The following is a 72089-nucleotide window of genomic DNA, read 5'->3' as shown; positions in this document are numbered from 1 at the left end:
AAGATAAAATCACTTATGGCAATAATTGCCATAAGGAGAGACATATGAAGTATGATTGTCCAATTCTCAAAAGAAAAGGAAAGCTCCCTATCAGAAAGGAAAATAAAGTAACAGCTAACGTTCTTGAAGGATATGAGTCGGCAGAATTATTGATGGTTACTAATTTTGACCCGAAAGATGAGTGGATAATGGACTCGGGGTGCACTTTCCACATGACCCCTAACAAACATTATTTTTTTGAATTGAATGAACATCAATGAGGAAAGGTGGTTATGGGCAACAATCAACAATGTGAAATTAGAGGCACCGGATCAGTTAAATTGAAACTTGATGATGGATCAATGAAAATATTGTCTGAAGTGAGATTTGTACCTGGCCTTAAACGAAATTTGATATCTCTTGGAACTTTGGATAAATCTGGTTTGAATTACAAATCAGAGAATGGAATTCTAACGGTGTATAAAGGAACATCAAGCAAACTGAAGGGGAAATTGAAAATGGTTTATACCTGCTACAAGATTGTTGGTTTATTATTTGTAAATATTAGCTGTAAATTAGTTGTCAATATTAATTATTATTTTTATCTTTATTTCCATTTATGTTTGAGCCTATCTTCTATATAAGAAGGCCATGTATTTCTTATGATTAATATATTGGAATACAAATAATTTGATTCCATCAAAACTAAGTTGGTATCAGAGCTTAGGGAGTAAACCCTAACTCTCAAAACCCTAGCCATCATAAAAAATACCAAACCCCTAATTTTTTTAAAACCCTAGCCGTCATCTACCTCTTGGCGAACTCCCCACGGCAACGCAACTGTTGCCGTCGATCCGTCGTCCTCACCGTCGATCTGCACCGGTGTAATCCGCACAGATCAAATAAATTCAAATATCCTAAAGACATTTAGAAATCCTAGCCTCTGAGCAGCTGCCGCCGCCCCCTTTTCATTGCTGGAACCCTAGCTGCCGTAGTCAAAAGGCGCACCTTACTTCCGGACGACTCCTTCGGTCTCGAGTTGTTCGCTTGCTGGGTTTATTTCGTCGTGGATTCTGTATCACTGATTGCAGATTCGGAGCTCGGAGGACATTGAGATTCGTCGCACCTCCGCCTGTCGCCCGTCGCCGTCTGTGCCTATTCCGCTGCCGTCTGACGTTGATTCGAGCAGTGTGCCTTCTTTCCATCGTCGTTCGCTGCTGGTCGTGCAACACCGAAAGGGAACGACAGACCCACCTCTGCAGGTCACCAGCGTTCGTAAGGAGGAAGACCATCGGAAATTTTTCTGGTGACCGCCTGCTTTTTTTAGTTCGTGGGTTGTGGCTGTCTTACAAACCCTAGACTGGTTTGGTCGGTTTGCTCGATTCGGCTCGGCTCAGTTAGATTCGGTTTGCATTTAGGATCTGTTTGGTCTGGTTCGGACCGGTTCACTCAGATCGGTCTGGTCCATCCGGTTTGGCATGGTTTGGTTCATCGGTTCTATCTATTTCTTGCCATTTTTTTTGGCTTTCTGGTTCAGTCTTTCTACTCTAATATCAGTTTTGTGGTCTGATTGTTATAGTTAATCTGTTTTTTTGCCACCATGGTTGAAGAAATCGTTGAAGTAACTCAAAGTTCCAACCAAAGTCTAGCAGAATATGAGAGTGACCGGGAGCAAGTTCACACTAATAGTGTTGACTCAAATCCATCTATTAAAGAGCATCTATCACAACAGCTAGAGACCAATTCGTCATTTGGTAATCTTTGTATTTCCTTGGCACAAAAAGGTAATTACCCTAGAGCATTTTCTTGTTTTGACTCATCTCCGTGGATCATTGATTCCGGAGCTTCTGACCACATGACTAGTTCTTCCAAAATATTTGAATCATACTCACCTACATATTGCAATGAAAAAATTAAGGTTGCCGATGACAGTTTCTCTTCTATTGCAGGAAAGGGAACCATTAAATTAACCGAAAATATCACTCTTCAATCGGTTCTTCATGTTCCTAAATTAGCCAGCAATCTTTTATCAGTTAGTAAACTCTCTAAAGATTCTAACTGTCTTGTTACTTTCTATGCATCTCACTGTGTTTTTCAGGATCGATCCTCGAGGAAGACGTTTGGATGTGCTAGGATGCTGGATGGCCTCTACTACTTTGATGAACCTTCTGGTAGTAATAAAATAACTCAGTGCTTTAGTAGTAACAGTTTTCTCTCTGTTAAAGAAAAAATTATTGTATGGCATTTTAGGCTAGGACATCCTAGTTTCTTCTATCTCAAATATCTATTCCCAGATTTGTTTAAAGGAGTTAATTGTTCTCAATTTCATTGTGAAAACTGCATCTTTGCAAAACATCATCGATCCACATATGTGCCAAAACCTTACAAGTCCTCCAAACCATTTTACTTAATTCATAGCAATGTTTGGGGTCCTTCTAAAGTTCTAACTCATAGTGGTAGACGGTGGTTTGTAACTTTTATTGATGATCATACTCGCTTGTCTTGGGTCTATTTATTGACAAACAAATCTGATGTGAAAGATATTTTTAAATCTTTTAACAATATGATTGAAACCCAATTTCAAACCAAAATTAGTATCTTGCATTCTGACAATGGAATTGAATATTTCAATGAACATTTGAGTGAGCTTTTGAAAAATAAAGGTATTGCTCATCACTCCACTTGTCTAGATACTCCTCAACAAAATGGTATTGCTGAACGAAAAAATAGGCATTTACTGGAGGTTGCTCGGGCCATAATTTTTTCTATGAATGTCCCTAAGTACTTATGGGGGGAAGCTGTTCTTACGGCTACCTACCTAATAAATCGAATGCCTACGAAAGTTTTGAAGTTTAAATCTCCTCTTGATGCTTTGAAAGAATATTTTCCAACAACTCGTTTGAACTCTGATTTACCTCTCAAAGTTTTTGGGTGTACCACTTATGTGCATATTCCTAGTCCTTTTCGGTCGAAATTAGATCATAGAGCTATTAAATGCATTTTCTTGGGCTATGATTCTACGAAAAAAGAGTATAAATGTTTTGATCCTCAAACAAAAAAACTACATGTGAGTATGGATGTATCATTTTTGGAAAATCAACCGGTTTTTACCCAAAATTATCTTCGGGGGGAGAAACTAAATTTAGAGGACGATAAGTTTTGGGATATACCTGTTCCTCTTCCTAATGTTTTAAGTCCCAACTTTACTAGTCCTAGTCCGATCTTTACGAGTCCTTCAATGCCAAGTGTAGAAAATTCTGATTCAGGGGGAGAATTACTACGAAATGATCACATTGGTCCAAATCTTGAGTTTAAGTTTTATACTAGAAGAAGAAATCAAACGAATGAGGACCAGATAGCTGACTCATCACAGACCCAATCTGAAAACTCCGAGGGATAATTCTGAAACTCCAGGTAATCAATCTCCGAGCTCCATTCTTGTCACTCCAAATATTGAAAATATCACACCTGTTGTTTATGATCTTGATGTTCCAATAGCCTTAAGAAAAGGCTCGAACTTGCACCAAATATCCCATTGCAAACTATATGTCCTATGAAAAATTATCAAGTATTCATAAAGTCTTTACGTCTAGGATAACTAACTTGTTTATTCCAAGAAACATACAAGAAGCCCTAAATGATCCAAATTGGAAACTAGCTGTTATGGAGGAGATAAATGCTCTAAGACATAATTTTACATGGGAGATTGTAGATTTACCAAAAGATAAGAAAACTGTGGGGTGTAAATGGATTTTTACAATCAAGTGTAATGCTGATGGTAGTGTTGAAAGGTATAAAGCTAGACTAGTTGCTAAGGGATTTACTCAAACCTATGAGATTGATTATCAGGAAACTTTTGCTCCTGTTGCTAAAATCAACTCCATTAGGATACTTTTATCTCTAGCTGCAAATTTAGATTGGCCTCTTCATCAACTCGATGTAAAAAATGCTTTTCTGAATGGAGATCTTGAAGAAGAAGTATTTATGAGTTTACCACCAGGTTTTGAAGCTAATCTTGGAAAGGATAAAGTATGTCGGTTAAAGAAATCTCTGTATGGACTCAAACAATCTTCGAGAGCATGGTTTGAACGATTTGGTAAAGTAGTCATGAGCTATGGATTCCTTCAGAATCAAGCTGATCATACCATCTTTTACAAACGTTCTGAAAGCAATAAAACTGCAATTTTGATTGTCTATGTAGATGACATTGTGCTTACAGGTGATGATGAAGTAGAACTGGCTACTTTAAAGAAAAGACTCGCAAGTGAATTTCAAATCAAGGACCTAGGAACGTTAAAGTACTTCCTAGGAATGGAGTTTGCAAGATCTAAGAAAGGTATCTTTGTTAACCAAAGAAAATATATTCTTGATTTACTTAGAGAAACAGGTTTGCTTGGATGCAAGGTAGCTGAGACCCCTATTGAACCTAATTTGAAACTGGAAGCTGCAAGAGAAGAAGAAGTAAAGGATAAGGAACGATATCAAAGTCTTGTGGGAATACTCATCTACTTGTCTCACACACGTCCAGATATTACCTTTGCAGTAAGCATGGTAAGTCAATTTATGCACTCACCAGGATTAGATCACTTTGAAGCTGCCTATAGAATTTTAAGATATCTGAAAGGAACTCCAGGAAAAGGTATATTGTTCAAAAAACACAATCATTTGCAGGTTGAAGTTTATACCGATGCTGATTGGGCAGGAAGTATGACAGATAGAAGATCTACTTCTGGTTATTGTTCATTTGTTGGAGGTAACTTAGTAACTTGGCGAAGTAAGAAACAAAATGTAGTGGCTAGAAGCAGTGCTGAAGCAGAATTTAGGGCCCTGGCCCATGGTATTTGTGAAGGGATGTGGATAAAAAGGTTACTTGAAGAATTGAGAGTATTTCAGAAAGCACCCATAAAAATTTATTGCGACAACAAGGCTGCCATCTCCATAGCCCATAATCCAGTTCAACATGATAGGACTAAGCATATTGAAATTGACAAACATTTCATAAAAGAAAAAGTTGATACCGGCGTGATATGTATCCCTTACGTCCCAACAATGGAGCAAACTGCCGATGTGTTGACAAAAGGACTACCGAAAGTACAATTTGACAAGATGGTTGACAAACTGGCAATGGAAGATATCTTTCAACCAGCTTGAGGGGGAGTGTTGGTTTATTATTTGTAAATATTAGCTGTAAATTAGTTGTCAATATTAATTATTATTTTTATCTTTATTTCCATTTATCTTTGAGCCTATCTTCTATATAAGAAGACCATGTATTTCTTATGATTAATATATTGGAATACAAATAATTTGATTCCATCAAAACTAAGTAAGATAGTACAATTCAGGGGCATGTGTATTCTACTGTCAATGAATCAGTTAAAGATGTTCAACTATGTCATAAAAGGTTTGCTCATATCAGTGAAAAAGGTCTAGAACAGTTAAATAAACAAGGCTTATTAGGAAAACTCAAACTTGATTATATCCATTCAGACTTGTGGGGCCAGCAAGAGTATCGACTCATGGAGGATCCAGGTGTTTCTTGACCCTTATAGATGATTTTTCCAGAAAGTTGTGGGTATATTTGTTGAGAACAAAGTATGAAGTCTATGACAAATTCATTGTATGGAAGAATCTCATTGAAAACTAAACAGGCGAAAAAATTAAAGTCCTTAGAACTGACAATGGATTAGAATTTTTAAATGAAAAGTTCAATACCTTTTGTAAAATGTATGAAATCTTAAGGCATTTAACAGTCCCTGGAACTCCTCAACAAAACAGACTCACTAAAAGATTTAATAGAACTATACTTGATAAGGTAAGATGCATGCTATCAAATGCAAAAATACCTAAGGTTTTTTGGGAAGAGACTGTTAATACTGCAAAATATATAATCAATAGGAGTCCATCTTCAGCCTTAGATTTTAAGACTCCTCAAGAAATATGGACAGGGATGACAACAAAGTTGTCACATTTGAGAATTTTTGGGTGTGCTGCATTTTCTCACACTAAACAAGGAAAACTAGATCCAAGAGCCAAGAGATTTCTTTTTCTAGGCTATGTGCAGGGGGTGAAAGTATAGGCTATGGTCTCTTGAAGCTGGTGAAAATAAATGCTTTGTTAGTAAAGATGTTATATTAATGAAGATGTTATGCCCTGGTTTGAATCAAATAAATACCATTCTCCTACTCAATTAGAAACCTTTGGGATTGAGCTTCAATCATCAACTGAAAACTCTGTTAGCACAGGTCAAAGTTGGAGAGGGTGTTCAACCTACAGCTACAACAGAGGATACCCAGTCAGTTGGTAATCAGTCAACAAAAACAGAAAATTTAGAAAACTATCAGTTGGCAAGAGACAGAAAAAGAAGAAGCATCAGACCACCGGTGAGATATGAGCAGGTAGACTTCGTTGGATATGCTCTTAATTGTCTAGAGGATGGTTTAATTTCAAAACCAAACTCATATAAAAAAGTAGTAAATGGAGATGATTCAAAACTATGAATTGAGGCCATGGAGCAAGAAATGAACTCTTATATAAAAACAACAAATGGAAGTTAGTTAAGAAGCCTTCAAATCAGAAATTGGTAGACTACAAGTGGATTCATAAGCTAAAACCGAGTATAAAAAGATTTGAGCAACCTAGATACAAGGCGAGACTTGTTGCGAAGGGATTCACACAAGAAGAAGGTATTGATTACAACGAAATCTTCTCACCGGTTGTAAGGCACACCTCGATTAGAATCCTACTATCTGTAGTCATTCACTGTGATTTAGAACTAGAGCAAATGGATGTTACTACTGCATTTCTATATGGAACCTTGGAAGAGAACATCTATATGTGGCAACCTACGGGTTTTGTAGAAGAAGGTCAGGAAGAACTTGTGTGCCATCTGCAAAAGTCTTTATATGGACTTAAGCAGTCCCCTAGATGGTGGAATCGACGGTTTGACACGTTTAATACCTCATTTTAAGAAAAATCAATATGACAGTTGTGCTACAAGAAGGAAGTCAAAGGTAATGTATTCATTTTGTTACTTTTATATGTAGGTGAAATTCTGATTGCATCCAAAGATAAAAATGAAATCAAGAAACTGAAGGCTGAACTTGGTTGTGAATTTGAAATGAAGGATCTCGAAATAGCTAAGAGAATTCTAGGAATGGAGTTATTCAGAGATCGACCTATAAGTACTCTGCATATCTCTCAAACTGAGTATTTTAACAAAATTGTGAAGAAATTTCATATGCAAACTGCCAGGGCTGTGAAAACACCTTTAGCACAGCCCTTTAAACTAACTTCTGCTCAATCTCCTAGTACAACTGATGATCTTGAAGACATGAAATCTATTCCTTATGCAAGTTTGGTAGGCAGCATTATGTATGGCATGATTGGTAGCAGACCAGATCTTGGTCATGCTATGAGTCTAGTTAATAGGTTTATGAGTAATGCTGGAAAAACTCATTGAGAGGCTGCAAAATGGGTGTTGAGGTATGTAAAAGGTACCACAAACAAAGGTTTGTTATATACTAGAGGAAGTACTGAACTTGAAAAAATTATGGAGTATGTTGATTCAGATTACGCGCCGATTTGGACAAAAGGAGGTCCCTCATTGGCTATATCTTCACACTATTTGGAAATGTGATTAGTTGGCTATATCTTTGTGGCTAAAGGGACTTATCTCTGAGATGTATTCTAATCCTTGTGAAGTTAGAATATATTTGGACAAAAGGAGGTCCCTCATTGGCTATATCTTCACACTATTTGGAAATGTGATTAGTTGGCTATATCTTTGTGGCTAAAGGGACTTATCTCTGAGATGTATTCTAATCCTTGTGAAGTTAGAATATATTGTGATAGCCAGAGTGCACTTGCTCTCTCAAAGAATCAAACTTTCCATGACAGAACAAAGCATATAGACGTGCGTCTCCATTTTGTTCGAGATGCTCTAAAGGAAGGGAAATTAAGTTTGCAGAAGGTGAATACATCTCACAATACAGCAGTATGACAAAATCACTTACAGGAGACAGACTTGAATACCTATGTGAGATGTTCAAAGTTGGTGTTGGCTAAATAACTCTATACAAACCATCAGTTAAGTCATTAGAGGTTGATTTTTCCTTTACTACAACAGAAGAGAATATACTCATTAGGAGGGTGAAATGTTGCATTTTTTTTTACCATGACTTATATAATCTCATTGGCGATTATGACCACATTCTTTTTTACCTCTTAGTTTTAGTTAAGTTAGCTCTAATCAAATTGATTAGCTAACTGGGTATAGTGTAGAGGATCGAAAATATATATGGACTAGGTGTGAGATTGGAGTTTCTTATCATCTTTGATATCTCTCTCTTCCAAAACCACTATGTACTCTACTTTGATACGCTTTGAGAAAATTAGAAGGATTGATCTCTGATTCCTACCGTGGACGGAGACTTTGGTCGAACCACTATAAAATCTTAGTGTTCATCTTTCTTCTCTATTCTGTACAATTTTAGTATTTTGATTCTTGATTTTGGAATTACATAAATAAATTCAATGATAACAGACAATTATACAATCAATAAAAGAACATTAATCAAGAAGAAGAATTATTGAATAAAATATTTAAGCAAACATATATGCAATATAGCAAAATAATTCAAAGTAGACAATAATGAATTGAAAAGAGAGAAGAGAAGAGAGTGAGTGACATCGATGATTTTTGTAGTGATTCGGAAATTTCTACTCCACTTCCCAAGTCTCCTTCTTGGGTATGTTACTGCAACAAGCATCTTATGGAACCAAACTCATCGAGCCTTTTTTTGTCCTACTGGTTCAGGATCCAACCAATTTATTTTTCTCACAACCAAGGTGTACCTACACCTTAATACAAAACTCAAAATAATGGCTAAAGATCACACTCTAATATATCTCTCACAATAAATGAACAAGTTATATGTAGGGGGAATGAAGATTTTGCAAAAAATAGAGAGAAGAATTTGAAGAGAGAGATTTTGCTTTGATAATTGGTGTGGAGGATGGCAGAATTTGGTGTCTTTAAATAGAATTTTGAAGATGAATTTTGACCATTGGATTTAAGGTAACAATGATGAACGGTGTAGATTAAGGTGAAAAATAAGGAAAAATGAATAAAAGTATGTCATCCATGTCAACTTTTGAGTGGTCCACTTGTCCATGTCACCCGCTACAAAGATTTTTCTCCTGACTTCTTTCGACCATAATTTCTTCGTGCATTGGTTTTGTCCTTTCAAGCTCTACACTGTGGATACTTTGAAACACTCAAATTATTAGTTTATTCGTAACTTATGATCATCAAAATATTTGATATGATTGAAGTCATAAAGCTAATAAATACACACCGAACGAGTCGCCAACCATCCACCGCTCGATGCACCAAAATCCACGTTGCTAAAGGAGCATTGCTTTAGTTTATATCCTCCAATACGTAACTGCCGGCTGATATCAAAATACAATTGGGATCCACCACTTGAATTAATAATAGATATATAGATGAATATGTTCGTTGTTGCCTCAACCATTAAACTTATTTGATCTTAAATTCGACTATTCCAAATTGGTTGAGCTTACAGCACACCAGAACTTTCCCCTCCAACTTGTTAGACCATGTCAACTCTCCATTCGTCAAACACTGCCACATGAGTTCTTCGTGGTGTTTCAAATACAACACATGTCAATCAAATATACCTAAACAACCAAGTTAGCAAACAAAAGGTAAATCACATATACAAAACCAAAGAAGTAAAAAACAATTTTCAAAACAATTACTACCATAAATTTTTTTTTAATAAAAAGGCCAAAGACCACTCTAATATCAATTGTTGGAAGCAAGAACGGATCCAACCGCTAGGCACAGGGGAGCAAGTGCTAGAAATCAGTTTTAGGAAATTCAATGACACAAATTTAATTAAAATTAAACCATTTTCGAAAATACAAATTGTGATCAAATCTCTTATCTTTTCGGATAAGAGAGCTAGATTGGACTCCATTGATCTTTAGAGCTATCCTCGATTTGTAGGAATAGTGTGTGGGCACTATTGAGAGAGAAAGACTATTGGAGAGGGAAATAGTTTCTCATAGTAGGTTTTTACTGAGAACTTTTTCTCGTTGTGGTCTTAGGGTTTGGCCTATAAGACTGTTTATATAGGCTTGAACCAGTAAACCATAATGCCATATTAACTGTTTAAAGCAATTACAAAATTAAAAACCAATTTAAAATTTTTTTTTAACTATTTTCTTGACTCCTATTGATTAACAATAAATCAAATTTATTATTAATTGTCTAATTAAACATTTTAATTATAAATTAAATATCAACATTATTTAATTTTTATGTCAAGTTATTATTCGCTGCAGAGGACAACGAGCTTGCAGGGGACCTAATGGGCATACACCAATAGTCGAGAATTAATTAATTTAAACTCTTTAATTAAACAATTTTATCATTAACCCAGAGTGACTCCTCTAAAGACCAAATGTTGCACGCACTCTCATGCATTGTAGCTAAGTTATGTTTATGAATATAATCATAACTCCTCATTTGATCCTTAGAAAGTGATTCATAGTCCCAACTAGGCGAAATTATCGTTTTGCCTTTGGTGTCATCTCTAATGGATAGCTTTCCATGATCTCATCATGAGTTAATCCTTCTTGAGGTATCACTTATATACACAATCAATAAGGAGAATGACACACTTTGCACTTTCCAATATTGATAGGTTATGAATTCCATCTTACGTAGGAATATCCCCAGCTCGCCACTTGAATGTGTTCCCAAAATAGAACTTGAATGATTTCCAAAAACAGAACTTGAATGTGTTCCCAACAAGGAAAACTTATTCCACAAACAATCATATCACACTCACCCATGTGAATGAAAGAACATACCCTCATAGGCAGGAGTTCATAACACATTAATGATTAAGATCAAATAAGTCTATGATCATTCTAGTGATGTGTTTGCATTTTGTCTAACGGTATTGTTAGAAATTGCAAGACATACCACGGTATAGTCTTATGCAGTACCTCCACTTACATGTCACCACATGAATGATCCAAATAGGATTATTTGTAACAGTTACAAAGTGAACCATATTAATAGTGCCTCCAGGATAAGGTCCCTCAACCCTATCCATGTTCTGTAGATTATTTAAGTCAATATTCTTAAACTAGTTCCTCTCGTATATTTGATACATGCCTAGTTCAAGAATACATCTGTTGGTTTAGAAGCAATTAAACAATATATGCTAGATACAAAAGACAATATGCACATTAAGTTTATTTTATTTAACAAGATTACGACATATATTCCAACAATTAGGTGTATCAGTTATATAACTGATATGCCGAATATAAAATATATAACTAATATAATTTTAATATAAACTATACAAGTTACACTAAATATATGAATGATATATTTCACATTAGGTATATAACTTATAAATCTTCTTCGGATTAGATTTTGGTTTAAGTAATATTAATTCCTAAACACGATGTGAGTATTAAATATTCAAGTTGATAAGCGCCAAGGTTGCTGGGGTTTACAAAGCTAGAGGTTCTTCTAGGATCCTTGCAAACATTCACAAAAACGACTAACTTACCGAATGATTCCAACCAAGAGTAAGGTTAGAAGATGAATCACTCTTAGATCGGACTTAGAATCTACGATGGTCACTCCTAGATCCTAAGACGACTCACTCCAGAATTAGCTTGATCAAAACTAATCTGATGAGTCGGTTTAACATCAAACCTAAAGCAAGATTTGAAAGAAGCAACACCAAAAGCGTTAAGGAACAAAAGTTCTTGAATTTTAATATGTTTTAAATCTTCAAAACAAGGTGATTACAAGCCTTTAAATAGGCCAAAGGGTCGTTCAACATGAGGAACACCAAAAGTCTTTCAAATCCTATTTAATGAAAATTGTAGAAAATAATACATGCAAATTAAAACATGATTGCACATCAAACTAGACAACTAAATGTGAATCCAAAAACGTAGAATTTCTTTAAATTGTCTTGGAAATCACATGTAGGAGGCGCTTTACGTTTGGATGAGATTTGACAAGCTTTGACATCACAAACTCCCAAGAGGTGCAATCTACGAAGGCACCTGTTCACAAATCTGCACACTTTTTTTGTCCTCTGTGCCATCTCTCAAAATAGACAACTTTTCCCGTGCCATCTTTGCTCCATTCTCTTCTTGACTCATTAAATTAACATTGTAAAGAATTTTGGCCTCAGAAATCTTTGTTTCCTCGTGTGCATTAGCTAGCCTTTGAAGATATATTATGAAAACCTCTTGAATCTTCTTTGTTTTGCTTCTTGTAATTGGTCACAAATTGATTCGTATCACAAGTGTACACCATCTTAACAAGTAATATAGTATAGTACTCCAAATACGTCTCATAAAGAACTTCTATGTACACACTTAGTGATTCACACGAGCTATAAAATGATGATTGGTAGCCACAAATTTTGTTGTTGTGAATGAAAAGTAAAGAAATATAAGATAAATGCAATAAATAATGTAGACGCTCTAATTTAGTGTTGAGAAAATGACGAGTGGCCAGACCTGGCTGTGTAAATCCCTCTAGTCTCATGTTGTAACTAATGCTCAAGCATATTTCACCACAAAAGTTACGTTAATTTAGATCTGGTTTCTAACCCCTAATCCAATACTTTAACCAAGTTTAGTTAGGAAGTTCTATCCAATTAACATGCATTTTGTTTGAGCTCGAAATCGCTGAGCTCAGATAGGTAGTAGATCGGAACGTACAGGATGAGCTATTCCGAACTGCCCAACACCTTCCCAAAGCACTAGCGAGACCTGCAAAACAAAGTTAGCACTATGACGAGCAAGTTAGTTGAGGATCGAGCTAACTTGCCGATTCTCTCTTGAATTGCGTACCTTGCATTTAAGGATAGGGTTTCTGTTTATAGAAACTGGGCCCGACAAGAACTCTGACACACCCTAAAAACGTGGCGTGTTGTTGGGTTCGGAAGAGACCAGGTTACGGACTTTACCGAAGGTCGGCTCGGACGTTTAGGTCATACCCCGACTGCCGACCGAAACGTCTTTGGTTCGATTTCCATATTTCAGGCGCGTGTCAACTCAATTCACCTCTTCGATCATGACATGTGGCAGGCCAGAATTCGTATCCAACATTGGCCTCCACTTCGGCTGGTCGGAGGTCGGCTCAACGAAGTACTCCGAGCTAACTGAAGATGGGTCGAATCCACGCGTTCATGTGTGACATCACAGATATTGTCAGCCCTAGTTTCTGCTTCGAGAACTCAAACGTCGCCACGGGGATCACCTGACGTGGACAAATCTTGTCCGTTGATTCTCCCTCGATCGGACGCCTTCGGACTGTCCTATAAAAGGCGGGGTTTTTTCATTTTCACCTTTCACTTTTCACTTTGAAGCTTTTGTGTACCTCGACCGTTGTCCAAGTTAGGTACTTCTCTCCCTCTTCCTTTAGGTAGTTATCTAAACTTCTCCCTTAGGTCTGACCATGAGTAGCTCGTCTAGTGATTCGTCGTCTGGGTCATCTAGCTCCTCCAGTACAGATAATACCTTAGCGGACCCCAACCTAGCTTCTACCTCGGGAAACCCTCGCGTCGAGGATAGCTCGGCAGCCCCCAACATAGCCTCTACCTCGGGAAATCTTAATCCTGGTCCGATAGTCGAGCATCCTCCCTCGACTTCCTCGGTAGGTAGATTAACCGAACTCCGCAAAACCTACCTCATTTCCGATTCTGTAGAGCTCAAGGTGCCCAACTTTGGCGAATCTCTCGATGACCCTCCTCTGGGCTTTGTTAGTTTCTATCCTCAAATGTTTAGTAGGGGGTTAGGCTTCCGCTTCATCCTTTCATCCAGAGGTTCCTTAATGCGGTCAACCTCACCCTGACTCAGCTCTCCCCTAACGAGTGGTCTACCGTGCTCGGAGCTTACGTTCTGTGGTGGATCATCCGAGACGAGGACGAGGATAGGCTTACGGTAGACCAGCTCTCAGTGACCTACACCGTCAAAGTCTCCAACGAGGGGGAGGGTCGGTACTACCTCTCTGCTCGGCGGAATGTAGGTCAGCTAATTAGGAACCCCTCCTCCAACAAAAATTGGAAAGAGTGGTTGGTTCCTCGTCTCTGACGAGTGGCTCGTGACGGACGGAGGGGGTGAGCCGACCTGCCATGTCCCAGTAGAGTTTAGAGACGTAGGTGAGTGTCCTAGGTGCGAGCTAGGTTTTTTTTTTTTTCATGCCTTTGTTTCTGACGTGGCTTCATAGTGCAGCTCTGTCATCCCCTGTTCCCAGGATCAACGGCAAATCGTGGGAGATCATCAAGCGCGCTCAGAGTCGAAGTCTGAAGTACGCGCTATGGGGCGAAGCACTCGTTTAGAACTCCCACCTCTTCTCCAGCGGTCTCAGCCTTCACGATCAACTGGACGAGTTTAAAAAGCTACCAAAGCCTCGGCAGCGCAGATCAGAGAAACGAAAAGCCCCGGAAGGTAACCTTTCCTCGGCACTTTAGCTTGTTTAATTGTAACTTCTTGACTAACCTCGTCTTCTTTTCAGAAATGGCCTCCAAATTCCTTGCTCTTAGTAGCACGAAGCGACAGCGGGCCTCAGCCTCGGCGGCCCCACCAGCGCCTCTTCAAGTTCATCGTCGCACTAGTAGTGCCGATGTTCAGGCTCCCGGGCTGGCTAATTTGGCCAAGATCCAGGCCCTTCAAGCTCAGCCTCTGCAGACCGTCGCCGGGGGTGAGGGGTCGACTACCCCTCTACAGCGGAAGAAACGGGCGAGGGAAACGCTTCACTCCGAGGAGGTTAACTCTAGGTCTCTGCCTCCCCTATTGTGGTCAACTCGGATGATCGGCAACAATGTGACGAGATCCCATTCCCGTTCAGGCTTGCCTTATCCCGCCTCAGCATCCACGAGGCAGCGACAAAGGTGAGGTCCTCGAGCTCGAACAGGGTGGAACGATCTATCCAGGCGCCTGAGGACCCTGTAGAGGCAATGAGGAATACCATAGCTCATGTTGCGGAGGTAAGCTCGCGCTCACTCTTCTTTTCCTCTTTTCCTTTCCTTGTTCTGATTTAACCTCGAGCTTTTGTAGCTGCACTATCATGCCTGCCTGTCGACATCGATGGCAAGCTTAAAACTCGAAGGTTGGGACTTGAAGGATGATGAGACAAGCGCTTCCTACGAGCGGCGGATTGCCGAGCTCGAAGCTGAGGTCGACCAGGCTCGAGCCGAGAAGGAAGCTGAGGCTGACAGGTGAAGGCCCTGATTGCCCAAGCTCGTGCAGACCTGAAGAACGCTCGTGGACGAGCTGAGACTGCGGAGAAGGGCTGGAATGAGGCTCGGCAGAACTTGGCAAGCTGGGCCTACTTGGAGAAGAAGGTAAAAGAATTCCCCAAGTTCGATGATTTGGCGCGTGACCTGGCAGACAAGGGCTTCTACTATGCCGTCAATAGGCTCGACACCGCTTGCTCGGAAGAGGCCATCGCTGCTGTTGAGCAGGAGTATGAGGCCATCTGGGTTGACCGCCATGCCGATGCTGGAAAAGAAGTCGAGGCTACCGAAGCTGATGTAGGAGCCAGCAAACCTGCCGACCCTCCGCAGGAGTAGCTCGCCCCTTCTTCCCTTCTGTTGTTTTCCTCTTATCATCATCATCACTTCCCATTTTTTGAATGAAATTATTGTACCGAGCCGAGGCATATATACCTCGACTCTTCATCAAACTTTAATTCAATGAAATGAGATTTCGCTCAAATTCGAGTTACTCTTTCCATACTTAGAGAATTTTAGTTAAACTTCAGTTTTTAGTTTCGGTCTCGTTATTTGAGTCTCTCAAGTTTGGATAATCTTTCTCCTACACAATGACTTACGAGCCAAGACAATTCAGCTCGGCGGTATGCTTGAGGAATCAAGGATAGCCAGGTTCCTACAAGCTGACCAATGCTTCCCATGTTTGTAAAACTACAACGACATAGCATAGGTCATACCACATAGTCTTCATTGGCCCCATTTGATGTAGCTCGGTACTAACGAATAAAGTCAAATTTTGCACAAGTCATTGGAGATCGACTTTCATTAATAAGTGAAATTGTACACGTCAGATTACATAATTTTCTTTCGTCTCACTGATAATAGACTCGTAAATGTTCGGCGTTCCACGGATGGGGAAGTCGTCTCCCATTGAGGTCGGACAGTAGATAAGCTCCGGAACGAACTTATTTCAAGACTCTGTACGGTCCGTCCCAATTCGGCCCTAGGGCTCCGACGTGCTGCATTACTTTCTTGAGGACGAGGTCTCCAGGCTTGAACTTTCGAACTCTTACCCTGACATATAGTATCGAGCTATACGGTTCTGATATTCTGCTGGCCTGAGTTGGGAGTGAGACCTTTTTTCTTCGAGTAGGTTGAGATTCAAGAGGAGAGCTTCGTTGTTGGTCTGTTCGTCGAAATCTTCAACTCGAAGCGTGTGCATGCCGACCTCCACGGGAACTACTGCCTCCGACCCGAAAGCTAGGTCGTACGACGTCTCGCCAGTAGATCGGTGTGGCGTAGTTTGGTAGAACCACAATACTTCTGGTAGCTCTTCCGCACCGACCTTTCAAGGACTCGAGTTTTGTCTTCAAACTGCGTTTGATGATTTTGTTGATAGCTTCAACTTGGCCGTTTGACTGCAGATAGGCTGGAGACGAGCTGAAGTGACGTATGCCGAGCTGTTGGCAGAACTGATTAAATTTTGCACCATCATACTGTTTGCCGTTGTCGGTAATGAGGGCGTGTGGTATGCCAAACCGACATATTATGTTCTTCCACACAAAACTGATGACCTTCGCCTCGGTAATGGACGCAAGAGGTTCGGCTTCCACCCATTTGGTGAAATAATCTACCGCTACCACGGTAAACTTCAGCTGCCCCTTTGCCTTCGGTGGTGGGCCGATCAGATCTATCCTCTACTGAGCCAAAGGCCAAGGACTTGAGATCGGCGTCAGCATCTCCAGGGGTTGTCTAAGGATGTTCGCGAAGCACTGACACTTGTCACACGCCTTGGCGAACTCCTAAGTGTCGTGGTGAATGGTCGTCCAATAGTAGCCCTGGAGAATGATCTTTGCAGCCATAGAACGAGCTCCGCCGTGGGTTCCGTAAACTCTTTTGTGAATCTCGCGAATAACATACCTCGCCTCCTCTGGGTCGAGGCACCGCAGCAACGATAGTGAGTATCCTCTCTTGAAGAGCTTGTCTCCGTAAATCAAGTAGTAAGCCGCTTGACGTCAGAGCTTCCTGGCCTGGCTCGGGTTTGCAGGAACGGAACCACTAGTTAGAAAATTTTTTATTAGATCCATCTGACTGGGCGTTTATGCTGAACGCACGCACTAAGCGTGGTAACAATTATATAGATGCAAGCGCACACCTGTCAGAGTAATATAAAATGGATGGAGTATCCAAGTATCGATCCTCAAGGACTTCTAAATAATTTCCAAACTCTGAAGTTTTAAAGAATAGTGAATGTTGAAATGAGTGATTCTTGTAAAATGGGAAGTGGTCACAAATAATGGTTTTGGATTTGGGATTTGGACTTATAATAATAAAACCTAGCCCGATTTACTTCAAGTTAGCCAACAAAGAATCAAGGACATGCTAAGGATAATATGCATTTTACTTTAGAAACTAACGACTACGCTTCTCACTTTACTTATGTCTAAGCAAGTTCAAAGTCCTAAGACATTCCCTAATATGTCTATTATGAGATATATCTTAGTTTTAGGATGGAAATAGTCGCAACCTCGGGTTAAGGTCCTATGTCTAGGCTACATAAGCGGAACCCTTATGTCTAAGGCGCTCCTCTCCTCGGTTTAACCACTCAACAATGCAAATAAGCAACCTTTTCAGTATTGACTTGTTAAGACTTACAGTGGCCTTCTCTAAATCCTAACTTTTTGGGAAAACATGTTGAGCAATGAATGGAAAGCAAAAACACTACCTCTTAGCAACCCTTTTTAGACATAAAAGACTAACTATCCATAACCGGGCTAGAGACGGGAATTTAGAAAGACATATTGAAGAAAATACAGCAAGTAAAATGGTTGAATGTGGAATGCATGTGTGAAAAACAAAAGTTAACTAATGGAGAGTTTTTATCGGGATTGAGAGCTTCGCCCTTCTCTTTCAAGCAAGGGGGAGTGTCACGTGCTCTTTCCTCCAAAAACACAACTCTCTTAACTAAAAATAAAGTAAAGGCAAAGGGAAGATAAGCAAAGTGCTGGATTTTTATATATTTGAATAAGTAGAAAATGACTAAGTACAAATGGAAACAAAACAAGCTCAATAAAGGAATGTAAAGTGCTTGGGATTTAAAAACCAAAAGTAACTAATGAAAGCAACTCAAAAGTACTTAGAAAGCAACAAAGAAACACTAAAAATGATCAAGAGAAGGAAGCAAGGCTTGATGATTTTGGTGGAGAAGTTGCTGGAATTTATAGCTGTGCAGAATTGGTTAGGTAGGTCCTAAAACGATGGTGAATCACCCATTTCCAACTCTTTTGACCGACAAAATCGTGCTCAAACTGATAGTGGAACACTTCTTCTACACGTATGCATCGGTTGGAACCACCAAAACGCATTGGAAGACGCGTTTCATTAAGGGCAAAGTTGGAAGAAAACCAGTTTTTCTGTAGGCTTCCCAGGCGCCTGGCGCCTCCCATGATGCTTCTTTCGTCTTTTTGCTTCTTTTGATTAATTTGCACTCCCAAATGGTCCTAAAATGTCATAAATACAATATAAGCCAACCACAAACCATAATATATGAATTTTGCATGAATTGGAACTCAAACGATCGAGAAAAATCCGAAACAAAGCTGAAACATTGTAAAAACAGCATCTAAAACCTTCTTTTTTACGCATGTAAACAAGCGTAATCACACCCCCAAACTTAACTTTTTGCTTGTCCTCAAGCAAAACTTAGCAACTTTAATCAGCTTTCTAACACATGGACAAGGAAAAGCAAAAGCAACCGAGATGTTCAATCATAAATTGTCTCAGGGAAAAGATGTCAAAGCCTACCATTCTATTGCCTTTGTAAACTTAGTCACTATAAACCAAGTTTGAAATGATAAAAACTTTTTCTTTCAAAATCTTTTTTCTCTTTCAAAAACAGAAAACATTTTCAAATACCCCTAAGGAATCTGCACACTCCCTCCTTACACTAAGACTTTTACATCTGACAGACCGGCTACTAGCCCCTGAGGTTTCCACACACTAACATCGGTTTCAACCACAGCTACTCGTAGAAAGACTTTGAACTAACAGCTAGGTCATAAAACGACGACAATGAGAAACACGAAGTCACTTATCACCATCTTTACTGCTATTTTCAAAGTCAACACCCAACCTAAAACTAAATGGGTGTCTACAGTAGGACTCGGGAATCATAAATACATTTTCTTTAACTCTCATTGTTTTTACCGCTCTTTTCTTTCTAACACAAGTCTTTTCCCCACTCTTATTTTCTCTCAACAAGACTCTTTTTACTCTTTTGCAACTTTTTCTTTCTTTCTTTCTTTCGTTTTTTTTTTTTTTAGCTAAGTGCTTTTTCAACATTTTCTTTCTTTCCAACTGACTCTTTTTCAAAAGAAAATAGCATGATTTTTTAAATATAAATAACACCTTATCTTTCTGAAACAACGACTGACACAACGACTGTCCCCCCCAAACTTAAGAGAGACAGTGTCCTCACTGGGAAAAGACTTTTGCATCGGATGAAAAAAAGCTTAACAGTAAAAAGGACAAGGACTTCCTATATAGGGGCAAAGAAAAAGCTTAAAGTCTGTAAAGATCAAAAAGACATAAAAGAAAATGAGCTTATCACATAAACAAAGGAAATAGCTCAAAGCTTAGTCAGGCATAGAACAGAAAACTCAACAATCTCTTATAATCATCATCGACATGAAATCACATGCACAGCACAGATGCTTCAAAATAGGCATGTGAAAAGCTAAACTAAGGTTAACTGAAGGCATACTTTAAGTGATCAGAAGATAAACGATACTAATTTATTCATGCTTCAACTGAGCTCGAAACATAATCAATACAAAAACATGCGTAGTAATGCTAGAATATGCAACTACGTCATTAACCAAAAGAATAAAACACAAAAAATAGCAAAGAAGGAACCTCCCCTTCATGAAGTCGGAGGTTGTGGACTAGGATCAGTGTCGGTACTGGAAGATGGATGACCAAGGATAGCAGCTAGCGCTGGAGGCCATGAAGGTAAAACTGCAAAATCCAATGAAGCCCTTAAGTTGTAGATATGTTGCACGACTTCTCGAACCTGATCTCGCAGCCGTTGGTTCTCCTCTCGAAGACGACGGATCTCCGATGTAGGAGACATCCCAGTACCTTCCCTTCTTTGTAACGCATGGGCGATAATACGCCGAATATTCTTCTCTTCCACAATTGGGGCATCTCTCTTAATTTGATCCTCAGGGAGCTGTACACCTTGTCGCAAGCATAAAGAAGTGACCAAACGTGGGTGATAAAGCTTACCACGTGTTCGGTGGGCACACTCATGGATACTAGTATTGATCAATTCTCCATAATTCACATCTATGCCCTTTAGCATGGCATAAACCAGCAGTGCCCTATCCTGAGTGACATGCTCATCATGCTCCGTTGGCAGAATTCTGTTTTTGACTATGTATAACCATCCTGCAGCAGTTAGGGAAACATCCTCAGGTTTTAGTCGTACCTTGCCATGAGTAGTCAAATCCCAAGTAGCAGAGGGCTTCCCAACACATTCTAAAGCCTCATCAAGCTGTGCTAGAGTCGGAGTCACTAACATCTTATTGCCCACAGCATCTCTGATATTCTTAATGTTAAAGGTGTAGTTGATCTGAGTGGCATCAAACCGTATTTCCTTCCCGCGCACTATGGCTATATGTGACTGGGGATGGACAGCAGCATAGAACTCTCTGACTAACTCCAAAGCCTCACATTGTATGGGCTGAATGAGTGGTCTCCACTCTTTGTCTCTAGCGGTCTCCCTCCAATCATCAGGCACATCTCCTAGAGTGAGATCGAATCCCAATTCTGTCATAATCTTACGGAATTTCATTAATGAAGTTCGAGTGGCTAAATTTGCCGCGTTCCATTTCGTCTCGACCTCCTCTCCCTCAGACAAGTCTAGTTCAATTGTATCAACTGGCCCAGGTGCCACTACCTTCTTCTTAGCTTCAGCTGCTTTAGCTTCGCAGCTCTCGTTTTAGGTTCATTCACGGGCACTGTTGGCTTCTTAGCCTGAACTGCACGACGTTTTGAACTCTTTCTCTCCCGCCTCTTGTATTGGAACATTTCCCTTATCGTCTGCGTGTCCTCAAGATCTTCTTCGCTAGTAGGTTCTTGAGTACTATTCTCCCCAACCTTGGATCTACCTGTATCACACCCAAGCGGGTTAACTGTATTAGAAGGAATAGTGTGAGCATCCCTTACCCCTGGTAGAGTGGCCATCGGTGTGACATACTCATCCGTTGCCAACGGAGTAGATCCAGTTGCCCCAGTAGGCAACTCTTGGTGACTACAAAACGCTCCTTCTGTAGGTGTATCCAATGGGGAAGGTTCCTGAGTATCTGTTCTCACCACTTCGTTCTCGGTATCCTCTGTTTCCGGCATATTTGAACAATGTCCTCGTGAAACCAGTAGAAAATCATCATTACCATCTTCCGGTGTAATAATCAATGGAGATGAATAAAACTGCTCCTCGTCCCTGTTCTCCATAAATGAATCCTTAGGCGTCAGACGCCTATTACTCCCATCTTCCTCAATTTCTGGGTCTATCATCACCTCCTTGCCCTTCCTCTTTTGCCCTATCGAAACCCCGGGCTCTAGCCTATGGCTATGGCTCTTCTCTTGCTCTCCTTCATGCTCATCTCCTGCATCCATTGGCATATTGGTTGGGGTTGGCATCCTAGGAGGCTCTAAGGGTTTTAGTTGTCCCATGTTGAAGGTACTCGATATGTTAGGGTTCAATTGGGGTGCTTGAGGTCCTCTTTCTAGGAATGGAAGTTGATGTGGTGGGGAAACTCTAGGTGAAATCATACCATAATTATGTGGAGGTACCCAATGACCCATTCCATAATAAGGTGGAAGGCTAGGAAATAGAGTAGATGGGTTTGGCATTCCATAAGGATGAACACTAGCTGGAATTTGCATTTGAGACAAGGGAAAATGATAGGAAGGAACCGGGTTAAACATAAACGGTTGGTACATACCCGGATTGATCATTGGAGGAAGTTGTTGAGGATTTTCAGCCCTAAACTCACTGTTTTGAGGTATATTAAAGGTGGGTAGTTGCTGAAAATTAACATAACCATGTGGGCTCATTATAGGATGTTGTGTAGGAGCTTGGGATGGAGGACATTCAAATGTTTGAAGCGGGTTTCCTCCCCTAACAGCAGCTAGCCTAGAATCTGAACCCATGTGGTGTTGGAAGTTCTCCAATGGTGGAAAAGGAATGCTTGTGGCATTTGGAGCTTGAGTAGAAGAGGTAGGAAGTGAAGTATGTTGAGAAGAAGAAGCCATAGATGTAAGCAAATGCTGGAAATTCCTTCTTCTTTTTGGTAGCTGAAAATCGAAAACAAGGGTGATGAAGGGAGTGGGTTTTTGCCGAAAAAACAAGGGGAAGAAGAGAGTTGTGTGGGTTTTGGTGGAGTTGTAAAGCTTATGCAATGAGTCTATTTAAAGCTTTCCCCAAACTAAATCCTAAATGGAAAGGGATTGACATTTAAGTTCAACTAAGTTTCCTAAACCTAAAAGGAAAAGAAAACAAATTTGAATACAAAATAGGATTAGGGAAACAAAATTTGAAGAGAAGTTTTTAAAGCTAAATCATAGAAGATTAATGTTTGACCCAAAATAAAGCCCATGCTATCGAAAATTAAAACCCAAACCGTGAAGGAAAATGAAATTCGAACTGCTGGAAAACAGGGCAGGCGCCAGGCGCCTGCGTAATTCTTTTTTTTTTTTTCAACGTTTTTTTTTTCTTTCTTTTTTTTTGTTTCTTTTTTTTTTCAACGTTTTCAAAAACATTCTCTTAATAAGAAAAACTTTATAATGAAACAAAGAGAAAATACAAGATACAAAGACTTCCTTCCTTTACTTTTGTTCTTTAAAAAACGGATAAGAAGGAAAAAACATTTTTCGCAAAAATTTATTGACCTGAAAGTTGAATAGAGGTTTTTCCTCTATCCACTGGTTCTCCAAAATACGGCTTAAGTCTCTGCCCATTTACTTTAAAAACATTTCCCTTAGAGTCAACTAGATCCACTGCCCCATATGGGTAGACTTTAAAAATTTGAAAGGGACCAGACCATCTAGACTTAAGTTTTCCAGGGAAAAGTTTCAACCTAGAGTTGAATAACAGAACCAGATCACCTTCTTGAAGATTGTTCGGCCAAAGACGCCTATCATGCCACTGTTTAGTTTTTTCCTTAAACAACTTAGCATTCTCATAAGAAAAGTGCCTGTGTTCTTCTAATTCCAACAATTGTAACTTCCTCGCTTCACCTGCAGCCAACAAATCAAAATTTAATTTCTTAGTAGCCCAAAATGCTTTATATTCTAGCTCAAGAGGCAAATGACATGCTTTTCCAAAAACTAGCCTATAGGGGGACATGCCGAGGGGAGTCTTAAATGCTGTCCTATATGCCCAAAGTGAATCATCAAGCTTAAAAGACCAATCCTTACGGTTAAGATTTACAGTTTTTTCTAAAATGTTTTTTATCTCCCTATTAGATATTTCGGCTAACCCATTCGACTGAGGATGATATGCTGTTGCAACCCTATGACGCACATTGTATTTAGTCAGCAACTTTTGCATAGACCTATTCACAAAATGAGCCCCCCCATCGCTTATCAGACAACGCGGGGTTCCATAACGCGTAAAAATGTGCTTTTGCAGAAAACGAATGACAACTTTGGAATCATTGGTAGCAGTTGCAATGGCTTCTATCCATTTCGAAACATAATCTACTACTAACAATATATAAAGCTTACCATTAGAAGATGGAAATGGACCCATAAAATCTATACCACACATCAAATATTTCAATCTCCAGGATCGGGGTTTGAGGCATTTCGTGGCGTTTAGATATATTACCTGTCCGTTGGCATTTGTCACAAACCTGGGCAAACTTATGTGCATCTTTGAACAGAGTGGGCCAAAAGAACCCACTTTGCAAAACTTTGGCTGCGGTTTTGTGTCCTGCAAAATGTCCTCCATATGGAGACATATGACAAGCGTCTAATATCGCCTCGTGCTCTTCTTCTGCGACACACCTGCGTAAGATATTGTCAGGTCCTAGCTTATATAAAAAAGGCTCATCCCAACGATAACATCGAACTTCATTTAGAAATTTCTTTACCTGTTGCTTGTTGAACTCATAAGGAACTATTCGACTTACCAAATAATTTGCTATATCGGCATACCACGGAACTGAATCAACTCGCAAGAGTTGCTCGTCAATAAACTGTTCACGTATAACAGTTCCATCATCACAGAGCGGGGATTCCAATCTAGACAGGTGATCAGCAACTTGGTTTTCAGTACCCTTCCTGTCCCTAACTTCAATATCAAACTCTTGAAGTAACAAAATCCACCGTATCAAACGTGGTTTAGCATCTTTTTTAGCAAATAAATATCTTAAAGCAGAATGGTCAGTAAAAACAATGACTTTTGTGCCTATCAAGTAAGACCTAAACTTATCAAAGGCGAACACAACTGCTAACAGTTCCTTTTCAGTAGTAGTGTAATTGAGTTGTGCACCGATCAGAGTCTTACTAGCATAATACACAGGATGCAAGATCTTGTTTTTACGTTGTCCTAACATAGCTCCTATTGCATAATCACTGGCATCACACATGAGCTCAAAAGGTAAATCCCAATTAGGTTCGATAATTATAGGAGCTGAACTTAGAGCAACTTTCAAAATTTCAAATGATTTTAAACAGTCATCATCTAAAACAAATGGTCTATCATGTTCTAACAATTGACACAAGGGTTTAGAAATTTTAGCAAAGTCTTTTATAAAGCGGCGGTAAAATCCCCCATGCCCTAAAAAACTTCTAATCCCTTTGACATTTGTAGGAGGAGGTAGCTTTGAAATGATGTCTATCTTAGCGTGGTCTACCTCTATTCCTTGCTTGGAAATTTTGTGACCCAAAACAATACCCTCTTGTACCATGAAATGACACTTCTCCCAATTTAGGACTAGGTTTGTTTGTTCACATCTCTCCAATACTCTCTCCAAATTAACTAAACAAGCGTCGAAAGAATTTCCAAAAACAGAAAAGTCATCCATAAAAACTTCTAGAATATTTTCTACCATGTCAGAGAAGATGGCCATCATACACCTCTGAAAAGTCGCGGGTGCATTGCATAGTCCAAAGGGCATTCGCCTAAAAGCGAACGTACCATACGGACACGTAAATGTTGTCTTCTCTTGGTCTTCTGGAGCAATAGTAATTTGATTATAACCCGAATATCCATCTAAAAAACAATAGAAATCCTTACCTGCCAGATGGTCGAGCATCTGGTCAATAAACGGGAGAGGAAAATGGTCTTTCTTTGTTACCTTGTTGAGTTTGCGATAGTCAATGCAAACTCTCCACCCACTCACAGTTCGGGTTGAGATGAGCTCATTCTCCTCGTTGGCCAGCACGGTTATACCCCTTTTCTTTGGTACACACTGTACTGGGCTTACCCAGCTGCTGTCGGATATTGGGCATATAACATCGGCGTCAAGCCATTTAAGAATTTCTTTCCTTACAACCTCTTTCATCTTCGGGTTCAACCGCCTTTGACTCTCAATAGAGTTCTTAGCATCTTCTTCCAATAGAATTTTGTGCATGCAAAAGGCCGGGCTTATCCCTCGGATATCTGCTATCGTCCATCCAATGGCCTTTTTGTGCTTCTCCAAAATCTGCAATAAAGAATATTCATTAGTAGGTGATAAATTAGAAGCTATAATAACTGGTAAAGTGTCGTTATCCCCTAGATACGCATATTTCAAATGCGACGGCAATGGCTTCTGCTCCAACGTGGGTGGTTCCACTATGCACGGAAGTAACGACTTGCATTCTTCTTTTTGTATTTTTTCAATAGGATTAGCCACATCTTCTGGTCCTTCTGCTATCTTATCAAGCTCTTCTTCAATCTCTGTAACTAATAAGTCATAAAACTCATCAAACATTATAGGATTCAAGCTATTTATAGCAGAGCACTCTTCAAAGTCTCCTGGTAATTTCATGGCGTCTAGAACGTTAAATTTAACTTCTTCATTATTTACCCTCATTGTAATTTCTCCCTTCCTCACATTAAAAACTGTATCCCTAGTGGCTAGAAATTGTCTTCCCAAAATAATGGGAACGTTTAAGTCTGCCTCGCAATCTAGAATGATAAAGTCCGCAGGGAAAATGAATTTGTCCACCTGGACTAAAACATCTTCTATCTTTCCCTCAGGTCTTATAATAGATCTATCTGCTAGTTGGAGGGTAACCGTAGTAGGTCTAGCTTCTCCTATGCCTAAAGATTTGAAAACTGATAATGGCATAAGATTAATGCTAGCGCCTAGATCACATAATGCCCTACCTAAGTTTTTTCCTCCTATGGAACATGGAATGGTAAAACTGCCAGGATCATTACATTTCATGGGTAGCGGGCTGCCTACAGCTTCACTACTACATTTTGTCATGGCTACCAGTTCATGCTCTCCTATTTTTTTCTTCCTAGAAACTATATCTTTCAAAAACTTAGCATAATTTGGCATCTGTTCTAGAGCATCTACTAATGGTATATTTATATGCAGTTGTTTTAAAATATCTAAAAATTTTCTAAACTGGGAATCATTATTTTCTTAACTAATCTTTGTGGAAACGGGGGAGTAGGGGTAAAAGAAGGCTGTACCTGTGGAGGAACACTCGGGGTGTCCTCATTACCTTTTCTAATATTTTCTTTTTCTGGTGTTGTTGGATTTTCTGGTATCTTTACAATTGGTTCAGTGGACGGAATCTGTACATCTGTTGTTGGCATTGTTGGTCCATCATATGCCAGTCCACTCCTGAGGGTGACAGCTTTGCACTGTTCTTTCCCTTCTCGTTTTGGTAATTCAGTATGGCCTGAAAAAGAACCTTGTGGTCTATTCTTCAATTCATTGGCGAGCTGTCCCAATTGGGTCTCGAAATTCCTCATTGATGCCGCTTGGGATTGTATTACTGCGTCGGTTCGGGCCATGTACTCCTTCATCATATTCTCAAGATTTGAGTTGTTATTTTGAACTGGTGGAGTCTGTGTTCTCTGATTATCCTTCATCATTTAGGATGTCAACTATCTCGTTCAATGTCTTCTTTGTAAAGGCTCCGTTGGCAGCATTGTTTAGCATCATCTTAGTAGGATGATCTAAACCTCTAAAGAAATGTTCTATCTGGATGCATGCCGGCAAGCCATGGTTCGGACATTTCCTGATTAGTTCTTTAAATCTCTCCCACGCCTCGTGAACAGGTTCACGATCATACTGTCTAAAGGAGATGATCTCCTCTCTGATATCAGCGTGGCGAGTAGGTGGGAAGAATTTTGTTAAGAACTTCTCCACTAACGACCCCCATGTGGTGATGGATCCCGGTGGAAATGCATTGAGCCATGCTCTAGCTTGGTCCTTCAAAGAAAATGGAAAAAGTGTTAGTCTCAGAGCATCATCTGTTATACTAGGTAATCGAAATGCATTTGCAATTTGAATGAATGATTTTAGATGATCATGTGGATCCTCATGTTCCTGCCCTCCAAAATGTCCAATTGTCTGCAACATTTGGAACATCATTTGTTTAAGCTCAAAGTTTGCGTGGGCTGGAATAGGGTTGACTATCCCTGAATCAAAGTTCTGAAAAGCCGTGGCGGCATATTCTCGCATTGTCATGTCTCTGTTGTCCGCCATCTGGATATGGTTGAATTCATCATTTCTCGCATGATCCCTCATATTACCGTTAACAGCAGGTGGATCAACCGGATCACGAGGTGGAATATCTGCCATTGATGTGCTCGTACTCTCTACCTCACTTTCAGGACTGATTTCACCTTCTCTCTCTTTTTGCTTTTCTAGTTGTTTTCGAAGTCTTTGCTCCTTTCGAGTTTTTCGAAGGGTCCGCTCAATCTCAGGGTCAAGGGGTAGAAGAAAAGATCTTGTGCTCATGCACTTTAACTTACCCTTGTGAGATAAACGACCAAAAATATAGAACAAAAACGGTGGATGGAAATTACACCCAACAACAATTCACAAAAATAAAAACTAAAAGAATTTTAAAATAATTTTAAAACTAAAGTCCCCGGCAACGGCGCCAAAAACTTGACTGGGTGTTTATGCTGAACGCACGCACTAAGCGTGGTAACAATTATATAGATGCAAGCGCACACCTGTCAGAGTAATATAAAATGGATGGAGTATCCAAGTATCGATCCTCAAGGACTTCTAAATAATTTCCAAACTCTGAAGTTTTAAAGAATAGTGAATGTTGAAATGAGTGATTCTTGTAAAATGGGAAGTGGTCACAAATAATGGTTTTGGATTTGGGATTTGGACTTATAATAATAAAACCTAGCCCGATTTACTTCAAGTTAGCCAACAAAGAATCAAGGACATGCTAAGGATAATATGCATTTTACTTTAGAAACTAACGACTACGCTTCTCACTTTACTTATGTCTAAGCAAGTTCAAAGTCCTAAGACATTCCCTAATATGTCTATTATGAGATATATCTTAGTTTTAGGATGGAAATAGTCGCAACCTCGGGTTAAGGTCCTATGTCTAGGCTACATAAGCGGAACCCTTATGTCTAAGGCGCTCCTCTCCTCGGTTTAACCACTCAACAATGCAAATAAGCAACCTTTTCAGTATTGACTTGTTAAGACTTACAGTGGCCTTCTCTAAATCCTAACTTTTTGGGAAAACATGTTGAGCAATGAATGGAAAGCAAAAACACTACCTCTTAGCAACCCTTTTTAGACATAAAAGGCTAACTATCCATAACCGGGCTAGAGACGGGAATTTAGAAAGACATATTGAAGAAAATACAGCAAGTAAAATGGTTGAATGTGGAATGCATGTGTGAAAAACAAAAGTTAACTAACGGAGAGTTTTTATCGGGATTGAGAGCTTCGCCCTTCTCTTTCAAGCAAGGGGGAGTGTCACGTGCTCTTTCCTCCAAAAACACAACTCTCTTAACTAAAAATAAAGTAAAGGCAAAGGGAAGATAAGCAAAGTGCTGGATTTTTATATATTTGAATAAGTAGAAAATGACTAAGTACAAATGGAAACAAAACAAGCTCAATAAAGGAATGTAAAGTGCTTGGGATTTAAAAACCAAAAGTAACTAATGAAAGCAACTCAAAAGTACTTAGAAAGCAACAAAGAAACACTAAAAATGATCAAGAGAAGGAAGCAAGGCTTGATGATTTTGGTGGAGAAGTTGCTGGAATTTATAGCTGTGCAGAATTGGTTAGGTAGGTCCTAAAACGATGGTGAATCACCCATTTCCAACTCTTTTGACTGACCAAATCGTGCTCAAACTGATAGTGGAACACTTCTTCTACACGTATGCATCGGTTGGAACCACCAAAACGCATTGGAAGACGCGTTTCATTAAGGGCAAAGTTGGAAGAAAACCAGTTTTTCTGCAGGCTTCCCAGGCCCCTAGCGCCTCCCATGATGCTTTTTTCGTCTTTTTGCTTCTTTTGATTAATTTGCACTCCCAAATGGTCCTAAAATGTCATAAATACAATATAAGCCAACCACAAACCATAATATATGAATTTTGCATGAATTGGAACTCAAACGATCGAGAAAAATCCGAAACAAAGCTGAAACATTGTAAAAACAGCATCTAAAACCTTCTTTTTTACGCATGTAAACAAGCGTAATCACCATCCACATCGGCTGAGCTGACTAGACTTCCATTACTTCGGGTCGGTTGATGGATGACTCAGCAAGTATTTCAACCAGTACCATTCTCGGTAGGTCGGTTTCGTAAGCCGAGGCTAAGCGAACCAGTGTGTCGATGTTGGAGTTTTCTGAGCTCGGCACCTGTCGAATCACATAATCTTCAAACTGGGCGAGGAGCCCTCGAGTCTTGTCCAGATACCTTTCCATACGAGTATCCTTCACTTGGTACTCCTCGGTTACCTGGTTGACCATCAGTTGGGAGTCGCTGAGGATCAAGAGACGCTTCACGCCCATCCCCGTTGTAACGCTCAGCCCGTTTATTAAAGCCTCGTACTCGGCTTCATTATTTGAAGCTCGAAAATTGAACCGGAGTGCATACTCGAATCGAAGATCTCCGGGGCCGAGGAGCAACATGCCCGCTCCACAACCCTTCTTGTTGGATGAACTATCCACATAAAATGTCCACTGGTCGCGGACGTCGGCCCCCGGCTTGGCTAGGGTCAGCTCGACAACAAAATTTGCGGCTGCTTGACCCTTCAATGCTGGCCTGGGCTCGAAGGCGATGTCATGCTCACTGAGCTCCAGAGCCCACTACATCAGCCGACCTGACGTTTCGGGCTTGTAGAAAATCTGCATCAAAGGGAAGTTTGTCAGAACGACTATCTTATGCGTCTGGAAGTATGGTCGCAGATGTCGCGCTGATGTCACCAATGCCAGGGCCAGCTTCTCAACACAAGGGTAGCGAGCCTCGGCCTCGGTCATTGATTTACTCATGTAGTAAACAGGGTCTACCGCCCTTTCACTTCTGGAATTAGGACCGAGCTCACCGCAGTTTCCAACACGGCCAAATACAAGTAGAGAACGTCCCCGGGTAGTGGCTTGGATAGCAACGGGGCCGCGCTAAGGTACTGCTTCAGTTGTTGAAGTGCCGCTTCGCAGTCGTCGGTCCATTCGAACCGACCCTTTTTCCTTAATGTCTGGAAGAAAGGGTGGCACCTATCAGTGGAGCGAGACACAAAGCAGTTCAGAGCTGTCAGACGGCCATTCAATCTTTGAAGTTGCTTAATATTCCTCGGCGCTTCCATCTCGAGGATGGCTCTGATCTTGTCGAGATTAGCCTTAATTCTGTGCTGCTGGACCATGAATCTGAGGAATTTTCCCGACGAAACCCCAAAGGCACATTTGCTCGGATTGAGCTTCATTTGATACTTCCAAAGTACGCTGAAGGCCTCTGCCAGGTCGGCCAAATGCGAGCTCGTCTGCTTGCTCTTTACCAACATGTCATCCACATACACCTCTATGTTGCGTCCGATCTGTTTGGCGAACATCATGTTGACCATCTGCTGGTAGGTTGCTCCGGCGTTCTACAGACCAAAGGGCATGACGTTGTAGCAATACAGCCCTTGGTCGGTAATAAACGAGGTATGCTCTTGGTCAGGTGCATGCATCTGGATCTGGTTGTACCCGGAGTAGGCGTCCATAAAGGAGAGTAGCTCGTGCCCTGCTATTCCGTCGACGAGCTGATCTATTCGAGGTAGGGAAAAACTATCTTTCAGACACGCATTATTGAGGCTCGTAAAGTCAATACAGACACGCCAATTGCCGTTAGACTTTTTAACTAAAATAACATTGGATAGCCACGTGGGGTAGTGAACTTCTCTTATGAAATTAACTCGTAGAAACTGCTCGACTTCTTTACAAATTACATTGCTTCGCTCGGCGTCGTCAGGTCGACGCTTTTGCCTTACCGGCCTATAGTTAGGATCTGCATTAAGCCTATGCACCATTATACTTGGGTCGATCATCGGCATGTCGTCATGAGACCATGCAAACACGTCGGAGTTTGCCTTCAAAAAATCCATGAGCTCTTCCTTCACCTTGGCCCCCAATCTACTGCCGACGCTGACCTACTTATCCGGCCCAAGCAGAGGGACAAGTTCTAGCTCTTCTGCTGGAGTGTCGCGGCTGGGCTCTGCCTCTTTGGCATGTGGTGGTCCAGTTGCTTCTAGCTCCATGATCGCTGCGCAACTGGCAATCCCTTTCATTGCGGTTGTGTAGCATTCTCTCGATGTTTTTTGCTTTCCTCGGACCGTTGCGACTCCAGTCGGGGTTGGATACTTCAGCACTTGATGGTAAGTGGATGAGACTTATTTAAGGTCGTGAATCAGATGCCGACCAAGTATGGCGTTGTACGCCGAGCTTCGATCTATTACAACAAACTCTGTGACTTTGGTCACTTGCTGATCTCCTTCACCGACGGTGACAGGGAGCGAGACACATCCTTCCGCACTAACCGACTCCCCCGCGAAGCCGACTAATGGTGTCGGGCTGCGCTTCAAGTTTCTTCTCTTCCACTCTAGGCCCGTGTAGGTCGAGAAGGACAATATATTAGCCGACACCCCGCCGTCGACAAGAACTCTTCTAACCTTCACATGGTCTATCAGCGGGACGATTACCAAAGCGTTGTTATGAGGCATATGCACCCCTTCGTTGTCCTACTCATCAAATAAGATCGGCATCACGGGCTCCTTAGGGTACGAGGTACAGACTTCATGCGCTGCTTCCCAGGCTAGAGCCTTTCTTTTATGCCCCGACTGTCCCCCGCTCGGACTCCCGTGAATGGTGTTTATAACGGCAGGACGATCTTCCTTTCGTCTGGGCGGCGGTGATCTCTCTCGCTTCTCCTCCCGAGCTGATCCTTCTGGCTCAGCTCTTTCTCTACTGCCGACGTACTTCTTCAAATAACCTCTCCGAATCAAATCCTCGACCTGCTCCTTCAAATGGAAGCAACGAGAAGTGTCATGGCCATGATCTTTATGGAATCGGTAGTAGAGTCGCTTGTCTCGCTTCCTTAAAGGTCGGCGGAGCTTTTCTGGGGCTGCGAACAACGCTTCCAAGTCGGTGTCTTTGGCTGTTGCGTAGATCTCCGCGATTGAGGCGTTCAACGGAGTGAACCTGTCGAACTTCAGCCCTCGACGGTCTAAAGGGACCCTCTCGTCGCGTCGGCCTCTATTCTTGTTGTCGTCGGCCCGTCGAGACGAGCTTCGATCATCACCACGTTGCTTCTTGGGAGGAGGAGACTTTCGGTCCCGATCTTTACCGCAGCTGCTTCGCCTGGCTCCGTTGGCCTTCCACAACTCTAGCCATTAATGTATTGGCGAGCTCGGGCGAGCATCTCGTTTAGGGAGGCCGGCGGACGACTTCCGAATTATATCGTCAAATTTCTGTCGTTCAGCCCTGTCGTGAAGTACATCATAGTGATGTCGTCGGTATAACTCACCACATTGACGTGCTTGTCCATGAACCGAGCGATGTACTCCGTCAGGAACTCATTATCCCGTTGCTTCACTGTTCCGAGGTGAGAGGGCGGCAACTTTAACAACTGCCGAGCTGAGAACTGATTGATGAACAACATTCTCAGCTGTTGATAACTATCGATGGACCTGGGCTTCAGCTGTTGATACCATAACCTTTCCGAGCCTTCCAGAGCTATTTGGAATGCTCGACACTTCATAGCGTCGCTTGCAGCCAAAAAATCCATCTTTCCCTCGAACACCTCCACGTACGAGATGGGATCCCCGGACCCGTCATAGGAGCTCATGACTGGAGCCTTGAACCTCAGTGGGATTGGCGTGTCCAGGATTGCTTGGGAGAAAGGTGGCTCCTCTTGCTCGACCACACGATGCGTATCTATGGGCCTGCACTGCCGCTTGAGATCTTCTATCTTCCTCTGAAATTGGTCCCGGAGGAGGTCACCTTGGATAAAAATGAGTGATCGCCCTGGGAGGATCTCTCTCGATCGTCGACCTCTGGGTTTCTCTCGCTTCAAGTCGACCTGGTACTCCTGATCCTCGGGTGCCACCCCTCGTCTTCTCGATGGCCCCTCACCTCGACCCTGATGGGCGTTGTATCTGTCGGTCAATGCCTAATGGGTCTGGATTGGCTGGATCCTCGGGCGTTGGCTCCCCACCTGGTAGTCTTACTATGGGTGGCTTCGTACCTGGGCTCCCGGGGCACCGTCCGAACTAGGCGCTATGACCTTCGCGAAGGTGCTCCAGCTCGGGCCTCCTTGCAAGGTCGGAACTGATACTTCATTCTTTGGGTCGGATGCATCGGTCCCTTTCCTCTGGCAGAATCTCTAGAGACGGAAGAGTCGGACACCTCGCTGCCCCTCTCGACTGCTTCGAGCCGTGCCTTGACTTCCGTAAGCTCGGCGATCACATTAGCTACCACGAAGGGGTCCACGCCCGCATCGGTGCTTGCCCTGGAATGCGCATCTATGTTCCCCCAACTACGGAGACGAGGAACAGGGGGTGGCAACCCGTCCCTTTGAGGCTGCAGCGGTGGAAACTGATCTGAGGCGAGGAGGAAGTCTCGGGTTGCTATGTGGCGGGCCGACCTCCATTCTCCTTGACAACCCCCGCCTGAGGCTATCGCTCGATGATAGGAGTTCCAACAACTTGAGAGTATGTGCGGCGAGGATGGGCATGGGGGGTGGTGGCATCCCTCCCTAGAGAGCGGATTGACGAAAGCTGGGATCATGACTGCTGAGAGCGGGTTTGGGCCATTAGCTCAGATTGCAAAAGCTAGACTGACTTCCAAATATGTCGTTCCCACAGATGGCGCCAAATGTTTGAGCTCGAAATCGATGAGCTCGGATAGGTAGTAGATCGAAATGTACAGGATGAGTTATTCCAAACTGCCCAACACCTTCCCAGAGAACTAGCGAGACCTGCAAAACAAAGTTAGCTCTCCGACGAGCAAGTTAGTTGAGGTCCGAGCTAACTTGCCGATTCTCTCTCGAATTACGTACCTTGCATTTAAGGCTAGGGTTTTTATTTATAGAACTGGGCCCGACAAGAACTCTGACACACCCTAAAAACGCGGCGTGTTGTCGGGTTCGGAAGAGACCAGGTTAAGGACTTTACCGAAGGTCGGCTCGGACGTTTAGGTCATACCCTGACTACCGACCTGAACATCTTTGGTTCGATTTCCATATTTCAGGCGCATGTCAACTCAACTCACCTCTTCGATCATGACATGTGGCAGGCCAGAATTCGTATCCGACACATTCATACAGTCAATTTGATATAGATCTATAATTCAACCAACCCAATTGATCTTACTCAAATATTACTACCAGATAACTGTTTGGAATGACAAAATTTGTTGATAAAAAGGTAAAATTAAATATCTATTTTATGATTTTGAAAAAAACGTTTTATTTATTTTTAATTATTTGAATGTAACAGAATTAATTCTTTAACGTTTTAATTAAGCAATTAATTTTGTTTTCTAAGTTTTAATCAATTACGTTAAAACGTTTTTTTTCTTTCTTTTTCATTTTTTAAACTAAATCGAGTTTTCTTATGCACCGAAAAAAAGAGCTTTTGACAAAATTTCTAAACCTGTTCTTCAACTTCATTTGGCTTCAGTGGGTGCATGGCTGTTAACCTTGGATAGCCCTTAGGATAAAGACATGAGCATAGGATTTCAGAGGAGCCCAAAGGCGGAGGTTTCACGATCCGATCTCTCACTTGAAGAAAGATAGCCTAGCTCTAGAAAAAGGATGCAATGATGAGAAAGTTCTTTTTTCATTGTAACGCTAAGGTGGACAAGACCTTACAACTAGAAAAAGGGGCAAAATCACAAGTTATCTTTAGAAAATTGGGAGAGCAATCGACGTATATACAATTTAGCACCGTGGTCGTGCCGAAATTGCTTTCAAGGTAGTGATTCAACCACGACACAACAATCGTTTTTCATCTAATCTCTCCTTTTAGTTCTAACAATTTGAAAGCAATTCCAAGAGTAATTAGATGAAAATAAATCTTATTACTATCACAAAAAATTCCAGATTCTTACAGATCTGTTCATGTTGTGGTGGGAGAGTTGCGCCGACGCCAGATCTACAAATCGAAGCCATGAACATTGATTTGTTCGCGGTGGTCATCGTCGTTGGTGCTGGTTGATGAATTTAAGGCAGCACTAGAGGACACCCAGTCGCCCAAATCTGTGCCGACGTCGGAATGTCGCTGATCTGAACGAGTCACAGGTCTAGATCGCCTGGGTCATTCCTGCTGCCAATTGAAGCTTTTCGTACAGATCGACGTATGTTCTGGTCGGATCTTTTTGTGTGGATCTACTGTGTTGGTTTGCCGGATCGATCGAGTCAATAGTTCCGTAGATATGGGTATGCTTGTGTTGGGTTGTAGATCTGGTGGATCGCTGGTCAGGTCACAGGTCTATTCACTAGTGGCCGCTCGTAGTGTTCATGGTATTCGTGCTCGTGGTCGCGGGTCTGTTCACTGGTGGCCGTTCGTGATGTTTGTGGGCGGGTCAGATATGGTGGTGTTCTTGGTTTGAGGTTTTGCATGTGGGTTCGACTGTGCCGCCGTCAAGTATATATCGAAATGTGGTCGTCGGGTCGCCGGAGGTCAGACAGTCGCTGGTCTTGCCGGAGATAAGTGAGGGAAGGTGGCGGTGTCTAGATTAAGTTGAGGGAATGTGAAGGAGAAGATGAGGGAGAAAGATGGGTTCCTATTTTGTCTTATTGAAAAGAAATGGAAATCCATTATTTTTATTTTTAAAAAGGAAAGAAAAAAGAAAATAACATGAACCATGGACTTGACCCTTGATAAGAGGGATTAGTACACACCTAATTAATTACATAAGAAGATTTAAAGTTCTAGAATTTACACTTTTGTCTAACATAATTTCTAAATAGATGGTACCCATGATAGAAATTATTAATATATCCATCTCAATATTAAATCATTAATAAAATATGAAATTGGTAAATAATTATTAAAATATGTCAAATCCCTGAAATTAAGCTAATTCTAATTTCCAAAATTGAGATTTTTAGAAACCCACGATTTCGTAACCTCTTCATCTCCATCGGTTTCTCCCTCTTCACCGCTGAAACTGTAAGGTTTCTCCACCTTCAAGGTTCTCGTCGCGTTTCTCAAGAGATTTCTCCGACAGGTGTTTCTCCATTCTTTCCAGAAGATATCTTCAACGGCCTCTGTCGCATTTCATAGAGCAACATCATCACGCTTCCTTCATCTCCAGCGACTACGTCGACCCATTACACTGTAAGTTCTAATTTCATCTTCTTCCTCCATCGCATGAGAAATCCAGTCCGTCATGTCCCCTTATACCGTATTTTATGCTATATTTAGGTTTCAATTTTGCTCAGAATCGAGGTATATAGTTCTTATTGTATATGCTCAATTTAGGTTTTCATTTTTTGATAGAATATGTTGCTCTCTGGTTCCATTATCTCTTGCTATCTGCTATTATCCTTTATAACAGTGTATATTGGAGTATATATAATATATTGGTACTGATTAGGATATATAATATATATCTAGATTAAAGTATCTTCATATATACCAGTGAAAAAATTTCCATGGAAAATGTATTAGGATATATAATATATCTCTAGTTTACAGAGGACTTTCGGTATTACATTGGTATATACGAGTATATTTTTCTTTATTCGTTAGTTCTGAGTAACGTATGTATGGTGATGTATAGTGTTTAGATAAGAATATATATTATATCTCAAGATTTATGTATCTCGATATATACAGATAGTGATTTAAAGTTAAAAATCTATTGGATATATAACATTAATGATTTACATCAATACATGCGGATATATTTTATATCTCATAAGGTTTAGTCTATGTTATATCGGATATATTATATATTCAATATATTATACTTTATACCATGTCTTATAGGACTTCATATTGGCTTTCAGCTAGGATTGTTTGTCCTGTAATGAGCCTTTACTATTTTATATGTTTTAGATGGATATATATTAGTTCAATTACGTTAACATGTCAGGTGCAAAGGGCTACCAAAACAAAAGGAAAGAAGAATAAGTAATAGGTTACTTAACCATTTTGAAACATTGTAGTACCGTGCACCATAGCAGAAATCGAAGGGAAGGTGTTCGTAGCACCGTAGCAGACGACAAGGATGTTGTGCTGGGCAGTGAATGAAGAAGAAAAACGGAAGAAAACGGGATACCTTGGACGTGAAGGAAGAAGAAAATCAGAAACAATGGAGGATAGATGAAATAAATCTTTTTTGAGGGATTTGGAGGAGAGAATTAAGGAATTTGAATTGACAATTACTATGGGGCCCACATTTATTAAAGGATTGTGATATTAATTTATGGAAATAACAATTTTATATTTCAAAAAATCAAAATCCCTTTAAATGAAAATGCAATCAGTAGGGGTAAATTCAGAATTAAATTAAAATTCTACCTGCAGAAATCTAAAAGTGTAAATTTATAAAAAATTTAGACATTTACGTAAATAAGTTTCTAAAATGGCCCCTGAAGATATTATCTCTTGATCAAATCGTGAACTGGACCATATCCTTTAACATTATTTATTATTATTTTTTGTGAAATTTTTCATTTTGTGATTAATAATCTCTCTCTGTTTACTATTCTATGTGTTTCATGAATTATGTTGGATTATGATCGGAGATGAGTTGTGCGCAAAGACGACGATTGTGGGGACCAAAAGAATTTGAAGGACGGAGAAAAGACAAAGGGAAGCTAAATATGTGAATTTGGTATTATCTATTATTTGAAATTTGTGTAATATTATAAATCTCATGCATATTTGATTTGACTTTTTAACAAGTATGGTTCTTAATATTGAATTTGAAAAATTTTGGACGGACTTGTTCCAAAATACATGCTAAGTTGATTTGCCTATTTTATTAAATTTTAGATTAATTTTCCATACGCTACATAATTTTTAAATAGGTTGGTTTTTCGGCCTATATTATGAGTGTAAAGTTTAATATATATATTTAAGTACCTTACGAAGATTTAACAATTTTTAATTTATATCATCATCATAGTTTGAACATTATATTTATTGATAATTAGTGTATAAGTGTTTTATGCATGGGCTAAAGTGAATAATTTCTTTGTTATCTTATTTGTAAAATCTGCAATGATTTATGATAATTTCTTTTAGTACCAATTATTTATGTAATTGAAATATTTACTACCGTAGTTTTAAGATGCAGCTTGAAATTGTTTAGAAAAAGAAATAAGGTAACGGAGCATCTCAATTTAAGTAATTTAAGTTTGACTTCATATCTTAAATGATTGTGGTTATTGAGATTTTTAATTGGTCATGAGTTTTCATTAAAATGAAAATTATTTTATTCATGTTAATTTGAAATATAATTTCCTTATTCTCGTTGGAAATAGGAAATGTGGTGTAAAACTGTTTGTCATAAAAATGATGATGACTATTAAGATCTTCCTATTAGTGATTTAAGATATTAATGGACTATAGTTGAATATATAGTCATATTGAAGAAATAAAATTATTAATTACAAATAATTTATTATGAGCATGACTATGAAAATGAATAAATTGTATGTCAAATAGTGAATAATGATTGCGAAATTTATTTCCTTTTGAAGTTATTTGCTATTATATAAGATTCATAATATTTAGTATAATTAAATGTGGAAAACATGAACTTATATGATTGGCTAATTATTGGTGTGTATCTGGTATTATTTAACGATGTGATATTGCTATTATTTAGCAAAGTATGAAAAATATATCTTCTTGGTGAAGTTTATTGACATGTCTGTGAGAAATTAAATTAATTATTGACTTAATAATTAATTTGAGATGTTATGAGAATGATTGTGTGAAATTAAATTCTCTTACTCACTTTTTGGTTGAAAATTCAAATAAGACAGATGTTCAATCTATATGCATATATCTTATAGATGAGGTAGACTTAATAGAGTTACCTAAAGGAAGTGAACATATTATGTGTAAATGAATTATTAAAGAACTATACCAGTTGGTTCAATAAAAATTCATAGAAGCTGTATACATCAATTGGATGTAAAAAAATAGTATTTCTTGATGGTAATATAGAGGAGATTTTCATTGCAACTTCAAAGTTTTGTGGTTATTGGTCAAGAGAATAAGATATGCAAGTTTTAAAATTCTCTTTAGCACTAAATAAGCTACTAAAATACTTTAGGAGCTTATTTAATCAAAGTTGTTTGAAGTTGATTATGTGATTACATGTTTATATGTTGATGGAATCTACCTTTAGAGCTGATTGTGAGATTACATGTTTGTATGTCGATTTAGCTCATGTAACTCTTGTGTTAAGATAAGTAAATATGGTAGTGTGTTCTTCCTATGTTAATCACACTATATTGAGAGGATGCTAAATAAATTTGATTGTAAGAACGTTTTATGATATCAACATGAGTCTTAAGAAAATAAGGTTGATAGTGTATCTCAATCTGGATATGCAAAAAAAAAAAGGTAGTCTTCATGTTTCAATGAACAATACTGTAGTAGAAATTGCTTATCGCAAGTGTACGAGTCAAGTTTTAATAAAGTGGTAAGTCAAATACCGATATTGTCTTCTAGATTGGGTTTCAAGATCACTCAACTACCACATAGACAATCGCTTAATTTTATTTAGATAATCAAAATCAAATTGGAAAATATAATCAAAGAAAATAAACATGCAATAACAAAGATAAAAGCAATGAGGAGAAAGGCCCTAGGGAATTGATTTCACCAATTGAATTTATGAACCAACTACTTAATTAATCAAGATTGAATTAATTATTAATTCTATAGGTTAAGAACTCTTAAATCTCAACTGCCTCTCCCGAGCGCAAACTAATTCTCCTTACCAATTATGAAACCAATATCCTTCTCTAGTTTCTATAACAAGTAAAAGCTTTATCGTACAAGTATTTTAACGACTTCTAAAGAACTTCTAAATCTCCCGATCTTAAAACCCCTTTAGTTATGCATCCCAGTTCGAACTGTAAACCACTTCTCCCGAGCGTAAGATTTCAAGTCTAAAATCAATAATCAATCTATGGCCAGTGGATTCAAGGCATTAAGCATAGAGAAGCATAAGTAGAACATTCATAAACATTCAGTCAAGAAAACTAAACAATCAATGCATAAAGTTCAATTGCTACATCAATTCTTAAGATAAGAGGTTTAGCTTCTCATATTCAATGGAAAACAATAAAATCACAATGAGAAGTCCATAACAAAACTAGAAAAACTAAGAGAAAGTAGAAGAAACTATGTCCCGCATGTCAATCGTCCATTCCCAAAGCGACCTCCACGATCCCGAGCCTTGAAAATTACTTTTCTAAGCTCTCCAATGATCTCCTTGCCCTCCAAATTAGCCAAAAAGGCAAACTGCCAAAAAACCTCTCCCAAACTCCTCTATCTCGGCGGCTGCACAACCCTATTTTTATAAAAAGTTGTCACGGCAGCGCCATGACGCTACACACAGGGCCATGGCGCTACACTATTCACAAACGCGAAATTTAAACTTCGGAGCGCTTGTTATTCCATCTTGGTCACTTTGATTTCGATTTTTCTCTCATTTTGACCCAAATAAGTCTCGTTTCCTCCCAATACTTTATTCCTGAAAAATATATTTTATGTGCTTAAATTTGTCGTGAAGAAACGAAAACTAACAAATAATTTCAATATAAATCTCATGAAATGTAGCTGACAAAGTGAGCTATCAAATACTAGACTTGATATTGCGCATATACTATGGGTAGATTGAGTAGATATAGTCACAATCCTGGTAAAGACCATTGGACTGTTTTTCATCGTTTGGATTAATGTTTAAACTTTAAGTTTCATTATGTGTTAGAAAATTACTGCGATGCAATCAGTGTTATATATAAAGATGAGATGTCCACTACTGAATATGTATTTTCTTTAAATGGAGAAACAATATTTCATGAAAATTAGAAAATTGCTATAATGATTATTCTACTATACTTATGTGTAGTTGTATATGAATAATTTTTATTTCATGAAATATATTATGATTGTGGAGGAAGTTGTAGGGGTGTTCATCATACCCCGAAAAACCGTTCTGACCGATCGAAACCGACCGAACCGTGTCGGTTCGATCAGTTTCAACAACAGGTCGGTTCTTTTGTAAAATCGATCAATCAGTCGGTTGGTGGTTCCAGATGAAGAAAAATCAATCGACCGATCGACCGACTTTTTCATTTGTATAGGTGTAGATTGGGGAAGATGTTGCGTTCTTTAGGGTGGTTTGGAGAAAAAACTAAGGGTGCACATGGATCTTGTTCTCTTGTGCACAAATTCTCTCCTTTCTCAATGAAGCATACATCTCAAATTACAAAACCAAGATTTTAAATATCGATGTCGATAGAAATGTCAAGGTCTCAAGTTCATAAAAATATTGATAAAATGTCGACGTCCATGAATAACGATGTGTTTTTTACTCTATGTTCGCCCGTCGTCGTTTTCACTCGCCTCCCACCACTGCCGCTTCTTGCCGACTCCGGTTGCAACTATTCACCTTCCGCCTTCTCTGCTCCTTGCCTGTTACCACCATTGAGAAATAAACTTAAGAATTGGAGAACTCATAAGTAATAATGAACCAACTGCAAAAAGCAACTAGCAGCAGTAATTGGGGTTGTTCTTTCCAGCCGATTTAATGCTTAATTAAATACTAGTATATTGATTAACTTTGTATACAATAAACTCCATTTGATTTTTCGTTTTTGTTTTTGCTTCAATTCGTTGAATTTCTTATAACAAACTAAAATGTGGGGCCACAAACTCCAGCGTCACAGTAGATTTTCGAGGCTTGACAGTGACAGTGCACGACTCCAGACCTTCTTCTCCACGAACTCCGGTGACCAACGACGTGCGACCCAAATTCGGTAACAATCTTCGACGAGCAGTGGTGCAGATTTATACGACCATCGATCTCCACGAGCAGTAGTGACCTTAGAACAGCAGCTGACAACCCAATCGGACCCAAGACGGTTTCTTCCTTCTGCCCAGATCTACGGCGGCTCAATGATTTTGTATTTCGAACAGAAAGTATATGTTCGGTATATATTTAGGTATATGAAGTATATATTGGGTATATGTTTCTATTTATTAAATCATGTATATGGTAGTATATGTTGGGTATATTATCAAGTATATGTTGGGTATATGTAATACATTGGGGGTATATATCATATTGTAACCTCCATAAAAAATATATAATATATAACCTACTAGATTTGTATATAACAATGAAAAATATATATTATATAACATTTTGGAGGAGTATATGTTTATCATACATTATAATGTAAGATTAAAATGAAAAATATATTATGTAATTGTCGTTGGAATATATTATAAAATCTAATTGTTTAATATATACTAATAAGAAGTATATATTATATAATATTTTGGATGAGTATATCTTTATCCTACTATTCGTTGGAAAAAATAGAAATTGGAAAACAAAAAATAATGAGGGGAAGAAGATAATTAAAATGTGGAAAAAAATATTTTAGAGGAGTAGATGTTTATCCTGCTATCAAAAAATAAGGCACGAAAAAAAAACCTCCACTTACATGAAGTTCAGGTGGTAAAGCATTCAGGTGAGGATGATGGACTTTGGATGAATGGGTAAATTACTTTACATGGAAATTGAAATGGAATGAGTTGACAGATTCTGGCGAAGTCCGATAATGGGGAAGATTTATTTTGTTATAAAAATGGAATGATTTAGAGTATACTATTGAAGAGAAAACTTAGTAAAATAAATGAGTTTGGGCTCACGAGGGATTAATGTTTGAAAATCTAAATATGTTATATTTAAAATGGAAAATTAAAAATGGGAAACATTTAATTAAAAAATAAAATGTAAACTCAAACTCTATACAGACTGCAAGCATAGAAATAACAATTAAAGTCTGATCCATCAATTTTGATGATAATGAAAAAGCAAATCATCGTATCTTTTAACTTAAGTTTCTAAGAGTAACAACACAGCAACTTTGGTTTCACAAATAATAAATAAATAAAAACAGTAGCTTCCTGTAATTTTCCAATCGTAAATTCATTCCCAGTCGCCAAAAGCAAACTGTCGCTTTACTTCAACTATTCAAAATCTCTGATTTATTTGTGATGGAAAGCTAGAATAGTTACGCAAAAATGTACCTGGCAGTTTTATACTATTAAATTTATGAGAGAAGAACCATGAAAGTATCTAAAATTTATATCCAAAATTATTATGGGCATGAAAATTTTTCGAATTTACATCAAATAGAGGACAGCTTGCCATAGTATGATGACTGCATTAAATAAATAATTTTTCCACGTGTAAGGGATACCCGTCTTAAAGATTGGGTTTTTGGGTTAAATAGTCATTTTATCAAGGCAGTATTATTTTTTACTCTATGTTTTGTAATCTTTACTGAGATACCAAATTACTTTTACTACCATTTCACTCATTTTGTAGATCTCTCTTATTCCCTCCCTTTAACTCTTTTTCCATAATTTTTTTATCTCTCTATTTTTTCATAATTTTTTTTCTCCCATTTTCAATTGATCCATTCTTTCTAAGTTTCTCTTTTCCTTATCTTATTTATTTTTTTTAACCAGCAACCTTTATGATTGCAGTGGCATTCAATGGCCGCTGACACGTGCCGAGGAGAGAGGAGAGAGGAGAGAGGAGAGAGAAGAGAGAAGAGGGAAGAGAGAAGAGAGAAGAGAGAAGAGAGAGAGGGACGGAGCAAGAGTAAGAGAACGAGAGGAAGAGAGAGAGAGCGAGAGACTGAGATAACAAGAGGGGGAGAGAGAGAGGAAGAGAACGAGAGGGAGGGAGAGAGATTTCCTATTTTGAAGTGATTAGTTGAAATAGTTAAGGAAAAGAAAAAATAATTAAACAAATTTAGATTAAATTTCAAATTTGAATAAGAATAAAAAGATTGAAGAGAGATTGAGATTCTATTTTCCTTAATTCCAATTTTCAAATTTTTAATTAAAAGAAATCTTTAATCTCTAAATGATTTGTTAATTTGACTAATTGATTTATTTACTTAGTTATATTTCATTTAATCTTGTTTATGATTTCATTTAAATTAATCAAATTTTATTATTACTATTATTATTTAGATAAACAACATTTTATTTCAAATATTTGAAATTATTCACTTTATGAATCGATAAAAATTTAGGAATTTTATTCATTTTATAAATAAATTTTTAAGAATTAAATTATTTGACCAAATAAATTAATTAATGGGTTATTGAAATTTAATTAAAATTTATGTAAGATTTTTTCTTTTCCTTAAGAACTAATCAAATAGGAAATCTCTTCGATCTTTCCCTCTCGTTCTCTTCCTCTCGCTCCCTCTCTCCTCCTCTAGCTCTCTCTCTCTCTCCCTCCGTCCCTCTCTTCTCTCTTCTCTATCGGTGTATTTTGATAGATTATTGCCTTCCCTATTCCTCTCCTAAGCCATCTTCTCTAGCGAACAATCTCTCTCATCGACTTTGATGCACGCGTCGATGACTATTGAACGTCACTAGAATCATGAAAGCTGCTGGTTGAAAAAAAAAATAAAATATAAGAAGGAATAGAGAAATCCCAAAAAAATTTTAAACAAAATGAGAGAAAAATACTCATATCGTTGCAAAATAGAGGAAAAGAGAAAGAATGAAGAAAGAGAAGAAAAGAAGGAGAGAAAACAAAGAAAAAATGGGTTAATGAAAAATGAGAGAGAAAAAAGAAATCAAGAAAAAGAGAGGAAAAATGAAAAAGACGATATAATTTAATTTAAGAGAGAGAGACAGAATGAGCGAGTGTTTCAAAGGAGGGAACTCTAAAATGAAAAGGGCGGAGCATCAACAATTGGGATAACGAGATATATATATATATATATTTTAATTGTTTGTTGTTCAAACGGCTTTTGGTTAACTCAAGCTAAATATTTCTCTTATGAGTGAAACCTCAGCCTCATCATTAGGCTGGGTCGGGCCGGCCCAGCCCAAAGAAGTAATGGCCCAAGCTTGGCCTAGGCCCAAGCCTTTCGGGCCTCAAGTATTGTTTGGGCCGGGCTTGGGCCGGCCCAACCACTCAAACCTAGGCTCATAGCCCAATCCATGGGCCTAAGTTGTTGAGCCAAAGTTGGATCGGCCCTTTGGATTGGGTTTGGATCGGCCCGTATATTAATATATTTTTAATTATCAAATTTTAAATTTTAAATAATTTCCAAACTAAGTTTTTTATTTTTAAATTGTAGAATATCTGTTTTTATATAATTTTTGGTACATTTTTTTGTTATTTTTATAATGTTACTAATAAATTTTATTATGTCATATTTTATAAATTCAAGTTGCCTTATTTTAAAAAATTATATTTTTTATTTTTAAAAATTAAATTTATATCTTTTTACAAGAGAAATTAAAAATTTAAACACTCTGAATTGAAACTTGAGAGGATTTGAGATTGAGAATTAGAATTAGAATTTGAGTGAAGAAAAAGAAAAGAAGGTTGATATTTATAAGAAAATTTTGTATTAAAAAATTTTAAAAATTACAACCTAATATTAGATATATTTAAAATAATTTTAAATTTTGAATTTGAGAAATTGGAGAGTTTACTCGTAATATGATTTAAATGAGATATTGGGGAGTGGTAGAATATATGTACCTATTTAGTAGGGGGAAACAAAAGATCCTATAGCTTACCATATCTAATTTATTTTTATAATAAATAAATAATAAAATAATATATTAATATTATATAATATAAATATTAATAAATATTGGATCGGGCTTTTGGGCCTACAGGCCAATCCAAATACGGCTCAAACGTGCTGGCCCACGGGCCGGCCCAAATTAAAAAATGAATATCCATATCCAATCCAATTAATAAAAGGGTTGGATTGGACCGGGCCGGTCAAACGTTGACCTTGGATCAGACTTGGGCTGGGCCTGGGCCGGCCTTTAGGCCTCGGGCCCGATGATGAGGCTGAGTGAAACCTAAGTTTCATGGTTGTGATCGACTTAAATAAATTTGCATTTCTTTTTAGAATTTTCTATGGTGGTGACATGTTACATATTAATCTATAGTTTTTTCATATTTACTTAATTTTGATTGTGTCATCTTATTATTAAAATGTTCATTATTATAACTCATTAGATTTATATGTATTAGATTTATATGTATATGTATGTTATATATATATATATATATATATATATATATATATATATATATATATTAATTAGTATAGCATGTGAAGGTGGAGATTCGAATTCTCAATCTCATGATTAGATATATGTACTTTAACCCACTAAACTATGTTCTAGTTGACAACTTATAAGTATACGGGTCGTTTCAACGTAAAAAATAGTTATTAGTCTGTTTAACTAGTCTCATTCATTTTTTTGAGCATTTGGTATACAGTCTAAGATTGGATTTCAAAATTCCATTCTCATACAATCCAAACAAACACACCTTAGCCCTAGCAATCTTAATCCAAGGCCTTGGATTCTGAAACTTCATTGTCACCCCAAGATCATTTTTATGCATCAAAATCCGAATATGATTATTCTCAAACTTTCTATTCCCAAACTTGTTATTACAATATCAACATAACAAACGCCTCCATAGCAGTAAAATCTTAGAGCTAAATTGAGTAATATCAAATTCTCAAAATTAAAGTTCTGCTCCATCAAAAATATGTATGGCACATGCCAATACAAGAAGTAGCAAGAAAAAACCCCTTCTCTTCTCTCTTCTCTCTCCCAAAGAAGCTACAGATCCAATGTCTTTTCTTAAAAGCTACCAGATCAAATTCTGAACAGCACCCCCTTCTCTCTCTCTTTGAAAAGCTACCAAATCAAATTTCAAACTGTCAAAGAAAAGAAGCCTCTAACAGTTTCGAATAGCTATTGCTAACACTCACGATAGGCGCTATCACTCGGATCAATTCCACAACGCTCACACGAACTGTTGGCTTGAAACCCCTTCTCTTCTCTTTCTCCCTCTCTCTAAAAAGCCACTATATCAAATTTTGAAAGGCCGAAGAACAGAAGCTGAAGACAATTTCTAAAAAGCTATCGAGCTTTCGTTATCGCGTAAGATCCTATTATGTTTCTATCACTTGAATTCTATCACTATCACCATTGCTTGGATTCTATTCTAGTGCTTATCGCCCGAGTCCTATTCGATCACTCTCGCTCGAATCTCATCTCACTCTCACTTGAATCTGGGAAGGTTGTTAAATTCAGCATAGAGGTTTGGAAATCGAGTTCTACACTATGGGTTCAGGTTCAAGGAACACATTGAAAATAGAGACAGCCCATATAAGGTCGTTAAAGTCGACATAGAGGCATATGAGGTTGGAGGCGATGGAGACAATGTGGAACTCAGATGATAGAATGAGAGGCTTGTATTTGACAACGGAAAAATATTTAGAGAATGAGAATGCCTAACTTTGATTTGTCTAAATGAGCAAAGAGAGAAAAAAATCACTCAAAACAAACCTGATCAGCATACAGTAGGGCTAAGACACAAGACACAAGGGAAGGGACAACGAGCTAGGGATGAGGGGTCCTCGTTTCACATCCAGACAGTGACTAGAGGGAGAAATGTGAAGGTGGGGAAAGGAGAATTAGTGGAGAAGTGCAAATGCATAATTTCACGATGACGTCAGCAACAAAGTGTTCTTTCCTAGACAAATAAAGGCTCCAACTCGGATCATAGATTTCAACATCCAAGTCTCTTGCCACTGTGCCAACACTTAAAGGTGCAACGTAAGCAAAAAGTGTTAGAGAAACAGGTTTTTAAAAAACCAGACGTTTTTCATTAAGGCATAAAAAATTTAAATCAGTCAAACTTTTCTAAATATCAAATCAATTTTAAACAAATAATAAGATTTAAGCCCTCTAAGTAACGCTATTAGAAAACAAACTAACCTTTGATTATATATTGTACTTACCCTAAAGCAATTATACATTTACATTCAAGACCAAATGGGACCAGGCATGCCACGTCTTTTAAGTATAGTTTAGTAATTAAAACATCGACATCTCCGCTTCTTAAACAATAAGAAGTTCGAATCTCCGTATTGGATTTACCGATATTCTAAAAGAAAAAACAGAGAAAGAATTGGAATCATCTTCTTTAGCGAATCTTATTCAGCTCTATATTTCTTCTTAATGAGCACATATAACTTTCCACCACTCTGCAAATATAAACTCTGATCCTCGTGTAACAATTTCATCTAAATCTGCTGCTTTATGACCACTAATTAATTGCACACAATACAGCAGACAGCAGACGCATCCCTAAAAAACTAACAAATCAAAAATGGAATTTTCAACCTCTACTTCCTCTGCAACTTGTACATTACAAAGGAACCAGCCAGCCCCTCCCCCTCAAAAAAAGGTATAAAATTATCATAAAAGACGATGAAGAGAAGACCAAATTACATTACACTGTGTTTTGCTCGTAACATTTCACATGCTTGCAGGTTGCTCGGCCAACCACTTCCACACTTTCATTAGCCCGGTCCCGTCACCAGTAAAGAAGATGCCGCCTGGACCAGCCTGGATTGATCTAATTTCTTCCTTGGAAAATATTTTACCCCTCTCTGAGAATCTATCAGCAACAATACAGTTCAAATTGGTACCGGTTAACAAAACTGAAAACATTATTGTCAACATGTATTAAGAGAAACAAAACCAAGAATCCAGAACCAAATAAAGAAGTTTAGTTGAACCATGAGTGTAAGAAAGCTCACGATGGCAAATCGAAAAGGCGAACTGAGTTGTCATTGCACGAACATAACAAAACAGGCTTGCCATCTAAATCGTGCATCCCACAGAGGGTAAGCAGACCCTGCAACATTACATCACATAAATGAATTGAACATGTTGATTGAATAGTCCGAATGAAATCATTCCATTATATGATCTAAAAATGAATTTCGTTGCAACTGTAACCTAAGGCAGCCTATAATTTCTGAGGTCTGAAATTTTCCCCCTTTATGGGGAAATATTTCCCACTTTTAATAGATGATACTTTATATGTGCCAATGCTATACTATTAGCCAATCCTAACTCTAAATTCTTGGCTAACACTAAAGTCAAATCAATTCCGTCTGAGTGTAATTCTAAAAATTGCTCATAAAATTAGGAAGATGCATCTGAATTTAAGAATAGTCCAGGCAACATACCAAAAATGACAACTTTTTTTGGATCAAATAAAAGTGATTGACACATCTTTTATTTTAAGCACTTATCAACCAATTTTTTAGTAATCATGTTCGATGCTTAAACTACAAGAGTGTCAATCACTTTAACGTCATTTTTTGGATAATATTTTGTCAAGTATTTCTTCAAAAACAGTTCTACAATCCGATTTGTAAAAATTTTTTATTTATCACCAAATACCGTAGATTTTTAAAAAATTGCTGTTAATTATCTAAAATAACTAAAGAAACTATACTAAACAGTAAACCCACGCTAAATTAATAATTCTTCTAGAAGTGTTTGTAGAAACAGTTTGTTGAGTTCAACATGTGAGGATGCGAATTGGAACCTCCGACCTTTTGGTCAAGTGAAGCTAGGCTTAGGTTGGCATTTTTTATTTATTTAAAAAGCACTCTTTATTTCAAAAGTTAGGTAAAACACACTATAAAAATGCAATGCGGCAATAAGAAAGTATATGAACTTAGTCTCCTTGGCCTTTCAGAGGTTTCCTTATTCTCATCCTTTGTACACTTTCTTTAGTAATGAAAATTGTGCCTTATCTAAAAAAATAATATTAACCAAACAGAAAACCACAAACATACATGGTCTTCTTTGTGAGTGTAAGTTACTTCCAAGTTTCCACTTTCCGTAGCAGCCCAAACCTGCAGGCAAGACAAGTTGAACCGTTGCATAATTTTTTAGTCCAGAAAAATACAGTATCAAACTAGCACCTTCATGTATAGACACTCAGCATGTAAATGAGTTCAACCTTTATGGTCTTGTCTAGTGAACATGACAAAAGGAACTGCTCCCAGCAAAGTACAGACATTACCACTGACGTATGATCAGTCAGTGTCTGTAAGCACTGCAAAGATTCTAGACTCCATACCTAAAATAAAGGAGAAAGAATCAAAATTGTAAAAACAAATTGAAGTAGAGAAAAGATAACACATACTAGAGTTCAACTCACTTTAATAGAATGATCCATGGAACCAGAGTAGAGTCTATTAGCTCCCACAACTAAAGAAACAACAGGAAGAGTGTGGCCGTTGAGTGATGCAGCTGGCTCAAAGGAGTTGGTTGCAACATTAAATTTCCATGCCAATATAGACCCATCCTGTGTACAGAAGAGTAAAAATTAAAATTTAACTTGGAAGACTGTAACCCCTTATCGAAGTGAAATCAATTAAAATATGAGAAGGAACCATATCCATACAAATATGAGGAGCATAGAGAAAATAAGAGGCTACAGCCTTACAACTTAAGAGGTCATAGCAGCACGGAACATTAAAAAGCTATAAGTTTATAATTTATTTTAAGAAACAACTTTAATTAACAATGAAAAAGATACAAAAAGAGGATAAAACATCCTCAAAGAAACGAAGAAGCTTGGACAAAACTATTCCAATATGCACAATTTAGAAAAGGAGGAAAACTACAAAAATCTTTATATATTTTGAAACAAAAACATTAACCCTCCCCAAAATGATTCTATCATATACAAAGAGTCTCCCAATGCTTCTCTATTTCTTTTCATCCATAGTTCCCATCCCAAACAAGAGCTTTAATATCATTGATCCACAATTCACCTTTTTCCTTTTAAGGGAATACTGAGATGAAAAAGCCGCAAATTTGTCAATCAATATCATTTAGTGTTCCTTGGTTGGGGGTTTCCTCTGCCCCAGCCCTTAGGCTGCTCTTTGTTTATACTACATATGTTTCAGGTTTCTTATAAAAAAAATAATAAAAATAAAAATACATATATAATTTATTGATAAAACACCCAACAAACAAGAATTTGGATTATGGAGATGAGTTCATCGCTTAAATTCTCAAAGTTACAATTCAGAATTAACAAGATTACCTGTGTACCAGCAAAGAGCAAATCATTACCCACAACAAGGGCATAAACTAGGCCAACGGGTCCGCTAAGACTCAGATCAGCTGAAGTCTGAATGTTCCATGCCTTTAAACCATATGAAAATGTCCAAGTTAGTTCACGTCACCGTACATTGGCAATGACATTAACGCATATCCTTAACAGGAAAAATATATATATATCTTTTAAAGTATATCCAGTAGGCTAAAACACGGTCAAAGTTTATCTTTTGTGTACAATAAACACAGCTATAGGCTACAGCTCGTCATTCAATAGAAGTTCATATAAGATGGATTCCATTTCACCTTAACAAGATGAGGTATGCCAACAAATACCCAAGGGCCTTCAGCAATCATGGAACCAACTTCTCCACCAAGATTAATAACGGCCATGCACTGCAAAGAAATGCAAGAAAATTAAGAAAACTTGTCATAGTACTAACTCTATATCATGTCAAAGTCAAAAAAAATTAGTAACTGAGAAAAGCAACGTTTGGAAACCCTAAAATGACTAATGGAGTAAGTTACTCAGAACTGTAAGAACAAATTAAAAGCATCATCAGCTTGACTTCAGAACTTAAGATGTGAGATTAATCTTAAGAGCTTTAGCCCTCCGAAGATGTGATATTAAACCGGTAGGCTAAAGCACAATTACTATTTTCCTTATTAAGCTCATCCAAAGTTTTGAACACGTGACCTTTAAGTATGAGTTACTCGAAAACCACATGCCTCTGCCAATGGGCCCCCCTTGGGGGCTAGATGGTTCTATAAAATCACTTAGCGGGATTAGGAAACTGAAAAATAAATCCTCAAATAAACAAGTCATTGGAAACCATCTTATATAGGGCTTCTTATGAGCTTCTTAGTGTTCCTGAAAATAACCAGCATTTTGACCATGGAAAAAACAAGGGGGCATTGCAACGAGAGACTTAAAAGGGGCAAGTCTGCCATCGTTGAAAAAAAAGCTTTTCCTTTACTCATGAGACACCTACCTCCTAAACTTTTCTACACCCAGGTCCAAAAAAGAAAACACATGCCTAGAATTTTGTACTAAAGACAAAGCCAAATAAATTGTGGGAAATTGTTTTTTTCCTTTTATGACAAACAATTTCATTGATGGTATGAAATTACAACTGAGGGGGAGAACAATCCAAGAGAAGAGAAACTAAAATGATGGAGAAGAGGAGAGCATTTACACCAAGTAATACCAAAAAAAAAAAAAAACTATAGCATCGTAAGAACCGATCAAAAGAAATCTCCTTATCTTTAAAGAACCTCTGATTCCTTTCTTTTCAAGTAATCCAAAAGGATTACTTGGGAAATATAGTAATAGACTAATAGAGCAATACAACATCCTAAGCCCCAAATTCTCCTAAAAATTGGAAACAGTTATATTAGTATCAATGAAAGACTCCTCCTTCCTAGCAACAGATAATTGCGAGTAAGTGTGAAGATTTCCCCTACCTACTCTAAATTCTTCCACCAAGTTACTTGCCTTCCCCCCTCCCTCTAAGAAATCCACTAAAAACATCTATGATAAAAATGCAAGCACGGAACCACCTTACATGACCTCTCCAATCGCTCCTAGCTTACCCTTCATCATCCAAGAAGAAACATCGAGGACTTAGTCTCCAGTAGTTCCTTTGAACAATACAACGACTTGGCTTTCTAAATATAGCACTATCCCGTTAATGTTCATGTAATCTCTAAGCAATAAAATTGCTCTCAATTCTGAATAAGTTCTAAAAATAACTAGCCTACACCATTTTTTATAGTAAACAAAATTTAAGTGATTATTTAGGGAAAAAAAGAGGCAAGCGTCTCAAAAGTCAAAAGAAGGATTAAAAAAGTCATCCCCAAGTGGCAGAAAATTAAAAATAAATGTCATAATTACAGAGAGCATTATGTAAGGTACTCCAAGAGAGGGAAACAAAAATGTACTCCTCCCAAAAGATTTTGTCCTCTCTTTCTGTTCCTAAGAAAATTCTTCCATTCTTTTCAAACCAAACTTCTCATAAATTAGCTCCAAAGGCATTAAGCCACAAAATGCTGGCTTTCTTTCAATAGGAGGTCTTTCACTTATATAATAGGCCTTAGTATTGTAGAGAATATTATCTTTTCTTTCAGTTTTCTAACGAAATGATTCTAATAAATATAAAAGAGGAAAGAAATAGAACTAGGATATAAGAAGAAGGTCAAGTTAATAGGTCAGTAACAAACCTGCCCGGACTGGCAGTCCCATACCCTGACAGTCTCATCTTTGCTACCAGTATAAAGCTTGTCAGACCCAGATGGAAAAGCAATCCCAGTTACAGCCTATTAAAAAATAGAAGTCACAAAAATATTAATTCCCAGACTTGCAGTGAAGCAATCTAGAACGAGACAATCATAATTCTCTGCATAAATAGTAATTCAAGTTGTAGATATATATCCACTTGCCTTCTGGTGCCCATCGAGCTGCGTTAGATGTGAGAAACTTTCCCCCAAACTCCAAGAATGCAAGTATCTACACTTGTCACCATAACTACAGGTCCCCTGAACCCAAAAATTACAGAGCTTCTCTGTCTTTCTAACTACTCTATTACCACCACCATGAACTCGTCCCCACGTGGAGCCGCCGCTAAAATTGGTACTCCGTCGGGGAGCAGATACACTGGAATCATCAGAGGCGAACCCGTGACCCCTCTTGGGGGCGGCAGCAGCAGCTCCATTCGAAGCCGCATGCGGGGGGCCATTTAATTCTCGGTGAAGAAAGTGGCACGGATGGCGATTACATTTGCCCGCCCTCCAATGGAAACAGACCTTCTGATTCCTCGCATCTCCCGAAGGCGCACCCAGCCTCTGAAAAACGCGCTTATTCCCTCCATCTACATCCATACCTTAAAATCGAAAACCCCACTCAGCTCAGTGAATAGAAATCAGAATCCTCGAAATCTTGGATGTACCCAATTGGGAGTAGAATAATCCGGAGCAGTGAGGGATCGAAGAAGAAAACTCAAGGATGTCGCAGGTGCGGGCAGGATGGAGAAGAGAGAATCTGGAGTAGGATCATGAAGTGAGAGATTTGGGGGAAAATCCGGACAGGAATTGGAATTTGGAATTGGAAGATTAAGATGGTGAAAAAACCCTAGAGTTGGAAGGAGCAGAGATTGATTTGGTAAGTCCAGTGAGTTTAGTTTTGAGCTGGAGGGGGAGAAGGAGAACGATTAACGAACGCTGTTCTGAACTGAAGGAAGCGTGAGATGTACGAGAAGGTTATATCTGTAATTTCAAACGTTCTTGGTAAAGATTTTCGCTTTTTCTTTTTCTTTTTACCTTAAAATTTTATGATTATCACAATTTTATTAATTTGATATGGACTAAATCGTCTCACGAGGTTCTGAACCCATCTCATGTAGATGCTTGCTTAGTGTCGGAAGGTCAAGAAACGAGGTTCTGAACCCAGCTCATGTAGATGCTTGCTTAGTGTCGGAAGGTCAAGAAAGTTGGCGACCTGATGATAGGAGAGCCGGCAACCGAAGCCCCACCCATTTCGAATAATTGCACTAATACTTGAACACTTGCAATCAATACAGCCAGAACCTAACTTGCATGACGCAAACCTTTTCTTGCTCGAAACAGAAGATAGGACATTAAGAGATGAACGCTATGGGAGCGACATTCAATGTGAATTCTTGAATAATCTCATTTTTTTTAGTTATTCAACTATTATTATTTTGGCATGGTAAAGTGTATTTTTTAAATTTTAAGGGAAATTTTTAAAACTTTACCCTTAAAACTTGATTTTTGGACAAGTGTTCCCTTGTAAAGTACGGTAGAAAATATAATCACGCACGTTTAAAAGATTAAAACAAAGATCTTGTTTATGCCGAGAAATGCACAAAGTCAAACCTTGGTCAAGGCCGAACTCGGTCCAAGCTCTGACTTCAGTCACAACAAGAAGACCTATACAAGAGGGCAAAATCTCCGACACTCAAATTAGTAAGTAGCTCGGACTCAATATAAGGTTTGAGGAGAAATTCGATACTTGGAATGGAAATGGGACCCTCTATTTATAGGTATAGGCTCCGACAGGCCTTATGACAGGCGGTTACCTTGGTCGGAGTTGAGATCGAACCTGTCGGGTCGCGCAGGTCGAACCCGGACAGTTTACCCAAGATGTTGCTAGTTTGATGAAAGAATTAACAGCTAAGTCTTCCACCTCGTAGGGCTGAGGTGGAGCTGCCTGGGTATTTAAACGGAGATATATCTTTTGGCGAACCATCGTCCTCCATGTGGCACTCCAATCTCCTTCCCCAAACATTGGCCCCTTCTCTGTCAGGTTCGAGATCGACCTGGCAGAGAAGTTATTTTTCGGGAAATCGGCTAACGAGTAACTTCCGAGTTCGTGGTGTAAAATATTACCGTTGGAGAACCTCGAAAACGGAACCAACAGCTGTCGCATACTCGAGTGCTTCCGCCGTTCGACCTTCTGCATGATCTGGGTCGTTGTTCTTCAGACATGTACAGCAAAGATTAAATTCCGGAATGCTATATATAGCTCGGGGTTCAGATCCACTTTTTACGCTTTTTGTGAACTTGGAGTCCGACTTGAGCAGCTCGGAACTTACCCTAGGTCGGTCTCATTCTTCTGATTTTATTTGCATTTTCTTTTTTAGATAATGTCGAGTTCTTCTAGTTCGTCTAGTAATAGTTCATCTGATAGGGTAGATTAGAGTCGGAGCCCTTCCCCTAAGAAGGCCGACTTTGTAGAAGAATTTGCAAGAATGTTAGATTCCAAACTAAAGGAGGAGATAGATACTTTTTAGGTTTTTTTATGACGATTGAGATGATAGTGATACCTCCACCTTGAGCCAGGGGTTGGAGTTCCCTTCCCAAATGTCAGAGAACTATTTTGACCCTCTTCGTAAGAGGTATAACATTCCGGACAACATTGTCCTAAGGCTTCCCAAGGAAAGGGAGCATGTTGATGACCCTCTAGAGGGGTGCGTCACTCTATACTTGAAGATGTTCGAGTATGGCTTTCGTCTGCCTGTTCATCCTTTAGTGTAGGCATTCTTGGTCCGAACTGGACTTACTCCCGCCCAGGTGGCCCCCAATGGGTGGGGTGTTGCCTTTGGTTTAGCGCTTTCATTCTAGTTGAGATGTCGTGAGGTAGAAGGGTTAGACCTCCTTAGGATCGACTAACTTTTGGCTTGTTTTGAGGGAAAACGTATCTCCAAAAAGCCCGACCGTCATTATTTATGTGCTAGAAAAGGTGCTGGAGGTATCCTTAAAGGTCCAACCTCCATAAAGAAGTGGGTAGGAAAATGGTTATATGCATCTGGAGAGTGGTTGGCCAAGGACGAGACTGACCAGCCCTTTTACAACGTCCCCTGTAGATTTTGGAACATAGGCAAGAGGTTATGTCTTCTGTTATTTCGAGTGTTGATTCTCCTCGTGCTTTAACCTATCATTTTTACTTTCGCAGTTGCCGGTAGACCTGTCCCTCGACTGTCTTAATCAACATTCGATATTTTGAAATTCTATAAGGACAAGTTCAAGAGTCGCAAGAAGGTCGGCACACTACTAACTGACAAGCTACTTCTTGCATTCAGATTGTTGGATTACAATCCGATGCTCGTTCCCTGAAAAGCTTAAAGGTCGAACTTAGAGCTAGGTAAGTCGACCTTGGACCGTCCCTTGCTTCATTTCTTGGATCATATGCTAACATCTTTTCATTCTTTCGAATCTACAACCATGGTTTGCAGATTCGTCCAAGATGTAAAACGTAAGCATCCTAGTCAAGGGCAATTGCCAGGTCGAGGCCGGAGCCAAGTCCCATCGTTGTTGACCTTCCTGCTGAGGTCAAGGTGGTGGAGACGCACAAGAAGGATGGTCCTCTGAAGGGGGCGAAAGGCCTGAAACTTCTTCTCATTAAAAAATCCTTGATGTCTCCCCTCTCTGGGAGGTCCGACGAAGATCTTCCCTAAAGAAATCCAAGAAAAAGAAAAGGAATACCGTTTCTTTCGAGGAAGTCGTTGAGGAAGTCACGACTGACGTGTGGGGTAGTTGCTTCGCCAGGCTCACTAACAACCCGGAGGCCATAATGGGTGCCACCTCCGACATCGAGATGAGGTTCAAGGTCGAACCTTCCAGCATACGAGTGAAGGAGAAGGTGATGCAAATTTCCAACTCATGCTTTGATCGCTGCTGGAGGAAAGCCTTGAAGTTCATGAGTTGTAACAACCCAGAAATCTCACGCACCTCTAGGTCACATGAACTACCCAACTAATTAGTTTTAGCCCCGATTACAACTTGCCAACTTCCTTTGAACATAAACTTATAAAATCAAGCTACAAACCTCATCAAATTAACGATAAACCAATCTCAAAAAATGCAACAACGTTCATGAACTACTTCACGAGGCAAGTTTATTATTCAAGCTAAATGATTCTAAGCAAATGGGATAAAGCTCAAATAGACACCTAACCCGAGGCATAACTAACAACAAGAAAAAATCTCCCAATTAGTCAAAGGTACATAATCTGTTTATTGGCCACAACATTAGGCCCTAACAAAAGAATTAGACTAAATAAGAAAAACTAAGCAGCCTATAGTCCTCGTTTGTCAGGTCTCCCCCGTCCCATCAGCAAGGTCACCCTCGAGTCCTTCACCTGAAACAATCATTGTAGAAGGGGGGGGGTGAGTATATAAAATATACTCCGTAAGTAGCCCTCATCAAGCACACACACACATCACGCTCAAAAACCATAAAGAAAACATACATCGTCATGCTCAAAACATATGGGAAACATACATCGTCATGCTCTATCATTACAGTATGCGAACAACTATAGACATTCTCCACAATGACATCATACATTCAATCATGAACGTGTTCTATATAACCCGATGCTAACCACAATCGTAAAAAAATCAACTACAGTTCACATGGCGCCCCAGCGCTTCAGGCAACTCTAAGTTCATCTCATCCATCCAAGCTTTCCAAGACCGTTCTGTTGGTAGTGTCGGCCCCTGACCATTTATACCCAGAGCCCCGACACTAGTGCATCGACCCTCGACCATTTATACCCGAGGCCTCGACGTCTTTTCAATCTATTGGCTTATTAGTTCCCCAAGTCTAACTCCTCGAATCGTATCGACCCTAACCGTTTATCCCCAAGGCCCGACACTCATCTACAGAGGCTTGGCGTTCAGCCTTGCCATTTATCCCCAAGGCTTGAACTGTGCATCGACCCTCGACCATTTATACCCGAGGCCTCGATGTCTTACAATCTATTGGCCCTTGACCATTTATACCCAAAGCCCCAATAGTTCTCCTTTCGAAAGACTCCTCGCATCGACCCCCGACCATTTATACCCGAGGCCTCGATACCCAATTAGTGACGTATCAGCCCTCGACCATTTATACCCGAGACCCTGACACTCACCCATTCACTTCGTAACTGTCATAACTCCACATATCAATTCTAGCCTCCCGCCAGGATTTCGGTACTACTTCCCTAATAACACCAACCACCACAACGCTCATCAAAAACACCACCACTAGTATGATCTCAATGCATCTCTCAACTCACCAACACAAATCAGCATGCTTCCCCAACATAAACATCATTCTAATAGCAAAACAGTAAACCAAACATGCTTCCACAATATATCAATTCTCAACAACAGCGCCACAGTGAGCTCAGTTATAACAGAGCATAGTCAACAATTTTTAAAGGACAGCAGTCCAACACAAATCACCCAAGCACTCATTATCCAACATCCGCAAACATTAAGCATTGCTAGATATAATAAAAACTCATAAGACATGCCAAACACTTCATACAGATTTCAGACAACAAACATCCCCACCATAATATTTATTTTAACGAATATTCCCTGCAAACACACATCATTCCACGACAGATCTCAGCAGCTCAACAATACAAAGTTTCTACTATTATCACCAACGAACATTCAACACTACCTAGGCATACAAACCAACATAAACGAGAGTTACACCGCACAACATCGTATCAGAACCATTTTCAACATCATAAATAGTACATCGACAACTAAATAATAAACACCAACACACGCACCCACCCCCGTGCTACTTACAAACACTTGTCCTAAAGCTCCTAAGCTCTTTGCACACTTCCTACTATAAAAGAGCACGATCTCGAGGTTAGTAACCAATTAGAGGCATTTAAATATAATTGAATTCGAGTTTAGGTGAGTCGTTACCTACTAACTCATACTAAAACCACTTGAACTTGGAGTGGGTCAACGCCGGATCGATGCCGAGGGAGGTGGGTATTGCAAATCGGCTTCGAACGAGTGTGAGTAAATGCCAAATCGTGTCGAAACCGAGAAATTGTCGTGAACTGCTGCTACTCGGGGTGCTGGCTGTGGGGTTCGAGGTCGCCGGTGCTGCTGTTCGCCGGAGGAGGAGCCGAAACTTCTCTGTTCGTCGTGGGTAAGACGTCGTCGACCACTGCTTGCCCGATGCCGGAGAAGAAAAGCGAGAGTGGGTACCAGAACTCTCAGATCTGGCTGGACGGTAGCAGAATTCTTGGACGCCGAGAGACGCCGGTGATGGGATCGCGAAAGCCGCACTGCTGCTGTGATGCCGCGTTGCCGTGGGTCGTCGCCGGAGATGCTCGCTGCCGCCGTGGGATGCCAACCGGAGAAGAAGGAGAAGAGAGTGGTGGGGGCGGCGAAGAAGAAGGAGAAGAAGACAAAGAAGAAGAAGAAATTTGGGAGAGGGCAGGCGGCTGAAAACAAAAAGGGAGGAAGGGAAGAAGAAGAAGAAAAGAAATTAGGGCTTTCTTGGTTTTCTTTTTGTTTTAAAAAAAACCAAACCAACCCAACTTAAAACAAACCAAACCTAAAAGAAGGATCAACTAAAACAATAAACCCATCTCAACCTGAGATAAAACCAATCGCGCGCGATCCGATATACAAAAATTTAATTAAAATAAATTTAGAATTTAATGGAAACCTCATAGTTTGAGATTTAAACTAACCTGAAAGATATGGGGCGTTACATGAGTGTTCCTGGATTGGCCATCCAGAGGATGCTGGATTACTCCACCAAGGTAAGACCTATTTGGGTTTTGAATTATTTGCACACTTAAACACTTTCAGATAGCCTGCTTCGACGACCCCTCCTTTGTTTGCTTTCAGATGCATGCGGCCATCTGTCAAGAAGCTGTGATGATGTAAGCCGAGCTAGATGGCCGCGACTGCCTTACCATGAAGGAGAGGGAAGCATCCTTTGCTGTGGTAAAGGCTGCAGCAGCTCTAGAGGGTGAGCTGAAAGAGGCTAGAGCCAACATCAAAGCCTGGAAGTCAACTTTGGAGGCTAACAGAGTTGAACTAAAGAGCGCTCAACAGGAGATTGAGCGCCACATGGAGGCTTTGAGGGGCACCCACACACCATAGCGAAGGGCTTGGAGAACGAGAAATTCGGGCTCATGAAGCACAATGACCAGCTCGAACATAGCACTGGAGATCTTTAGGCCGAGTTGGAGAAGCTAAAGGCAGAGCTCGAGCTCGAGAAATCCAAACTTAGCAACGTCATGCTCTTGGAGGAAGCCTTCCGTCAGCATCCAGATTTTGATGGCTTCGCCAAAGACTTCAGTGACGCCAGTTTCAAATTTCTGATGAGGAAAATTAAAGAAATCGCTCTTGAGTTCGACCTCGAACCCATCAAGTAGTGTTATGCTGAGAAGTGGGAGACAGGTCCGAATAGAGTGGAGCTCCCTACTTCTTGAGTTGCTTCTTCTCAGGAAGTTTGGGCACTAGACTCTCAAGAGCTTGACTTGCTGGCTTCATAAGGAGAGCTTTGATCACACCTCAGAAGTAGCTAGTCGGCACCCAGCTCATTGTTTTTGCATTGCTTCCGTTTTTTTTAGATTTCATTCTCAATGTATAACTCTTCATTTTTGGTGGGCCTTGAGACCTGTATACCTCAGCCCTGTCCTTAAGGTTTAATGAATCAAATCAGTATTTTTGCTTATTTCTGTGTCTCAAACCTCGCACTTCAAACCCATTTGCCTTGGCAAAATGGTATGATTGAATTTATTATTTTTACTTATTTTCTCTCTTTCACGTCGCACCTCCACTTGTAAGTTTGGAGGCTTGAATTCTATTTTAATTAAGTTCGAGCACATCACACCTTGAACTCGTAAGTTTGAGACTTGAGTTTTTTTTTGGCTTTGACTCGTATCTTGGTACTTACGTCGCGTGGGAGTGCTCGACCCCCATTTAATTTCACATCTGACTCGTAATATAAGAAGATATGAAATTAAATAATGTGAAAACCTTTATTGTGGCTAGTCCTTTAAATTTTTTTTACAAGTCCAAATTATTTTGAACTATTTTGACATTTCAAGGATAATAGAGTTTTAGGTGTTCTGCATTCCGTGGATGTAGGAGTAGTTTTCCTTCAAGATCGGCCAGCATATGCGTCCCAAGTCGAACTATGCCCTTAACTTCGAACAGTTATTCCCAACTTGGTTCCTGTGTGTCTACATGCTTTTATACTTTTCGGAGGACTAGATGTCTAACCTGAAAACTCCAAGGTCGAACTCGATCATTGTAGTGTCTGGCAATCTGATTTTGATACTCTGCTAGACGTAACTGGGCCAACTCCCTTTTCTCGTTGAGGAGATCAAGATTGAGGAGCAGCTCTTCATTGTTCACCGCTTGCTCATAGTAATTAATTATTTCAGTTGGCATACTGATCTCAACTCGCACAATGGTCTCGGAGCAAAAAAGCCATAGAGAAAGGTGTTTCGTCGATAGACTCTCATGGGGTTGTTCGGTAGGACCAGAGGACTTTAGGGAGCTTTTCGGCCCACCTTCCTAGCATCCAATCTCAGTTTGAGGTCGCGTTTGATAATTTTATTAATGGCCTCAACCTGTCCGCTAGCTTTGGGATGTGCCGGGAATGAACTGAGATGACTAATTCCCAGCTTCTTGCAGAAGTCCTTGAACTTCACATTGCCAAACTGCTTCCCATTGTCTGTCACGATGGCATTTGGAATACCAAAACGGCTAACTATGTTTGTTCAGATCACGACGTGACCTTGACTTCCTTGATGGAGTGAGTGCCTCGACATTGACCCATTTGGTAAAATAGTCTACGACAACTACTGCATATTTTGTTTGTGTCTTTCCTAAGGGGAATGGTCCAATCAGATCTACTTCCCATTGGGCGAACTGCCTAGGGGCAGTGATTGGGGTGAGTGGCTCGGAAGGTTGATGAATTATGTTTGCGAAGCGTTGGCAATTGTCACACGTCTTCACAAATTCCTTAGTATCTGGGTCTATTGTGGGCCAGTAGTAACCTTGGTGGATTACTTTGGCCGTAACGACCTGGCTCCTAAGTGGTTGCCACATACGCCCTCATGTATGTCTCCTTGGACATAATTCCCATCCTCTGTTGAGATGCACTTGAGAAGAGGCAGGGAGAACCCTCGCTGGTACAGAGTTCCATCTCAGAGTATAAACCGAGCTGCCATTCGTGCCATTCTCTTGGCTTCCTTGGGATCTGATGGAATGTTGCCCACTAGAAATTTTTTGATTGGGTCCATCCAAGATGGGGTTTAGGAATCAACTTCCATCATGTAAGGATCCAAGATAGAAGAAGTGTCTAGTATCTCCACTGGGACCGATCTTGCGAGGTCGGTCTTGTAGGCGGACGCCAGGCTAAAGCATCTGCGTTTGAATTCTCGATTCCGGGGATCTGGCTAATTTCGTAAGTCTGGAACTGAGCGAGGTGCGACCTGACTTTGTCCAGATATTTCTCCATCCGAGAGTTTTTTCCTTGATACACCTCCTTAATTTGATTCACAATTAGCTGTGAATTGCTGAAAATTTGGATGTGGCTGGCTTCTAGTTCCCTAGCCATGTGTAACCGACCAGAAGGGCTTCATACTCGGTCTCGTTGTTCGAAGTACGAAAGTTGAAGCGAAGAGTATACTCAAAGTGCATGACATCGGGTGCGAGAAGGAGCATGCCTGCACCACATCCTCTTTCATTAGAGGACCCGTCAATATACATAGTCTATGGCAGGTCGGATTCGGAGGTTTTGGCTGGTGGTGAGGTGAGCTCGACTATGAAGTCGACCACAACTTGCCCCTTCATAGTTGTTTGTGGTTTGAACTGAATATCTTACTCGGTCAATTCCACCACCTATTTCATTAGTTGGCTAGACATCTCTGGCTTATGGAAGACTTGATTTAAAGGTAAGTTTGTGAGCGCAGTCACAGTATGAGCTTGGAAGTAGGGCTTGAGTCTTCGGGCTTAGCTGACTAAGGCGAGGGCCAATTTCTCCATTTTGGGATACCTGGTCTCGACCTCGGTCATGACCTTACTAGTGTAGTAAACCGGACTCTGGCACACTCTTTCCTGCTTAATTAAGGCCAAACTGACGGTGTTATCAGATACGATGTTAGGGTTGACTTTTAACTGCAGAAACATGTGTCGGTAGCCCTGTTTGACCACATTTTTTACCCATTTCCCATTATTATTTGCCAAAAGGATTCTTAAATTAGAACATGCATAGATTATTTCTGCATAAAAGTCAAACTATGGAGCTTTAGGAAAAATATAAGGTAAATGCGGTCAAAGTTGGAAGAAAATAACAGAATTATGTTTTTTGCAGAATTGCGCCCGACATTTCTGGAGGGCAATTTGTCAAAACGCACGTTTTGATTAATGAAGGGCAAGGAGGACATTTCCCACATGTTCAAAACCGTGAGTTCAAGTCCAAGTGAGGTGGTTAGGTGAATCTCAACCCTTTTCCACCTAAAATGGAGGGGAGTTTCAACCAACCTATGGTGCTATAAAAAAAAACTATCCATCCCTCAGCAAATCATCCATTTCAAGCTTCATTTCATCTTCTTTTAGATGCTCTCTAGTTGTAGAACACGTTTTTAGGGTTTATGTTCATGTTCTAGTTTTTTATTTCTTTGTTTTTCACGCTTTTACCTTTCGTATTGCCTTTAATTCAAGTTCTTACTTCCGTTCTTTGTTCATTCTGTTATTTTAAAGTTCTTTAGCGAGTTTCAACTCCCCTCACGCTTGAGAGAGAAGAGGGTCAAACTAGAACTCCTTGTACGACTTATTTATTCATTTAAAATCAATGAAAAATACTTTCTTTATGTTTTCGTGCATTTACTTTCATTTAATTATGTTTTAAATTAGTTATCAACGTCCTTGTGGAATGTCTTAGTGAAATGATTTGATTTTCAACACGCTCGGGATTTTGGCCAAATTGCGCCGGACACTTTTTTGGGTTGGTTTCTAAAAATTTCTCTTTACGTCTTTTTTCCATTCGGCCAATGGGAACTTGATTTATACACCAAAGCCCAACCTTGGGAAATGTGAGTTAGGTCAAATAATAGGAAACCAATATGGGATGTGACTTAGGAATAAGCGTAGAAAATATGGTCCTAGGCATAGGCCCTTTGACCCATAATGCAAATGAGTTGGTAGATATTCTCTAGGATTGTAATCACACATAGGAATATGATTGTAGGTTAGCCTAGCTTTTGCAGTAACCAAAAGCGGTAGTGAAAAAGTAGAACTCAAATCCCAAGAAAAGCCAGGAATTGCGCCTGGTGCATTTTCCCAAAATAGTGCGTTTTCCATGTTTTGCTTCAAAACCAAGGTAGGAGACAAGGAGGTTGAGTCTTATTAAATTGTTTGTTAGTTAAAACCCCAAACAACAACATTTCATCACATTTTTCTTCCTAAATCAAAATTGCATATTTGAATCATTTCACTACATTACTTGATTTTGAAAAGCAACAAGTCCCTGAGGATTCGACGTTGGATTACTTCCGAGTATTACTTGTGACCGTGTGCGCTTGCACGAGTGTCTAATCTTTTTAAAGGTAGAGGAAGTCCCAACAAGTTTTTGGCGCCATTGCCGAGGACTTATTTTTCAAAATCATATTATTTTTAAGTGAATTGTTTCATGTGTGATTGTTGCATACCTCTGTCATTGGACTTAATTGTTATATCTAACCTTTAAGGGAGTTGTGTATGAGCACAAGGTCTGGTTGGTTGACCTTTGATCTAGAGATTGAAAGAACCCTTAAGAGGATAAGGTCTGAGCAGAGGTTGAGAAAACAAAAGAAAAAACTGAAAAAGAGAAGGAAATGAAAAAATAAATAGGAGGTTACTTGTATTGAGCCAACAACCAGCAAGAGTGTTTGAAATGGAGTCCCAATTTATGTATAATCTTCCAATGGGAAGTAACATGCCCATAGCTCCTGTGAATCGATTATTTTGTTTATATTGTGGTGATATTCGTCACTCATTGGAATATTGTCCATCTAATCCTTCATCCTTTTATTATCCAGGTCAGCAAGGGAACCAACAAGAATTGAACCATTATTCAAATCCATACAACCAAGATTGGAGGGATCATTCGAATTTCTCGTGGGGAGAGCTTCAACTTGAACAAACTATGATAAATTTTATGGCAAGAACTGATGAAGCGTTACGTAGGCTGCAGAGCCAAATTGAGCAAGTGGCCGATGAGTTGAGGAATAGTCTACCAGAAGCATTGCCTACCAATATGGAAGAGCAAGGTGAGACATTCAATGAAAGGAGCGAGCTTGAAGATGACGAACTTGAGCTCCCAATAGACAATGATGATCCACCAATCCCTGAAGTGATAAATAATGTAACGCCCCAGAACTTCCCACACACTTCTTGGTCACTTTAACTACCCACCTGTCTAAACTTAACTCCAAACACGAGATGACAACTCCCTGTGAAATAATTATATAAAATAAAGCTTCAACTCTCATCAATTTACCAATGAATCAACTTTATAGAATATCAATCAAACATCATCCGTGGACAACGCCATGAGGCAACTTCATTATTCCAACTAGGCAAACCCAATGAATAGAAGAAAACTAAAATAAGCACCTATTCCGCAATAAAGTAGACAATGAGTGGGAACCTCCCAATTATTCAAATAAGAACAAGTAGTTTATTGACCAAACCATAAAGTCTTAACCATCTAAACCTAAGCTAAGCAAAAGTAACTACGCAGCCTATGGTCCTCGCTCGTCATGTCTCCTCCGTTTCATCACCATGGTCGCCAACGAATCCTCCGCCTGAAACAATAATTGTAGAAGGGGGGGTGAGTATATAAAATATACTCCGTAAGTAGCCCTCACCAACAACACACAAACATCACGCTCAAACAAAAATCATGAAACATTCATAGTCATGCTCTTCATGACATTATGCAATCGAAACATAGCACGCTCTATAAGATCCGGCGATAACCAAAACCATGGACAATTTAGTTACCAACCTCGAGTCTCCCTAACATCTCAAGCACCTCTACGCTTATCACAGCTATCCAAGCTTTCCAAAACTAACTTTTTCAAGTAGAGTCGGCCCCTGACCATTTTTACCCAGAGCCCCGACATTACTGCATCGACCCTCGACCATTTTTACCCAAGGCCCCGATGACTTCACCATCTATTGGCCCTTGACCATTTTTACCCAAGGCCTCAATAGTTTTTCTTCCAAAGGACTCCTCGCATCGACCCTCAACCGTTTTTACCCGAGGCCTCGATACTCAATTAGTGACGTATCAGCCCCCGACCATTTATACCCGAGGCCCTGACACTCACCTATTCACTTTCCTCCAAGAATCCAACATTCCTTATCATAACCAACTCCACATCAGCCCCTAGCCTGCGAACAGGGTCCGAAAATATGCTTCAATTACACCCACATCTCATAAGAAAATAAGATGACTCAGACCAGCACGCTCGCATCATAAATGAACATTTATATAAACTGTACAAGCACGCTCACATCATAAGAAAACATAATCACAATAATTCTATTATAATGTGCATCTTTTGTAAACACACATCATTCCACAACAATTCTCAGCAGTTTAGCAAGGCAAAATTCCACCATTATCACCGACGAATATTCAACACTACACCAAGTACACAGATTAACACAAACGAGAGTTACCTAGCACAATAGCGTATCAAAATCAATATTAAACATCACAAAACAGCACATTAGAAACCAACTAGCACACATTAACGCACGCACACGCCCCTTGTCTACTTACACACAACCGCGCCCCTAAGTTTTTGCATCGATCTCACACCTAGGCACTAAAACAGAAAAAAACAGCAAGTTACATATACGATTCAGCCTTCGAAATCAATTTTAAGAGGGTTTAAATGACTCATTACCACAAAATTGACTTCGTAAAGGTGTGCGTAACTTAGATCTAGCTCACCAAGGTCTGGGTAGCCTAAATCGGGCTTCGAATGGATGTGGGTAAGCCCGAATGCTACTGAAACGCTGCTGTCCACGAGTTGCAGCAGAGGAAAAGTACTCCAAATCCTCTTTCGACGCTGTTGAACGCTAAAACAACGTCTGGGTCATCCAAACCACGCTTCCACAGGTTGTGGGTTATCACCGAAACTCCGAGACGCCGCCAAAAACACCCAAACACAGCCGCCACGCTCCAGTTCGCCGCTGCACCTGCTACGAATTTCGCAGCCGCTGGAACGTCGTGGGTCGCTGGCCGCCACTGCTATGGGATCGTCGGGGATAGACGAACGCCGCCGAGGATCGTCAGAGGGCTGCGGCAAAACGGCGTTCACGGGTATGCTCGAAGCCGCCAGAACTAGAAGACCTGCCGTCGAGCCTGCCGCGGCGTGTGGTCGAGTTGCCACTGGTACCACGGGTCGCCGGAGGAAGAGAGGAAGTCGCCGCTGGTATCGCCGGTCGCCGGAGGAAGAGAGGAAGAGAAGGTGGTTGGCGGCTAGGGCAACGGAAGGAAGAAAGAGATGGAAACCTAGTGTGTTTTTTTTCTCTTTATTAATTTTATTTTCCTTTGTTTTAAAACCAAACCAACCCAATAAAAGCCCAACATAACCAAGCCAAGAGAAAAAGAAACCCATCCCAACTTAAGATAAAACCAATCACGCGGAACCCGATATATATAAATTTAATTAAAGTTTTATTTAAAATTAAATGAAAATCTCCTGATTCGAGACTAACTAACCTGAGGGACTCGGGGTGTTACAAATGAGGTATGGAAGAATAAGTAAGTTGAACCCGAGAAACCGATAGAGGTAATGGAAAATGAGGTTACAATGGACTTAAACCCATCACCTCTAAATATTGAACCGTTTTTCCCTTTCCCTCGATGCTCTTTGGAGATAACCCAATACATAAAGAATGAAGAGTTGACCAAACCTGTAAAGGATCAAGTAAATGAAGAAATAGGAGAAGATGAGATAGGTTCAGATGAAGGGTTCATTAAAGTTTCACCCCAAATTCCAATTTTCAAAAATCAATGCATACAAGTAAGTCACCTACCCGTCGAGCTAGACTTTAAAGCATATTGTGCTCTGAAAGAGTGAAATTGTGACATGGTAGTAGCAGAAGAGAGATCAAATGAACATGAGGAAATGAGTGAAAGTTGAAAGCCTCTAACGTTCTTGAAAGTAAAATCAATAGGACGGAAGTTTTGTACATTAGTGTCATGTTTGTTTACTTTCCAGTTTTTTTATTATGTCCTTAACGTTTTAATAATTTCATTTTCTTAGTACAAGATTGGAGTTTCCAAGAAAATAAGCAAGGCATAAGGCAAAGAGTAGTGAGCATTATTCCATAAGAAGGAACAAAACAAGACTTAAATATAGAATGCCTAGAAAAAGTGCCACTTGGTGGCCCTTTTTTTGTTTTACTCATCGGATTACTCAAAGGAGTTTTCTAACCCTTATTTCGTTGTTGATATAATGTTGTTTTGTTCATGTGTGCTTAGTCATGATATTTTCTAGGTAGAAATATTTGCATAAGTTGGACAGCATGCTGAGATGTTTTGTATATAACATATATCATGTTTAGTCTTACAAGTTATGGTCATATAAGCATTAAATTCTATGGACCCAAGCCTCCTTGTCATACTTCATGCCTTGTGTGCTGCTGCTAAAACTATTGTCTATTTGTTAAGCATGCCTAATCATAAAAAAAAAACAATGAAAACAGTCCATCGGTCGTGTTGAGGGCGTTTTTGTGTACAATATTTTTTTTATCTTCTTCTTGCAAAATTCTTACACTTTCTTTAAGACTTTTTTGTGTAGATTCCAAATCTAATTTTTGTTTTTGCATTTGAAGTTAACAAGATCAAGATCCGACCCTCATCAAAATTGCTCCAGACGCAATTTAAGAGAAAAAATTCGATTTTTGAGTTATGGATTAGGGCTTTCGTGGGCTTTATGTGGGTTATGTTTAAATGGGCTTTGAGTTGTTTTCAAATCAAAAGGAGGCCCAATTTTAAACCAAATTATATTTTTAATATGTTTTATAACATAAAACAAAAAGCTTTAGAATTTGAAAACACCCCATTCACGATTTTTCACCAAGATTTTCTCACTTCTTTTCAAATCTTCTCTCAAGAAATCTCAAAGAATCTCAAAGTCTCTCCCATTTCTCTTTTTTTTGGGCACATTTAGGGTTTATTGGAGGGATTTTTGTTGTTGATCGTGAAGCAAGATCAAGAACCATGGAAGGTTCATCTTCCTCCAAGCCACACGACAAAAAGAAGGAGAATAAGAGACTGTTGTTGCCTACACCAATTAAATCGGGTATGATTCCTCTTGAACCTCCTAGGATTTCTCATGAAAAGTTAGTTTTTGATCCTAGGGAACAAAGAAGAAAATATGAGGAAGCTATAAGAATGAACCCTAGGAGAAATCTATTCATAGGTGGTACAAATTTTGAAAAAAATCAATATGGAATCTCATGATGCTAAGGTTAATAAAGAGGGTCATAGTGAGAAGAAATTAGGAGGAATTAGTAAAAAAAAATCAAATTTTAGAGGAAAAAGGTGCTGTCTTAGATGAAGAAATAGCTAGACTTCAAGAGAGAGCAGAGATGTTCAGTAAAAATAAAGAAATTAGGGATAAAGAGAATGAGAGGGTTTATGCGAAAATTGAGGAACTAAACATAAAGTGGCAAAAATTCATGGAAAACTCAAAGAAAGTGAGTGAGGAGATTCAACTTGAGTTAAATAGCATGAGTATACGTCGTAGGATGAATCTTTCTCAAGATAACCCTGTTTCCGAGGTTTTAGAACTTTCTATCCCTTCTTTCCACTACTGTTGCTGTGCATGTTGAAGGTCAATAACAGGTTAGTGGGGATTTAGAACACGACACGGAGCCCTTGGAGCACTCAGATTCGGCCACGGTCCAAATTCAGAGCGAAATTGTGCCTGGCGCAATTTTGGATGAGACTCCACCTGCCACTCTACAAGGTATTTTGTCTCCATCTTTTCCAGATTCTATCTTGAATAAAAAGCCCTTAGTTTTTTATGATTCAGAACAGGAAAGGACAACACCGAGAATTGCCTAAATTTTGGTGGCGTTAAATGGAGCAAGGGGAGAAGATCCATTGGAGGATGATGGAAATAGTGGGGCAGCACAAAGACAATTGAATGTTGATGGAGAGGATGAAGATCTTGGAGAATTACCCCAAGAAGTGCATGGAGATGAGTTTGAAGAGGAAGAAGAAAATGAAGATATCTCTCAATATGAAGTGAGAGTACGAACTCCGGTGCACGAATCTCAGCAAGATGATGAGGAACCCCCTGCACAAGAGCAAGAAGGAAACATCCGGTCCTGTGGATGTCCCTAGTGAGGCCATGGAGGAATCATCTTCCTTTTCTTTATAAGGCAAGACCCCCTCTTTGTCAAGTGTGAATGTTTCTGACCCAAACTTTGTTGCTACTGCAGAGACTTCAGACGAGGAGGTGAGTTTGACCAAAGTGGTAAAGAAAACACAAACGAAGAAAAAAGTGGCAGAAACTGCGCCTGGCACAATTTCTAGACCTAGAACCTGCACCGCTGTAGCACGTTTGGCTGCCCAAAAAGAAGCCAAGGCTGGTCCATCTAAAAAAGCCAAGAGGGCTAGGGTGCAAAGAGAGGCAAAAAAGTCACTTGAGGAGGCCAACGAAGAGGAGACCGATTGTACCGAGCAAACACCATCAAGAGTAAAAAGGGTGAGATTGGAGTTGAGAAGGCCCACCTTCACAACACGTGATATCCT

At 39.5% G+C, this 72089-nt stretch overlaps 1 protein-coding gene and 1 non-coding gene across 2 annotated transcripts; one reads left to right on the top strand and one right to left on the bottom strand.

The window, feature by feature from the left end:
• Positions 1-27500: 27500 nt before the first annotated feature.
• LOC148211332 (small nucleolar RNA R71) lies at positions 27501-27607 on the top strand. Its single transcript, XR_015791157.1, has one exon. It is a non-coding gene; the product is annotated as a small nucleolar RNA R71 (small nucleolar RNA).
• A 21397-nt stretch (positions 27608-49004) lies between these two features.
• Positions 49005-55192, bottom strand: LOC111022618 (zinc finger CCCH domain-containing protein 48). Its single transcript, XM_022299795.2, has 9 exons — positions 54410-55192; positions 54191-54286; positions 52277-52366; positions 51957-52058; positions 51063-51209; positions 50862-50981; positions 50695-50754; positions 49642-49739; positions 49005-49499 (listed from the first exon to the last, which is right to left on the bottom strand). The coding sequence occupies exons 1-9, from the start codon at positions 54845-54847 to the stop codon at positions 49358-49360; spliced, it is 1293 nt and encodes a 430-aa protein (XP_022155487.1). The 5' UTR covers positions 54848-55192; the 3' UTR covers positions 49005-49357.
• Between the last annotated feature and the right edge of the window lie 16897 nt (positions 55193-72089).

This window comes from Momordica charantia (assembly GCF_013281855.1).
Source record: "Momordica charantia cultivar OHB3-1 chromosome 5 unlocalized genomic scaffold, Mcharantia_2.0 BLBB01000005.1, whole genome shotgun sequence".
Classification (NCBI taxonomy): Eukaryota; Viridiplantae; Streptophyta; class Magnoliopsida; order Cucurbitales; family Cucurbitaceae; genus Momordica; species Momordica charantia.
Note: the sequence above shows the minus strand (reverse complement) of the source record. Positions and strands in the feature narration are given on the sequence as shown.

What these genes read in the sequence shown, in the direction of transcription:
- LOC111022618 (XM_022299795.2), bottom strand. Translation starts at nt 54,847, where the DNA reads ATGGATGTAGATGGAGGGAATAAGCGCGTTTTTCAGAGGCTGGGTGCG. An exon ending in GCATACCTCATCTTGTTAAG is followed by an intron (nt 52,059 to 52,276) that starts GTGAAATGGAAT and finishes TATGGTTTAAAG; the next exon opens with GCATGGAACATTCAGACTTC. An exon ending in TGCTCTTTGCTGGTACACAG is followed by an intron (nt 51,210 to 51,956) that starts GTAATCTTGTTA and finishes TTCTGTACACAG; the next exon opens with GATGGGTCTATATTGGCATG.